The 62,398-nt window shown below is 36.9% G+C and overlaps 3 protein-coding genes across 6 annotated transcripts; 2 read left to right on the plus strand and 1 right to left on the minus strand.

The window, feature by feature from the left end:
* Positions 1–4,459: 4,459 nt before the first annotated feature.
* LOC110457184 (long-chain specific acyl-CoA dehydrogenase, mitochondrial-like) lies at positions 4,460–18,465 on the minus strand. Its single transcript, XM_021508336.1, has 9 exons — positions 18,348–18,465; positions 13,485–13,640; positions 12,948–12,978; positions 12,531–12,637; positions 11,758–11,922; positions 10,142–10,373; positions 9,459–9,674; positions 6,084–6,211; positions 4,460–5,758 (listed from the first exon to the last, which is right to left on the minus strand). Exons 1-9 carry the CDS (start codon positions 18,440–18,442, stop codon positions 5,578–5,580), a joined length of 1,311 nt encoding a protein of 436 aa, XP_021364011.1. The 5' UTR covers positions 18,443–18,465; the 3' UTR covers positions 4,460–5,577.
* Positions 18,466–27,857: 9,392 nt separating this feature from the next.
* On the plus strand, positions 27,858–50,252 carry LOC110457185 (histidine N-alpha-methyltransferase-like). Of its 4 annotated transcripts, XM_021508340.1 has the most exons (9): positions 28,914–29,043; positions 33,132–33,331; positions 34,183–34,321; positions 37,199–37,301; positions 38,651–38,757; positions 39,478–39,555; positions 40,080–40,256; positions 41,370–41,426; positions 50,162–50,252. In XM_021508340.1, exons 1-9 carry the CDS (start codon positions 28,989–28,991, stop codon positions 50,170–50,172), a joined length of 927 nt encoding a protein of 308 aa, XP_021364015.1. In that variant the 5' UTR covers positions 28,914–28,988; the 3' UTR covers positions 50,173–50,252. The 4 variants fall into 4 exon arrangements, with proteins under 4 accessions (XP_021364014.1, XP_021364015.1, XP_021364012.1 ...); XM_021508339.1 differs by lacking the exons at positions 28,914–29,043; positions 50,162–50,252 and adding an exon at positions 27,858–27,960 and having other exon boundaries at positions 41,370–43,789; XM_021508337.1 differs by lacking the exon at positions 50,162–50,252 and having other exon boundaries at positions 41,370–43,789.
* Positions 50,253–50,280: 28 nt separating this feature from the next.
* LOC110457188 (histidine N-alpha-methyltransferase-like) lies at positions 50,281–60,064 on the plus strand. Its single transcript, XM_021508346.1, has 7 exons — positions 50,281–50,367; positions 50,790–50,888; positions 52,258–52,360; positions 52,767–52,873; positions 56,307–56,384; positions 57,111–57,287; positions 57,858–60,064. Exons 2-7 carry the CDS (start codon positions 50,792–50,794, stop codon positions 58,052–58,054), a joined length of 759 nt encoding a protein of 252 aa, XP_021364021.1. The 5' UTR covers positions 50,281–50,367; positions 50,790–50,791; the 3' UTR covers positions 58,055–60,064.
* Positions 60,065–62,398: the final 2,334 nt, after the last annotated feature.

Here is a 62,398-nt window from a genome sequence, read left to right on the forward strand (position 1 = left end):
TGTTAAATAAATTTTGTGTGTTTGAACTGTTCAGTATTGTAGGCCAAGAGAAGGGGATATAGTTTATGTATGTTGACAAAGTCTGTTTGCACCGATTCATTATTTGAGAATTCTATTAATATGCTGATATGGAAAAAAGTACTTTTTATACCTCGGTACTCTCAATTTTTATAAGGTTTTTGAATGTGTAGTTATTTACTGGTGTGCATAGGTTTATTATTAACCGAAAGTATCCCGAAACCGAGCTCCTGTGGACGACATTTGTTAGAAAAAAATCATTGGAGCTTGCAATGTCTTTCAGGAAAGTTTGGAATCCGTTGGGAAAGTTGGGAACCGTCACTGCGACCAGACGACGCCTGTAAGAAAAAAACAACATTGGAGCTTGCAATGTCTTTCAGGAAAGTCGGCAATCGGAGGAAAGTGATAGATAACTTTAATCGTAACAGCGATAAAGGACCTGACGAAACATGCGTCAATAACTCCTGCAACCGAAGATTCTCTGTGCGTCTTCACCAAATGCGTATTTTTAAAGGGCTATTGTTCGCACAGTAAATTACGACAAAACCCTCTAAACTGACACCACTTTGGAAGCAAATCATATGAGTAAGGTGTCCTGAGCTGCAGATGTACTTAAATAATGTTGATACAGAAGTTGTGCCGAATTTAGCGTTTTATTCCGGATCTGTCTGTACCGGCAGCCCATTTGTTTGGATAGAGCTGACCCAAAGTAGTCGGGACACGACCAGTGATGGCGTCGACTGTTAGTTTACATGTTTTAGTTTTAGCTTTACTCACATTAATACAAAGAATTCCATGAGCACAGTGTAATGGTGCAGCCCGCCTGAGGCTTGACCTTTAGGAGCGCCGCACTCTGTATTTAGGACATAAAAACAGATGAAATGACATTGTATTTACGTATTGGAAACATAATATATACAACAAAAAATAGCAAACCAATTTTTCTAACCTCGTTTTTGGAACAAAACGCTACTTACTAGCGCACACATATCATGGTGTAAAGTGATTGTGTTTGGAGAGTGATTTTTCTATGTATCTAACCTCACTCCGCAGATCATGTTTCTATATTTGATTGGGTATCACAAAAGGACAGCCGAGTTAATTTTCAGGACAGGTAAGAGACATTTACTTCAATTGTTGCTATCGTTATCATCTTAATTTCAAATACAATATACTATGTTTCTAACCTTAGACCCATTTCCTTTCATTGTTTAAAAAAAAAAAAAAATATCTGGGCGTTTTTTGTTTGTTTTTGTTTTTTAAATGTGGAACATATCTTTTAAACTAACGGTTGGCTGGCAAACAAAGTCGCACCTATAAAACACTTGGAACCGTACGTACTACCTCCCAGAACTTATTTCTGCTGTCTTTTGGTAAACATTCCTCGTTTCCTCTACACGTCTGTTCCGGATCTCATCTCGAACTTTAATTAATTATATATATATATTACAGGTCGATTCTTGTTCTGTACGTGGAGTCACAACTTTGTACTTTGCCATATCAAGCTTGTGGTAACCGACGACATATGTTTCTGTTTGTTCCCGTATTCTGCACATTTACTTTGAACCTTAGTTAACTGCGCTATGATTTCAGTATGGACTATTTGATGATGTGGAATTGCAGTTGTGTGTGCCCTCATGCGGACGATGGTATTATAACCATATTGCTTAACGCATCCACAACATGTCCTTAAATGACCTCAACTGTTAATAGGACGTTAAATAAAATAATAAATAAATAAATTGTTGCACAGATGGCAGCACAACTCTCCCTTTAACCCGTTTTGTCCCACAACCCTTTCTTCGCTACCCTGTCCGACTTCTACTTTTGCATTTCAGTCTAAGAGTCCATGACATACAATCTGATTGAAATCATCTGTTACATGGCTCCGTTCAGGCGTAGTACGAAGTAAACGAAGCCATGTAACAGATGATTTTAATCAGATTGCATATCATAGTTCAGTACTTTGCCTAGTCTTTTGTAGCTTTTGCAGAATTTGTCCTTCGCGTCCGTATTTGGTATTTGCTTTTCTCGCACAATTTTCATAAATGTTTCTAGTCAAAAGTTTTTTTTTCACATGAAAGGATTATAAGAATTACGGGGGAAAAGCTATGGACCTTAATGAATGCTTTCTAATGGACATAATCTTTGTCGACGGAATTTCCGAAATAAAGAAACGTTTCTGTAATTACAGTCTGGCTAATCGGATTTTTTTCTTTTTCAGTACTTGTCTTGACCAGCCGGTAAAGACGTTAGCTGCTGGGGCATTAAAGACTTAAATATCATAATTTTTAATTTTTAATTTCGATTGCACTGATGCAAGGGTAACATAATCTTAGATCGCAAAGCGGGATATATCTCACGTTATTTGAAAAAGCAAAATTGGTGAAAAAGACCGAATCGTCATGTCGGTGTTTTTTCTTTTTCTGTTATATAAGCTTTCTTCCGAGATGTTGCCCATGCCATTTCTTTATCCAGCTCATCCAATCAGGGACAGTATATATACACTATACGTCCCTGATCCAATAGATCTACTGGCATATCAGCTGTTTATGAAACTTAATATGAATAATCGTCTTCTCTTTTTCCTGATAGGGATTACACTATAATACAACTTTTTAAATATGGCATGGATTGTTATGTGTTTTATCATCCTTTTATTGGATAATTATCCGACTTGGATGTTGCTTCCCCGCTTTCTTACTTTATACGACGAAAGGCATGTTTATTGTTATTTCCCACGTCTCCGTCTTGACAACAGTTAACATCTCCGTCTTGACATCAGTTAACTCCGTCTTGACAACAGTTAAAATCTCCGTCTTGACAACAGTTAATATCTCCGACTTGACAACAGTTAATATCTCCGACTTGACAACAGTTAATATCTCCGACTTGACAACAGTTAATATCTCCGACTTGACAACAGTTAATATCTCCGTCTTGGCAACAGTTAATATCTCCGTCTTGGCAACAGTTAACATCTCCGTCTTCACAACAGTTAACATCTCCGTCTTGAGAAGAGTTAACATCTCCGTCTTGACAGCAGTTAACATCTCCGTCTTGAGAAGAGTTAACATCTCCGTCTTGACAAAAGTTAACATCTCCGTCTTGACATCAGTTAACATCACCGTCTTGACTACAGTTAACATCTCCGTCTTGAGAAGAGTTAACATCTCCGTCTTGACAGCAGTTAACATCTCCGTCTTGACAAAAGTTAACATCTCCGTCTTGACATCAGTTAACTCCGTCTTGACAACAGTTAAAATCTCCGTCTTGACAACAGTTACCATCTCCGTCTTGACAACAGTTTACATCTCCGTCTTGACAACAGTTTACATCTCCGTCTTGACAACAGATAACATCTCCGTCTTGACAACAGTTTACATCTCCGTCTTGACAACAGTTAACTCCGTCTTGACAACAGTTAAAATCTCCGTCTTGACAACAGTTTACATCTCCGTCTTGACAACAGATAACATCTCCGTCTTGACAACAGATAAAATCTCCGTCTTGACAACAGTTACCATCTCCGTCTTGACAACAGTTACCATCTCCGTCTTGACAACAGTTACCATCTCCGTCTTGACAACAGTTTACATCTCCGTCTTGACAACAGATAACATCTCCGTCTTGACAACAGTTACCATCTCCGTCTTGACAACAGTTTACATCTCCGTCTTGACAACAGTTAACATCTCCGTCTTGACAACAGTTAACATCTATCGTTTGGTTCGGTTTTTGTTACCAGTCCAGAGAACCTGTTCAATGAATTCAGCCTCATATATGTATATAAAAAAAAACCATAAGAAGGGCACCTTTGGTTTCTATAGAAATGCCCAAAGGCTGCTGGAAATATTGCCATCGAACTCAACACAGATACGGGTTATCCAGGAACTCAATAATTTACATAATTTCATCCTCAGTATATGTCATTATGTCCTTTGTTGTACTTTTTCACAAATATGTTTCAAAATAGTGTACAATCATTATGTTTATATTGCTATTCGCCTTTCTTGGAAAAAGAAGGCTCTCATAATTATCGAAAACGAAGGTGTTCCTTCAGTGGTTTGAGGTATGGTATTGTATTGTGGAACACCAGAAGCTTTAATATAAAAAATGTTTTTAAGGAAAAACCAGTTTTCAATTCTTCTGATTTCATGCATTCGGAACACCTCGCCCGATTCAAGTTAATTCCATGGGAGATTGCAGAATCGGCCGAGGTGTTTCGAATGGATTTAATGGTGTTAAGAATGGTAGTAAGATGCTTGGATAACGGCTTGGTTGAGCAATCAGCAGAGCAAGCGATAAAATGTTTGTTGTTTGTAAAGATTCACGCAAGGCTTCAGAATCCAATACAAACAAGGCAGATCCATACCCTTATGAAGGCAGAGAGATACTCGAGTAGCGAGCATGTGTATACATGCAAATACTGACACTGGTACTATTTTCTGTAGTTTAATCAACAGTTATATAGATATGTAGATCAAAAGTATGATGTACTCAACATATATATTTGTAAATAGGTTAAATTAAATTCTTTAACTCTTCCACCCCTGTGTAACTTTAGTAACTCTACCATGCATTGATCTGGTTGAGCCAATTATGGTCTACAATGGTGAAAGGGTTAAAACAGATCATTGATATCAAGTTTTTACAGATAATGGGTATGAAACACCCATCAAAACAGCACTTGCTGTAGTTCTAAATAAGTGAAAGAACTTCTTTCAAATGAGCAAAGTTCAATTTCTTTCACAAAACCTGTTTGTAAAGTAATATGAAAATAGTGGGAATAGTGGGCCATATACATGGACACAAGATAATAAATTTTAACTGGCCATATTATAATTGTCCACATTATCACACAACCAACTTATGAAAAAATTAGTAATATATTTAAAGGGAGTGGACAATTAATATTCCTATTAATGTGTTACATTGCCTATTTCAAACACAAATTTTAGTTTTGGTGATTCTTGCAAACTCTTAAACATCTTAAAACTCTTAAAGACAGATATGGAAGAGGATTAAAGCCAAAGTCTTTGGTTGGTATGTTTTTAAAAAAGCGATTTTGTTTTATTCCTACAACAAACAGTACCATTATCAGAGAAAAAAATTCAAATAATTCTGCAACAATGCCTGCTTTAGAAAAGCAGTACATGTATTGTAACAAAAAGATGCAAAAAAGGAAGATTCAAACTTTTTGATGACAATTAGTCCTGAGATTGTTATTATTATCTAATCACACATCATACAGCAAGTATACATGGAACATAATTTTATAAAGTTAATTTTCTTCCAAAAAAAAAAAAAAGTCATCATTTACAAATATCTGCAACCAAACTGCACCAAACAAAATTTTTAATCACATATTGACATTCTTTGAACCATATTAAATACACTTGTAACAATTTTTGATATGATTATTTACATCAACATTTAATTTATAATAGACAATAATGTCATCAATACAATGTTCCTTATCTCATTTCTATTAATGAGGAAAAGCAAACTTCTTCATTTAATTGCATTGATCTGTAAAGTTTATACATATATGTATGATTAACTTTTGCTGGTGATGGTCCTTGCAATGAGTTCCTTCATGATTTCATTGCTGCCGCCGTAGATAGGTTGTACTCGAGCATCAACAAAAGCCCTGGCGATCGGGTATTCCCACATAAATCCCCATCCGCCATGCATCTGGACACAACGTGTTGCAACAGAATTCTGAAGGTCTGAGCACCTACCGATCAAAGGAGAAATATTTTAGTCTTAACAATATTATTTCTCTGAATGTCAGTGTATATGATACACCAAGCCCCAATATTAAACATACAATGTACAAACAAATTGTATTACCTATACACTGTAATCTCTATAGCAAATATCATTCTTGCCACATGCATTTCACTTGATACAGATCTCATTTTGTTAACAATGTTTGTCAAACTTCTCAAAAAATCTTTTATCAACGACTCTTTCACCTGATAACTTATATACATTTATTCAATATGTTGGTCGTACATGGTGTTTCTCTGTACAGGTGTATATAAAACTGAACAAATTACCAGTATTTTGCCATGGATGCCATAGTGGAGTCCAGACCTCGCTGGCTGTGGATATCAAGACACTGATCAACAAAGGCACGTCCCACTGCTGTCTCCGTCTTGATCTCGGCAAGCTTGTGCTGAATAGTCTGGTGGAAAAAATAACACCAAATATTTCATTATGAATGTTAATGTGTGAACTATGAAAAATGTCTCCCTTATGGCCATCCTCAATATCCAGGGGTTACGCTCACTTTCGCTCTCTACACCCCTGGAATATGTCATAGCAAAAATGATACTTGTCATTTGAAGATTACAAAGGAGCGCAACCGACTTCAAAGCCTGTCATTTTTTACTGTTACGCAACTGCGAGATTCTTTAGATGTACATCAAAGGACCAAACTAGTCTTCTTGTCTCATCCGCAAGGTGTTGCAAACTGAACCTTCAATATTGCTATGACATATTCAAGGGTTGTAGAGAGTGAAAGTGAGCGTAACCCTTGGATATCGAGGATGCCTTATGGCATGGGAGCCATATGGAAGACCCACACTTGTGTTTTTTTCACAAATAAGAAAGCATGAGTTTATTGCGCGGACGAATATATTCCCAGAGTGTGCGGAGCTCATGAGTGAACATATACGTCCGCGCAATAAATGAGTGCTTTCTGATTCGTTAGAAAAACACAAGTGTGTGGTCTTGCTTTTATCACATACCTTCCATATTTGGTAGAGATTGATACAAATATTTTATAAACTTTGATATTTTTGCAAATACCGGGAACTTTTCAGTTCACAATGACAAGGGGATTCCCATAAAAAGTAGTTCCGGCTAGTAGTTAAATGCAACATTCGGTATTGCACATGTGTAATACAAAACGTTGTATTTCATGGTCTAAAAATTGCTTGTATTACTATTACAAGATTCAACAGGTATGTGATAAAAAGAAATATAAATTAAAATGAGCATTTACTTTAAAGCCACTAAACTTGATTGAAACCAAAGTACCCATGGCACTGGGGGATTGGTAGCATGAATTTAAGCGTATTTTGTTTTTACTATTAATCTTATCCTGAATGGGAGACAATGTTGACTGTATAGATTTATGTGGAATAAAAAAAAAAACTGGGCCCATCTCTTCCTGTTACAAAATCAACATTATATAACCAAAGAAATAGCATGCATAAACAATAGTACAGTGCAACTTCAATATCTCGTTTTACTACATGTGATATATTCTCTTTTGATTTTGGGAAGTTATGGTTTTATCTGGCATTGTTATAATATGGTAAACATCAAATTGATAATAGTGATTTTATTACGCTGTGAAATAACTATTTTTGAAATATGTATCATAAACATAGCCAAATATTTATTTTTTGTAAATGAAAATAAAGTTACAATTGCTCAAATTAAGGCAAATGATAATGTTTTATATGTATTCTTCTTTTGGTTTCATAATCAGCACTTGTCTCGTGCAGTAGGCATGCCAAATTATCTAGATATGAAGATAACATACACAAGATTTGATGTAGTGAACATGTACATTTTTTGGATGTAGTGGTTTGGACAAGGTGATCCCTTAGGTATGATATGGTTATCAGGATCTGTTTTCTCAATGTCTACCACACAGTCCACTAATTTAACACCAATTAAAACATCTACTGTCGTCTAAAGCTTGCTATAATTGACTTGACAACTTGAAGACAAAAGTAATGTCTTGCAGTTGTACTGTGCTGAAGTGTGTCAGCCCTGATCCCGTATACCCAATTGGTGTCAGCCACAATACACAAGTTAGTGGACAGACTGTTTTTCTGGGACTAAACTGCGGACTGTTTATTATTTTAAGCTAGTGACAAATCAAAATCTTAAATAGCCAATGGCTGCCGACAGCATGAGCACTGGTCCAAGAAATGTGAAGCTACGATCAGATGGTTCCCACAAAGACATTGTTTTCATCTGCAGCGAGCAGTCCATTTGAGCAATAGAGGTCTGTATAGAAATGAATGGCTCTTTTGATATTTGGAGGTTGTTATTGAGGTCAAAAAGCATCTTTTATTTTGGAATATACTTGGCAAACAGTTCTTCATGACGTAACAAAAAAATCCCTTTGAAGATTTTGTCAATTTTTTGGGAGGGATTGATAAGTCTACAGCAAGAATATAGTCGGTCGTTTGTCTTTCGCACAAGTTTGATGACTACAAATTAAATAAAAATTGGCAAAGGCCTGACAGGCCTGCCAATCCAAAAAATTGCAAATAATAAACAATTTTGCTTTTGTTTTGTATAAACAAAACTTACAAAATTGTGTATCAGGCAATTGGTTCAATGTCGTAAATAAAGTTGACACTGATCAACAAATACACAAAACTACTGGGTATAAACATAAAAGTAGCAAAACAGGGTTTAATCGGTTTCAACCATACATGTAAGTGAGTTGGGCACAGGCTTAAATCTGCTACAGCTTGCTCCACATTTTGAATAATAACCCGGGATACCCCTACGTACTCTGTGAGAGATTTGAAACTGCCTTTAGTTCTCAGGAGTTATCCCCCTTCACACTTTTTAGTTATAGCATAGATTATGGAGTTATTTCTGTTGCCAGTTGAATGTCAGGTCACATCTGAGGAGCTATGAGGAATGGGCTATATACAGTAAGGTTTCGTCAACATAAAAATGAAAACTACATGGGCCAATTTATACAAAATTGGAGAAAATGGATAATAGGATTAGGAATCGCCAAGGGCTCCTGTCTGGGACTTTCGCTATGAATACTATCCAAATTATTGTCCATTCTGCTAGACATATATTCAAAGTATACATGTTCTTAAACATTTCATTCTCTTTTACAAATATACTTTCAAACTTGTTTCAAGCACAAACTGTGCCTCTAAAAGACCCCCCCCCCCCCAACAAAAAAGGAGAGAATACTAAAGTGTGAACATGACTGTAACTTAAATTCAATATTGATACATCTGGGGCAAATATAACAAAAGAATTTTTTTCATAGAGATTACACACCCTTGAACAAGTTAACAAATAAGATCAGGTATTCTGGCAGGGTCAGACCTTCTGCTTTAATGACTTGCCATGGTAAATCTTGGTAAAATCCAATGAACTAATGTCACATCCTCAAAGCAATCAGCAGTCACCATCTATCACAGATGTCGTGATATTTGGAACATGCTTTTGAATACTGAATTAACTGCGACATTGTTTCACCAAAGAATCGGAAACAAGGGTGTTACTTTAAAGAAAGGGAAAGTTCATGAATGGAAAATCCAAATCAACATTCCATTATAACCAATTTATTATTATACTACTAATACCAATAGAGGAGAATTCTTCATTGAGTTTCCTAGATAAACAGAAAAAAAACCCAGAGAATAAGGAAATACCTGTAAATTTGAAATTGTCTTTCCAAAAGCCTTCCTTTCAAGGACATAGTTACGTGTCTCCTCAAACATCCATTCACAAGAGGCCATGGCCATGGCAGCAATGAGAAGGCGCTCCTGTGGTAGCTCATTCATCAGCAGGTAGAAACCTTTGTTTTCTCCCCCAAGCAAGGCAGATTTGGGCAGACGAACATCTTCAAAGAAAAGCTCAGCTGTGTCCTGTAAGAAAGTGATGTAGATTAATATAAATCTGTAACACATACAACTATGAAATATAATTTCCACAAAATAAACTTGTCACCCAGATTGTTGTTACAATAATATCATCTAGGTGTTTCAAATGCTTATCTCAAAGATTTAATTTTTATCTTCATCGTGCAGATGCTTTACTATCAAAACAAATGCAAAATGCGACAATAAAGTAGTGTCACTTTACACATAAGTTGAACAAATGATAACTGTTTTGACAGGTAATGCGCTTTTTCTACTTAGGGAGAGCCATACTCATTACCAAGCAAGTACATTCGAAAATGTTGGTGCTCCCTAAGATAAGACAGAAACAAGTAATTTTCTTGCTTTTTCACTAAATCCAGTTATGATTACTAAACAATTCAAAACCCACAAAATTGTTTCTGTGAACAAAACTGTGAAAGTTTGACTACAAAATCAGATTATATATATGGTACCTGTGCCTTCATGCCAATCTTGTGCAGTTTTTTTCCCTTTTTGAAACCTGGCATGCCTTCTTCTACAAGAAAGAGGCTGATGCCATGAGCTTTTGATTTCGCTTCTGTATTGGTAATGGCAACAACAATTACAAGGTCACTCATGTAACCGTTGGTGATGAATACTTTGCTGCCGTTGAGAATGTAATCGTCTCCATCTTTTTTGGCAACGGTCCGGATTCCTTGCAAGTCACTGTAAAAAAAAACAATGTATTATTCAGTTTATTGCAGTGGCATGAGGTTAATTAATATCTTGAAATTAGAAATTACTGTTAAGCCATTTGGCTAAAAAAGTCTCTAATTTTACTTTTCTGAACTGTTATATTTATGAATTAAATCAGACACAAAATTGGATGTTGTGGAGTTGCAGAAACAGTATTGGGTCACCTGTCCAACTACGTTTTTTTCTGGGTATGCCAGGTTCCTCTCAATCTAAGACCCATGTGCATTTTTATCCAACACCAGTGATTAATATAAGTTGATAAACGTGTTTCATAATTGTTGTAAAATAAATGCATTTAACATTTGTATATCAAAGGGACAATAATCCATCCAGCAATCCACACAAGTACAGTAATTATTGGCATGATAAATCAAACCATTAGGTAACATGTATGAGAGAATCGACTGACTTATTTAAAACACAGTTCCCCTTGATATTAATAATGGACACCTTTCTGTGTTAAGAATGGACTTTTGACAAACAATACACAGTTTTAAGGTTAACAGCGATGAGGCATCTGTGATTCTGCTATGGTCATTCATGCAGGACAACATGTTGTCAACTAATTAAAAAGGTACAGGTAGGGTCAATATTTTGAAATACACACACTTTTCACATCTACATATTAATATAGTGGAATCCCACTTTCCTAAAACTCACATAACTTGAGTATCCCCCATTTGCCGAACAGTTCACTTGTTCCTGATTGTTTCTTTTGGTCTTGGTAAAGTAATTGTCCAATAACTTGAATACCGTTTATCCCTTGAACTTTGGATTGTTCCCCGACAGTTCATCTACTAAGTATTAATCCAATCTATTTGTTGAACAGGTGTGACACCTGACAACTATAGCTCACTTGTGTATCACATCTTAAACTGGGAACCACAGAAAATGCCTTGAGGCAGACTACACTCTACCGACATCTATCGTGCTCTTTTGTGTTCACATAGGTGTCAGATCAGGATGTCATGTAGTTACAATATCACAAAAAAAAAAAATGACAATTCTTGACATAATTTGCTGTTTTAACAGAAATGCTTCCTTCTGAATGAGAAACCAAATCATGGGATGGAAATATTTTAGTGGTAAGCTTATCATGGTGTCTTGATTAATGCTTTACATTGAACAGAGAACAAACATGAAAAGTTTGCTAAAATGACATTAGATTGCATGCATTATGATAGACAAATTACTGACCAGAGGGTAAAGTAATCAACACCCCAACCAGTGCTGGTGGCAGTTAAGTTAGTGCTTTCATGGAAGAACCACTATACTAGTATGAGAAAAGCTCAGTCTGTCCATTCTGTGAGAAATGAATGTATCCAAGTGACAATTAAATTATCTGGATAATTACCTGCCAGCCCCTGGCTCTGTCATGGCAATGGCACCAATACATGTTCCAGCTGTCATTCTTGGGACGAACTTCTCTATCTGTTCTGGTGTACCATAGTGTGTGATGTAGGGCATTATGATGTCTGAATGTAAGGCAAAACCAGGCCCAGAGCAGTTAGCATAACTCCTGGAATCAGATTTAGCATACTTAAAGAAACAGGACAATGACAAAAAAACAGTAAACATTTGCCCAGTAGTTTTGGAAGAGATGTTTTTCAAAATGAATCTTCCAATTTAACTACATGTACTTTGACCCTACTTCTCAGCCCCAGAGGGTCTACTGGTTTAGTTTTAAAGGTTTATGGGCTATTGCATGCTTCCATTACACTTTGGTTGAAATTTACCCACAAGTTTGAAAGTAGATGTCTTTTAAAGCAACCAGCCAATTAGACACCTTTAACCCCATCCCTTAGTTTCAACGAGAGTCAGTACTTTTATTTGTATACATTTTGATCCCCATGAGTTTAGCATGCTACCACCACAATTTAGTTGAATATCAGCAATGCAAGTGAAAAATAAATATGTTAGGCTCAAACAAACTTTGGTATAAAAAAGAACACAGTGTAAACCTCTGTATTCAGAGGGGCACAGCTGAGACTCTATTTAAGAATGTTTCACTAATTCTTCCCAGGGTTATGAAGAAGATTTGGTAAATGTATACATGTAGGCAAAAGAAAATTATAATATGTCCCACGCCATTGTTGGTAATAAAGAATTAAAAATAATCTCCCATACTGTTCCTCCCATGTGATAGCTGCTGAGAGAACATCCCCACCCACACCACCAAACTTCTCAGGAGTGTTGACACCAAGGATCCCCATGGCTCCAGCCTTTTCCCATACCTACAACAATAATAAAAAAAAGACTTTCCTCTTGTAGTGCTGAACAAACACAAATGACCATTTTGAATTCTTATCAATATAAATATAATATTAGTCAATATTAACTCATGTGAATTGCATATGAATACTTATGTATAAACCAGGGTCACCGGATAATGCGGATATGTACCAAAAACATAGGCTAATCTAATGACTGAAGTCAGATGCTACTGTTGCTTGCTATTAAATAAGTCCCCTGTATGGTTACAATTTGTGACCATAAACCAACCCAACTTAATATAGTTAACTCCATCAAATGACTTTAACATACCTCTTTGCTAACATTGCCATCTTTTTCCCATCTGAAAAATAAAACCAGTTACTGATCAAACATTAAGACAATCATGGTTTCTAAACATCATTGTATAGTAGTTGAAATATATGTTTTTTTTGTTTTTTTTTGTTTTGAAGATTTTTTAACAGTACATAATACATTTACAATTCATTTTTCCATCCACATACAAACACTCATTCCATTTCTAGTCATAAGCAGAAATTCAACACTATATCAAAAATACATTTTTTATGTTCTATGTACCGTAGTTAATAGTGTAACTGTATATAATTGTGATATGTAACAAACAAAAGAATGAGAGATAGAAGAATTAAAGGAAGAATAGGATCAACATAGAGAAAGAGAACTTTAATAAGAGGGAGAAGATTTTTATTTAGTAAACTCCAGAAAGAAAATCTTTTCAATGTTTCTAACTCTATATTTTGCATTTGCTATTATATTTGAGCTTGTTTTTTGAATGCAATAACAACTGCAAGGAATGGTAAAAAAAAATATTTGATAAGATTTTCCTACTGAGCATGGTGGGGAATCACTTCTTCTTGGAAGAACCTCCTCACGCTCTGTCTGAACATGTCATGTTCCTCACTGAATATAGGTCTGGTGCCAATTTCCATCATGTTGTCCACCTGGGCAACACCTGGACGACTTGCCTCATCAGCATACCGACGTCTGATAAAGAAAAGATAATTTGAATGTATCATTACAGTATGTCGTCAAGTGGCACAGTGGATAGCACAACTGCCTTTTACTTGCAATTATGTAGGGCAAGTATTCTAGGTTATCCTATTTGCCCCATTTTTTATGTTGAAACCTAAATTACTAACATTCAATTGTATTTGAGCATTTTTTTTTTATACATAAGGAAGTTGTTCTAGGCTCAACAAATAATGAGCTTTAAGTTACAATTATAATGTAACACTGGAGTTCTTTAGTGATTCTTCATCTAGTATCAATGTCAGATAAAGGCATTGACTCTGGCTACACTTTTGAATAACTCATGAAGATTATGGACCTTATGACTCGCATGTCTGTGCATGTACCTCAATTATTATATGTTTGAGAAATATTGAAGGAGGATTATTTTCTGACAGGGATTGTTTAATGCTCAAGGAATGCATTATTGAATTTGATATACAGTTTGGTGTGGCGGCCATATTGGAATGTCCTTAAGGATCCCTGTCCCAGCCAGAGCAAAACACTTAAGAATTCCACTGTGGTTTTTCAGTGTTAGCGTCACCTGCCCCTGATTACTATTTCAACAATGTTGTTGTCTTCTCTTTAATAGATTTCGTTTGAATAACGTTTTGACTACAGAGTTGTGTCCCTTGCGTTGAAAATCTCCAATCGTGAAAGAGTGGGCAAAAAAAGCTGCCGTAACGATGTAAATAACATTGTGGCAGGGGTGGCCGACATGCAAGCCTGACGTAAAATCGGCCGTTTTAAATGTAAACTAAACGCATTAAATGACAATTATAACAACAACGATGTCCAATATCAACTGCTAGACCAAGACTATGCGACGAAAAAAAGTGACACTCGTTCATGCATTGAAGAGACGTTGGCTACTGAGGCCCCTACTAAGCTTACAGAAAATTTTACTGATGAGCTGACACCGACGTCCGATGAGGATCCCTCCAGTACTTGTGATCATGAATACCCCAATAACTTTTTTACCAGGCCGCAGGGTAGACGAGTGGTTGAACTCGCGATGTTATCTGAATATATGGATCAGAAAGGTTGTAAGGAATGCGGTACTAGGGTACAGTTGTGCAATCCCCAACAAGAAAGACATTTTGGCCTGGGAAGTATTTTATACATCACACTAGTCAGGATTATATTTTACATTTGTTAAAACATGTATATGCCCAATAGGCCTATATTTCAAGTTCATTTTTATATTGCATACAACAGTGTTATTTTTACAATGTGATATTTTTATACCACAATATCGTATGTTGTTATTTGTACACAATGTAAAAGTGTATTATTGCTATATAGTGTGATATTTTTTGATATCACAATATGGTATGTTGTTATCTGTACATAATTTGAAAGTTTACTATTGTTTTTATCCGAATGTAAAAGTTTATTATCGTTGTATATTGTGATTTTTTATATCACAACATAGTATGTTATTTGTACATAATGTAGAAAATCATTGTTGTGTAAAGTAAGTGAAACTTTGTTATTTTTGTTCATTGTGACATTTTTGCTATGACACAGTATACGTAAAGTACATTGTTTGTTATAATGTTATTCATAGTGACATAAACACAATGTGCAATTTTGTTTTATATTGGTTATTACATTTGAAGTAATTTTATTGGTTGGTTATGCCTACTGTATTATATTCGTATATAAAAAGTGCTATGTTGTATGTTGTAAATTGTATATATGACTTTTGGGGATTTAGAATTATTTTTGGTACAAATGTAAGAGTTGTCTATCTTTTTTGTTTAGTTTTTTTGTATCTTTATAATTTTTTGTATAATAAATAAGTCCGCAAGATATTTATTTGTTGTCACCGATATTTTCTTTTTGTTGTTCTAAAACGTGTTGCATTGGCACTCAGAATTTTATTGATTCATGTAACGGGCATTTTTTTAAAAAAATTACTCAGTTTTTTGTGTTTTGTTCATCAATATTGACATTATTATTTTTCCTTATAAACCATTGTTGCATCAAATAAAATGTATTTTGTTCATTTTGTTCCATTGGAAACTACCACAAGGTTTGGGTTATTGTTCAGAAATGATTTGGTTAATATGCAATAGCAATGCTGTAGAAAAAAACAACAATGCCTTATTACATTTTTAGACAGAGGGACGGGGATCCTTAACACTAATGATCTCAAGCACGGATAATTCGTGACACAGGTCGTATACTAAAACCATACTTGTGATGTTGTGTATTTACAGGACCGAAACATCTAGTGTCATGTCCCGAAACGACTTGTTACCGAAATGACCATCATTCGGTGATTTAAATTACTGCTTTGTCAAATATGTTTAAAGGGGCATCACGGTGAAATAACTTTATTTTTTGTCTTTTTAAAAAAATACTACATAAACATATCAAGTGAGACTCCTTATGGAAAATACCGATCGGATTTGGCTGAAATAGACTCATAAAAATGATTAAATCTAAGAAAATCATCGGTATTTCTACACGTCTGACCAACATTACAGATTTCCCTTTACTAGCGCATGTGCATAGCACACCATTTCTTTGTAAACAAAATGACTGGCCGTGTGAAGTAAGCGAAAGAAAAGTGTTGTACCATGTCAGCTACGAAACGAAAAGTTGCCAAATGGTCAAAAGATAGCGCAAGGAGTATGTTACGGAATCATTATTACAGGTGGGCAGTATTCAATGGAGAAAATAACTGCCGTAGCAGTTAGTACGGTGCATGTATTCTTCCGGATAGCCGGTTAAGCTGAAATGGAATCGACAGAAATGCTAGTGCTGTTTATGTTATGAACAAATATCTAAAACTATTAAGCTCGCTAGTATCTTTGTCTGAGTTTGAACACAGATGAACTTAGTTTAATATGTTAATGGGCATGTATTGGAGAGAGTTTACTTTGTGTTTCTATAATTATACAGTAGTTTATGCGAAAGGAAGGGATAAGTGACTGGTTAGTTTGATTTTTCCATGAGGCCCTCCAAGGGATAACTGTTGTGATGGCCCACAGCCTATTTTCTGGGTCACCGAGATAAGTGTTATCTAAGTCAGTGGATTTACATAATTTATAATATTACCGGGTTCAATAAAATGGTATGATTTAATTATATTGCTGAATTAAACGAATAATTTTGTTTTTACATGCAAGATTTAAATTAGTACTAATATGAATACCCGGCCTCCTCTGCCCCGGCAATATATAAAAAAAATCAGAAAGGTTTGTCCCTTGGTGTAGGGAAGTTTCCGGTGCCTCACAGCCCCTCTCTGGGGGCCCCTTTGGAAACCGTTTCATCTCTCTCGCACTACTTGTGTTTACTGCCTAGTCAGGTGACGTTATCGGCACTATTTTCAGCAGGGCTTTCCCGAACAATTCAAGTGGTCAAACTGGACATTTGGAACGGACTATGAATATGGGGATAGCGAGGTAACATAAGTGGAAGTGCATACAATACATACATTCATTAAAAAAAACGCCTTTTCACGTGATGTCCCTTTTAAGCACATTTAAAAATAAGTATTCAAATATTGCCAGAGTTTCTCCCCATGAAACATATTTAGGCTACAAGTATCGTCTAGTCACCAGTTTCCGCGCGTTATGTATTTCCGCGCAGCCATTTTATCAAGCTATATCTCATAACTACGTGACCTGCTGGACACAACACAAGGATATTTTAGACGTTTGGCAATCGTCTGTAAACTGACTTAAAAATTACCGGACGTTTGTCCGGAAAACATGAGAAATAATCACCGATTAAAAAAACATGCATAAATATGCAGTTTTGCTTAATGCACTTTTTATCTTGCTCAAAATAAACCCATACCTGAAAAAATGGTGATATATTTCATTCATGAACCTGTCTTTTTTTTAGTCTGACAAACGTACGAAAATGTCATATGCAAATGAGGCCACATCTCCTCGTCGATTTTTGTCCACTTCCGAAGAGCCAAGGAGACATTCTTATATTGATAAACAGTGTTTTCAATAAAACGTAAACCTTGTAATGCAATGAACTTCCAATTTTAACCAATTTTAAACAGAACAAAATGAAAAATAACTTACCATCAACCAAAACCAATATAAAACTGCAGAAAAAAATAATAACAGATTCTATATTATAACTAAATAAATATAATAAATAAATTTATAAAATTACATGAATTCGTTCAATTTGACATCTTGAAAAATCAATAAAAATTGTGAAATTTAAAAAAAAATTTTTGATAATTAATTTGACAATCAAAGATATTTTTTTATTCCAAACGAAGCTTTTGTTCTTGCAGGTCACTGTAGAGAATTTCTTTTTAGTGTAAATGAGTTATCTTTCTTTCTACACTAAATCAAAGTAGACACACGGAAACATATGACGGCTACTTCCGACGGGAGAAATTTGCTAAAAATTGTTTGTTCTGATTTTTTTAAAATACAGTTTTGTGATGCTATTTTTTTTGTTTCCTTTAGTAGATTGTATACATGTTTATGACAGTCTTCCGTAATTTCAACAGTTGTCTGCCGATATGAGTACGAAATCGCGGATGCTTCTTAAGTGCGCGGAAACCGGTAACCCGAGGATACTGCTTGTTTGGACTTTGAACCGGCTACACGAAGTTGCAACAGGAACCGAGATAAAGGCATTTCAGCAAAGAATATAACCCGAATAAAGCAAAAATCAAACAATATATGACTGTATTACCGAGATAACTGATAGGCTGCAGGGAGAGAATTCCTTATCAAGCAGCCTTTGCTCAAAACTGTATGCATCGTTTTCGCTGCTCCCATGGAGGCCATTTTGGATCGTCTGCTGACTGATCAACGTCACAGAAATGTTTGTTAATTTAAAACAGGTTATCTCCCTTATGCCATTACTGATTGAAAGCAACATAATATAGGATACCAACAACTCAGAAGTTAAGTTTAAGTTAAGTTTATATCCAGTACAGGACTAGACAAAGTTTATATCCAGCAGAGGACTAGACAATTCTCTTCATCGGCATCAAAAATCAGATAACACAAAAGAACAGCGTCTAATTTGCATATCGATTATCTAGGTCAAGTCGCCTTATAAGACAGCAAAACTTTACAATTAGTTACATTTTACATTTTAAGTCGAGTTCCGTAAATGTTGATAGTTCAGCTCTATAAACACGCACATGTATTTTAGATCTTAGTTCTCCCAATATTTTTCCAATCGATTTTAAAACCCTTTATTTTAGGTGCAGATATATATAAGCTTAGGTAGCGTATTCTACTATTCTACCATCTATATGGAGAAATGAGGGCCACTTTTCCTCATGAATATTAATGATGGGCGGAGAATGTTTGATCACGAGATCATCAGAGTTTTCCGCGCCACCATGGCAACCAACAGAAAAAAAAATGTTCCAAGGCTCATTTTAGTTACGATTTTGGCGTATTTTAAGACAACTCTGTAGAATAAAATTAACCAACTGGTCACATTGAACGAGATTTATCAAAGATAATGGGAACGGGAGTTAAATATAAAGGAACAATATAGAATATATAGCCAGACAGCTGTCATTCTCGCACGTTCTATACTACCGATGAAGGAGCATAAACAATGTGCATTTAGTACTTGTTACGTCTTCACTATATTCAAATCTCATTTTATTTATATGTAAGAAGACATTTTAGATGTTAGTTGTGAAACATTAACCTACAAAATCCTCGTGGTTAACGAGAAATTGGTGTTTTCAAATCAGAAATTTGCGAAAGTTCAAGGGCCCCCGAAGGGGTAATGTAATTCAACTGCACGATTGGTTTTAAACTAAAATTCCATCAAGTGAATCTATAGCCTATAAGTTGTGATCAAACTTGTGAACAAAATTCAAAGGTGTGGTATCTGAAAAAAGTTGCATACTTAGAATAAACAAGACCAAATATGACGATTGCAATCTCATATATATTGCAGTAGTACAGTTAGTATATACGTGATACAAAGATTCTAAAACAATATGGACAGAATAATCACGGGCTGACGGATGTTACTTAATATACTAAGGATTATGTATTATTATATGTAACAGATGAGGGGTGCAAGACGTGAACCAGACTATCCCGGAGAGAATGATTACATTTATATTGTCGGATGATTATTTCGGAGGCTAGGCTGGAATACCAGCTCTTTTTTAAATGTTAAATTTAAATATAGTTAGTTAGAACGAGTAATAAATTTACATATTTCATTCAACAATAAGGCAGACGGATTGACTTATCAATTAAAAAATATAACAACATCGATTAGCTTCCAGTACATGTATCATTATGCTTTAATTTTTCGTCCTGAAAATCCGTTTTTGCTCCTATTTTGACGTATACAAATTATGAGGTGATCGAGCACGTACGTTCATATGTGATACCATCTTAGAATAAAAGATTGTCTACACATTTATTAAACAACGTTGTCTGAAACAGGGACAAACTTTATGCCAAGGCATGTTCTGGAAAAAAATACCTAAAAAGAAATATTGAATAATTTACATATACATGTAACATGTAAGATCAGTGAGAAGTTGTGAGTTATGTTTTTCGAATCATGTGGCCATTCGTGTACAATAGCATTCTTGTAATTCTACCCACAGTAATATATATCAAATTCAGTTTATCTGAAAGGATTGAATAAGTAAATATTTTAAATGAATCCTTTTGGTGCCTCTTTCAAGTCGAGAGAGTGTCACAAAAACATGGAGACTCCTTTTACTTTCAGAAGAATACGATGTTTTTACATAATCCCATATGGTGCCCCTTTGATTTTATGTCAAATTTAAGAAAATCCACTTTTCAAATGCTCCAGGAACCTCGGATGTTGCAAATATTCTTAAAACACCTCTTAATCTCTGTTTTTCTAAACCGGAAGTTACCGAGCGAATCTCGGCAATTTATCTAGGTGACAGCATCGAAAAATTCGATCGAAAGTGCAGAAAATGGCTATTTGGTCGACTTCCAGTATTCGATTGCATAGAACATATGGGCGCCCTCGCTTCAAAAGTTCATCTACTCCAGGAACCTCGAGTTTTAATGGATCGCGCTAATTAAATTGTAACCCATATTTAGACGGTGTGTTGGGAAATTTCACTTAAGCCCAAAGTGTTATCCCAATGGGCTAAATGGCCGCCATTTTATCCAAGATGGCGGATTATGCAAATTAGCAAAGTAACTGTCATTTCTCCATATGATGAGTGATGATGATATATATGCAGCTCTCACAGAGAAAGAGTTTCTCCTAAACGTTTCTTTGAATCCCCTTTTACACGGTTTTTGGTGGTCACATCAGTACAGCATTCCCAATCATAACGCCATTGATGAATTTAAATTATTCTATCTTGTTATCGCGCGACTGAACTTTTAAGCCTATCTCCAATTAAGCCATTATAGTGTATAAGAAGACCATACTGTACGTTCATACTCACATTAGATCGAACAAGACATTTGTGTAAATGTATAATTAGTTTTACGTCCAAAAAATGAAAGGTTTTTCTTAGCATTGCACACGTTGAATTATCTTCTTCATTTTTTCAATGACGTGATTGTTAAAGTTTAAGCCTTGCCCTATGATTACTACAATATCTTTTTCGCTCGGTGTTGATACTTTAGTTCTTTATCGCTAATTTTGTATTCAACGCTATGATTTTTCGTGTATCCGTGGAATTTTCCAATTTTCATATGCTTGCATTTATCCAGGTGCATTTTCAGAAGCCAATCCCCACTCCACTAGCACATTTTATCCAAGGCCTATTTTCATGAAACCGGTCTCATGCTCAAGTATGGATTTTGTGCTCAAGCCTATTTTCTTGTTTTGGTTATTAAGTAATAAACAAATCTTATTTTGTCAATAATTTGGAAAACAATTTGAAGAGACTTAAAGCCCACTGAATACTGTTTTCAATGTTAACATTTGACTTTTTGATCGTTTGAGATGATTTAAGCGAGTTACAAAGAGTAGGTTTGAGCACAGAATCCATTGAATATTAGAACGGTTTCATGAATACGAGCCCTGAGGTCTTGTTAGAGAGTTTTCGAATCTTCTTCCTTTGAAATGACGTTGAAGATGTTTTTGTGTATCGCCTGCAGAGAGATCCCTTCCCAGATTCCTGCTGGACAGGGACTGAGTGAAGATTCGTGTTATTGGTCTGGAAATAGATGTGGATGTAATCTTCAGGTATGCTGGATGTAGGTCATCTAGTCATAGTAACTTATATGATTATTTTAAGAGAAATTTTTGTGCTTGTTCTTCATGTATTTTGAGGGGCACCATTTCCTCAGTGACCATTGTCTGCTAAATTCCTGGTATATCTTCACTTCCCTCGGTAACAAACACACTACGAAAAAATGCCTTATCTTTATCCCTTGTAACATTAGGAGTGTTCTTATTTTCCAGTTTACTGTACAGGTCGCCGGTACCAGTTCCAGTTTTGGATTTGTAATCGATGTGTCTCCATTAAATATTTGGGTTTTGTTTTGATTTATTGCTAGATTAAATTCAAACACTTTACGTAGGTAGCGTGTGAGCCTCCATACTTTGTTTCGTACCCTGTTATATTCTTTCCTTACTTCAGGATCTTTATTGTTGGACATATGAATACATCTCTGAGTCACAATATACATGCTGATATAATTACTTAAAAGGGACTAGTCATATGTTGGCGCAACATAATGATGCTGCATTTAAAATCTGTTACTCCGTTAAGCTATTAATTTCTTTTTTCTATTCTCGAAACATATGCACATTTGAGTCTTTATTAGTACAAATTTAGTAATATAAATACTATTAAGATATGAGAACGACTTAATGAATTTAGATGAGCTAAAAACTTTAAAGTTAAGGTGACATATGCTGCAATTTGATACCTGAATCACATTAATAGAGCCACTAGCAACAGAATCAGAAAACCTTCCTAGGTCAATGTTTGTGGAAGTAATACACGTAAAACTTCTGCATGTTTCATTTGAAATGAAAACGAAATGATCGACCGTTCCATTTTGTCGGGATAGTTCCTGGCGAATTCTGTAACAACGCCTGTAGTGGACATTTTCACTGTGCTATGAATGAATATTAGAACAAGTGAAGAGAGTCGCCGTTGTCCCATCCTTGTTGGACGTATATATCAGGTTATGAGTACTATCGATACATGGATGCTTCGTTCACTCTCACAACAAGTCACACATTTTCAATTTTCAAACAAATGTATCTCACTCGCTTTGGTGGCTGATGCCAGGTAAGTGGGGTTCTCTGTTGCTTCCAGGAAAAGTGCACAGCATGAGTTTTTCATCAAATGTTGATGGCGGTAATATGTTATTCTGTAAGAAAGCTTTCAGTTCGTCCACCTTCACACTGTTCTCATTTTGACAGCGTTTACGGTGATATGAATGCAGTTGCCAACGAACACTTTCTATGGAGCATGTTAGCCATAAATAATATGTTCGTTGTTAACGGCATTCATACTACATGTATATACTCCGTCAAAATGAAGGTCAATCCTTATATTTACATGTATCCATACTTTTTAAATTGCTTAAATTGATGCACGAATGGAAGAAAATGAGTTCAGGCCCCGGGATCATGAAACAGTGTTATAGTTAAGTTTTTGCTTAGCCAATCACGTATGACGTCACTTTTCATGACGTTATTTGTGATTGGCTAAGTCATAACTAAAGACAATTTCAAACTTAGAAATCGTTTCATGTTCCTGGGGCCAGGACAAATAAATCCACAGCGCACAAATTATAAACTTACTGTGACTAAGTGACAGTACATGTTATAACTGATTATATATTTAAATTGAATTTGCTAGTGTTTTGCGAACCATTTATCAACGTTATAATTATGAAGTCATAACAATGATGACGCCATGATATGTACATTCTATATGAATTACATCTGAATTTAGTAGGGTTAAATAAAGTGGCAATGCCCTACTAGGTAATATTAAGCTCGATCTTTACTCACTTTACATAATCTCATTGATAACCTGTACCAGGAACGTCCAGTTATCACGTGGCGATTTTCTTATACATGTATATGGAATGACAGAATCACTTTCATAATGCATACACAACCGAGATATAAGGTTCAACACGGTGCTAAATTCAGATAGTTGTTCTCCGTTTTATCTGTTGTATTTATGGGACGCGATCTACAATACATTTAGGACAGTGACAATAGTATCTAATACAAAAGATAACTTCGGGTACTATTTATTATCAATTTGAGGTTTTTGAAGTAAAACCAATTTTCATGATGTAATACTTACCATAACTTGAGTATAACTTTAGTATGCATAAACAATACCTACACCCACCTTTGTAGCCCAAAAGCGAAAGATTCAAATATCCCGACCTCTCTAACGTGACGTAACCCATATCTCGACGACAGAGCCACGGAGTGATCTCCCATCCCCAAACCCCTTTTATGGAGCCTAAAGGCAGCCGGGATAAGGAGGCAAGGGGAGGAATACAGGGTGGGACTCCATAAAGTTATGGTAATACATCATGAAAATTGGTTTTACTTTAAAAACCTCACTTTCATTTCAGTAATAATCACCATAACTTTAGTATGCGAATTCGTCTTACCATAGGGGAAGCTTCGAATCCAGGCAGACCAGACTGACGGAACAAACTCGAAACATGCTCAAGGTAGGGGAAAGGTTCAAGGAACCCTCCAAATAAAGCCCCGAAAGTAATTAAAAAAGGAAGACCTCCCCGTGAAACGAGCAGGTGTACCAACGTGGTGCCTGATAGCATACTAGATAAAAATCACTGAATTACTGTGGAGGAACAGCCACAGACTTTGCAACACCACCGGTCCAAGGGAATACAATCCATCGGAATGAGAAGCCACTGACCGGAGATAAAAATCCGTGCAGGTAGTCTGTCTGCGCCAGAAAGCCGCGGACATGACCTCATGAAAGGCGGACACATGACGCAGCAAGGGTCCGATCTCATGAGCTCTCACCTTATACAACGCCCGAACCTGATCATCTGAGTGGTCGTAACCGTACTTGATGACCTGACAGATCCATCTAGAGACTGACTGAGAGGAGATATCCTGCTGACCCTGCTTAATGGGCAAGAACAGACGAGATCGAGGACCCCCACCCTCTGGATTTATCGAGGTAAAACGTAAGCGACCGACAGGGACAGAGCAACCTATCCCGCTCCTCAGACTCAACGAAGGCAGTCAAGGACGGAATCTTAATAGGATCGGGCGAGAAGCCAGGAACCTGATTCTTAGCCATGAAGGCAGGATCAGTGAGAAGGGTAATGGCAGAGTAATTCCTGGACCACTGGTGGCAAGAGGGATGAGGAAAGGACAAGGCATGGATCTCACTCCTCCTTCAACCCGAGATCAGGGCAATAAGGAATACCGTCTTGTAGATAACAAACTTCAAGAAGGCAGACGCTAAAGGCTGATAAGGTGCCCGTATCAGCGATTCGAGCACCAGTGGCAAATTCCACTGCGGAGCCAACTGCCGGACCCTAGAATTGTCCAACCCAACCCCCTAATCAAGGCAGAAAGAAAGAAGGACGAGCCTACATCCGGCCCACCATGAACAGAGAGAACACAAGCAATGGCCGTGCAATAACCAGCGATAGTGCCAGGGGCAAGATTGCAGTCTCTAAACAGCCAAAGAAGGAAGTCCGCCATCACCTGGACAGTAGCCTTGATTGGATCAACCTTCCTGCCGACACACCAATCACAGTAAATTTTCCATCGTGATTGGTAGAAGGCAGTTGAGGAATACCTTATTGATCGATCGATGCGATCTGACACGTCCCTAGAAAAGCTCGCCTGAGCGAGGCCTCCCGAGATAGCTTCCACGCGTGGAGGTGGAGGATCTTCGGACGAGAGTGCATCGTCCTGGACCGAGGCTGGCGAAGGAGGTTCGCTCGGAGAGGGAGAGCGAGGGGCTCTTCCACCAGAAGCTACAAAAACTCCGGAAACCAAGGCTGTCTCTGCCACAGGGGAGCTTTCAGGAGGAGGGAACAATGATGCTCCCGAAACTTCTGCAGCACCCTGCCCACCAGGTTGAAGGGCGGGAATGCATATGCATGCATTCCATCCCAATCCAGAGACAGAGCGTCCACGGCCCAAGCCCTGGATCTGGAACCGGATAGACAAACGTTGGCAACTGATTGTTCAGTGAAGTGGCGAACAGGTCTATGTGGGGCCTGTCCCACACCTGACAAATTCCCTCGAAAATCGAGGGATTTAGTTGCCCCTCTGTCAAAACCGTCTGGCGGCGCCTGGAAAGAGTTTCCGCCAGAACATTCAACCTGCCTGGTAGATGCTTGACACAAATTGTCAACTGCATTTCCAGGCAAAGAAGGAGAATGCGGATAGCGAGAGCACACAGGGTGTGAGACCTGGTTCTCCCTGTCTCTCCAGATACGCGTCAACTGTAGAGTTGTCCGTAGCCACACAAATCACCTTGTATTGCAGGATCCCGAAGAGACTGCAGAGCCAACAGAACAGCCCTCATCTCGAGCACATTGATGTGCTCCGAGAGCTGTTCCCCAGACCACTCCCCCGACCGGTAATGCCCGTCGAGGTAAGCTCCCCATCCTTTCATGGATGCATCAGTGTACAGGGTCATAGTGGGAGCCGGCTTGGACAAAGGAACCCCTCGGGGAACCTTGTCCTGATGAGTCCACCAGCCTCTTTGACCGACTGGTTCAGAGGAAGCCAGGCTTCCCAATTCCTTGAAGAAGGGACCCAGTTGGCAAGGAGAAAAATCTGGATAGGCCTGATGTAAAGTCTCCCTAGAAGGAATGAAGCCGACCTTGAGTAAGACTTTTAGAACCAACCGGGTGTCCTGCACCAGAGACTCTCACTAGGTGGAGCATGAGTGAATCGTCGAAAAAGATGTGAAAATCTATTCCGCGAGGGCGAAGGTGGACAGCCACTCCCTCCAGATGGAAACCCGGACATATACGGGCTAAGCCCATAACTGACGGGATGTTGCCGCAACCCAAAACCATCCGCAGGCTGGTAAGGGCGGCTCAAGGATGGTTGCCCGCAGGCACCCGTATACCCTAAGCCAGTGGAAAACGGAGGCCAAAACCGGCCCCCTGTCCAGAAAACTCAACACCTGGGTGAAAACCCCCCAGGTTCCCCGCCGAATGAAACCCCGGGCCGGACCTAATTGGACCGAGTCCGGGTAACTGACCGGGAGGGTAAGCCTGACCAGAAATGGTGCCGGGATTAGTGAACTGCGGTCTCGGTAGACACAGACAATCCCGAAAGAAAGTCTGTAGTCACACAAGACCCTGAACCCGAAAGAACAGGCCCGGCACCAAGACTGTCCCCAACGACAGCACCACCTGGAATGCCGGGATAACTAACAGAGTCAGTGACCGGCGGCCGTTAGTCCCTACCCGAAGGCAAGTGCGAAAGCTTACGGGCGTTCCCGGCCAATTCGACCCTGGGTTGTGACAAGCCAGGGTCGGACTGCCCCTCCCCTACTCCAGGGAGTTCCTGAACAGAAAGGGACACCTCCTGCTCACGGGAGGACTCGCCGAAGCGAGACCCCCCGAGACAGGAACAGAGACAGTACCACCAGACCCCAGAGAGCTGGTGGCACCACCCCTACCTCTCTGCTTCCCTCGATTACCGGAAGAAGCAGAAGAAGCTCGCTTACGGGAAGCTGAGGGTCTCTTGGGAACGATGAACGGCTTGTCCAGAGATTCAGTCTGTGAACAAAGTTCACAAGGCAAAATCTCACTGCGAGGACGACACTGGAGACAAGCATCATGAGGGTCCTGTTCCCCGAAGAAATGGGAATACCCGTGAGCTGTCCCTCGTCGCTGTCCAGACCGAGACATACCCTCCAAAGCGAAAGTAAGCCATGTTTACAAGCAGACAAAACACGGGAAAAAATTATTAACTACGATAGTACAACGTACGCAACGTAGAAAGAATGTCACCCGTAATATAAATCTGAAACGGTGAAATGAATTGCCGAAACAAACAGCCGTCACTGAAATAAACAGAGGTCGGAAATTTACATACAAAAATGGCGAACCGCGTGGCACACCAACGGCACACGTGGAGTAAAAATACCGGCCGAATCAGGCACAACAATAATTTTCAACAACAAATAATTGTAGTAACAAGGGCAGATGGGTATAAAGCACACAAACTGCGCAATAAATTGACTTGACACTCAAACCAATCCGACAAAACAAAGTTTTGATATGGAGCTAGCTCCGGGCCGTCAGCAGGCAGCAGGCAGGAAGAGGGATTGGAAATCACTCCGTGGCTCTGTCGTCGGGTAATGGGTAACGTCACGGTAGGGAGTTCGGGATATTTGAATCATTTGTTTTTGGGCTTCAAAGATGGGTGTAGGTATTATTTATGCATACTAAAGTTATACTAAAGTTATGGTTATTATTACTGAAATGAAAAATCCTCATATTTATTTGAGACACAAGATGTTTTATCGTGTGCTATTCGCACGTGTTGTTATATTTAAGTAATATGGCCTGTACAAGTAGTTATATTTATCACACATTTTGTAGATGCATTATATTTACAGCTTGATTTACACGAATACATTAATAAAAAAGCAGATCTTATTGGGTAATCCATTATTCGGATTTTTAAAACTTTCCTAGCACAAAGGCAACTGCAATGACTCTGAAATAGTTATGGTTGTGTATCAGCTCATTGGCACCATATGGGTACTGCTCGATTTGTATCACCGGAGCACCTGTTGGACAACCGTCTAGATGGAGGTGTCGTTCTATGGGAGTATATGTAACACCGAAAGGCTCCCCGGCGTCCATCGGATCAGCAGGTTTTATCATACTGAATCTACGTCGAGTTTAGCGATCATGCAATTACACATACCGATGTAGACTACCTCCTGTCCGTTCCGAGCAGTCGACTTTCCGGTTAAAGCAGACCCATTGCGTTTTTAATCCAGAGATATACCATGACATGTTTTATTTTCGACTTAAATCTGTCTGCCTCATATATGGCCACTTGGAACACCGTACTGTGTACTCCGAGGCATTACGTAGGCTGCTGGGACATCAAATAAATTAAAATAACAAATATCATACATGTAGCTATAAACATATCAAAATCCGAAAAAACAAGGACGTTTGTCAAACAAAAATTGTAACACCTCATTCTGGCACAAAAAGCTAAATGTTAGCATACCAATGTCAAGGTAAATGTGAAATAATATTTGTTACAGTAAAATAAATTCCCATTCCCTTTTTTTATGAATGCATTTTATGATATCACCACGCCAATCTTGTTTTAAAAGCTGTCTGAAGGTGTAATTGATGCCATTTGACACACTTACTATAAATGTTGTCCATATTTTTGATTGGGAATCACACTACGGCTGCTGCTTTCACGACAGGTAAATAACATTTATTTCAACTGTTTATATTGTTTATCTTTTAATTTCAAACACAATATATTATGTTGCTGGCTAGTTTTTTTCTTTTTCATTCCTTTATTTATATAATGAAATGAATATTGTGAGACTGAACATTTTCTATACAAGAAAAGTATTGAACTGTTTTCAGTTGGCATTCAGAGGAAATATGAATTCTGGGAAAAGGCAAATCCAACGCTAGCGCTTCACTGATTTTACCTTTGTCCAGTTAACATTCATATTGCCCATGTATGCCAACTGAAATCAGTTCGATGCTTAAATGACTCATTGTCACACGTGAAGACCACCTAGTTTGATTTGTCCAAAAACAGAGCCAACTTAAACAGCAACATGCTTCACGCTTTAACAGCCATCATTGAGCGACGCAATTTCATGTCAAGTGTCTCTTCTCATATATTTATAACACACACTGTATATATACTGACACCGCCGCGGTCCGAAAAGAAAATGTACCGGGGACAATGTTTACAAACCTATTTCAATGTTTGTGCCTGCTACATGTTTCAATTACATTCTTATCTTTAAGGGTAAGGGAGGGAAAAAACACAAGAAAGGCAAGATGAAACATATCACATGACATTTTTCGGGGTTCCACAAGGGTCGGTGCTAGGACCACGAAAATATTGTATGTACTCCAAACCGATTGGAGAGATTTGTCGTCGCCTTAGCCTTCGCTATCATTGCTATGCCGATGACACACAAATTTACATGGTCATCAAACCACAGGACAGTTGGAATACCGTCTCAGAAAGTCTGGAAGCTTGTCTGACAGATATCAGTATCTGGATGAACGCCAACATGCTTAAGCTTCATCAGGAAAAGACGGAACTAATCGTCTTTTGCCCAAATTGTCAGCAAACAATGGCTTTCCAGCTCAAAGTCGGTGCCAGAACTTTTGAGACTGTTCCAGCTGTTAAAAACCTAGGGGTATACTTTGATAGGTCACTGAATATGGAGAAACAAGTGAACGCTATTGCCAAATTCTGTTACTACCAGATCAGGACCATGGGCTGTATTCGGCAGTTTTTAACTGCAGATGCATGCAAGATTTTGGTGCATTCACTTGTTACCTCTCGGTTGGATTATAGTAACGCCATGCTCTGTGGTATATCTGACAAACTAACTAGTCGTCTGCAGAGGGTCCAGCATACTGCAGCACGGCTAGTTACTCGTACTCGAAAGAGAGAGCACATCACACATGTGCTCGATTCGTTGCACTGGTTACCTGTACGATACAGGTCGCAGTACAAAATTCTGGTGTACACATACAAGGCACTGAATGGAACAGCTCCTCAGTACATACAGGAGCTTGTTACCCTGTATCAGCCGTCACGATCACTGCGGTCGGAGTCAGAATCTTTGTTGTGTGTCCCAAAATCTCGTACTGTGACCTACGGAAACAGATGCTTTGGAAGGGTTTCGGCTACGTTGTAGAATAGCTTACCATCTGCAATTAGAAAATCCAATACCCTGGCAAAGTTCAAGAGGGACATCAAAACTCACCTCTTCACGCCTTCATTTTAGAATCTTTGCAAAGACGTTATGTAAATACCACCCTTTTATTTGTTTAATTATGTGCACATTGCTTGCTTAAATGTATAAAAGTGATTGCAAGCCTTTGTTTTTTGTTTTCACAATTATAACCATTCCTATTATCCATATGTTGTAAAGCGCTTTAGAGTTATTTTACAAATTAAATAGGGCGCTATATAAATGTTGTATATTATTATTATTATTGAAAGGTTGGGAATGAAAAGTTAATTGCAATTTCTAACTACAGCTTACCTCTTGTCAGAGCTTGATTACCGGCCGATTGTCTACCGGGATATCCATTTATTGTTCCGCGGCTTGTTTCATACGCTAACTATTTTATACGATTGTGCAGTAATGTATTTTTCTCAATACTTTTAATATAATATGAACTTTGCTTTAATTTTCCCATCGAAATGAAAAATCTAATATTTGACGCCTTGACTATTAATTGCTGACGTTAAATCAGATAACTTTTGCAGATAATTGTTGCTCATCTATGTCTGCTTTAGTTGTGTTAACTATGCGAGGTCAACCAATTGTAGATACTCATGGTAGTACCAAAATTGTTGAGATCTTTATTGCAGTGTCCATAGGCTACTGGGGCTCTGACAGTTATCGTTGGATACTAACATTTATACGAAACGTGAGATAAGATAAGAAGGGAGACAACTGTTCGCGTGTGACCATGTGAAGATTTGTCCGTGACAGAGATGGGTTCCAAACTTTGTACAATCGACAGTGTTATACAACAATTTAGAAATCATGTCAACTGTTACGTATATATATATATATATGTCCGTAGTCCTTCACACTAATGTCTATTGGCACATGTGTCCAATTGATGGCCCTTTCCTTATCAGTTACATGTGCCGAGTCAAGGATGAGTAACGAGTACTTACGGACTAAACCTAGATACAATTAGTTTGCTCGACTAATTTTAAAATCAGTGTCATTAAACAAGATAACGTTTGTGGTCAAAAGGTAGCGTTACATATTTCAGTGTCGTGTTAAGCATAACTGGTTCACATTATTCACACATCTGTGCTACAAACTCTTAGTTTGCCCATACATGTAAGAATAACCCACTCATGCTCAATATAGCTCATATTAATAAAACATTCAAATTCAAAATTTTGACAACGAAAAGGCAAGTGAATTGCAGAACATTCAAAATTGATCTGATTTGAGTTTCTAGCAATATGTATGAAGCAAATGGTGAAATAAAGAGAAATTGTGTCTTTGGAACGAAAACTCCCTATAGTATTTAGGCCTAATTATCTCCATTTAAATTTAACCCATTTACAGTTCAATTAAAAAACCAAACCGCAATTAGCATGTTTAAAATAAAGCATTTAATAACAAATTCCTATTTTAATCCAAAGGTATTTCATACAGACCCATGTCAGTATATATGGTATGTTATGGGCTAATAATTTGTCCTCAAAATGAGAAGAATATGGAAGTTGGTTGGTATACCAATGTCAAGATGAATGTCAATAATTGCCTTTCCCGGAAATAGTTGTCGAAAATATTCATGATTTTGTCTGAAAAGTAACTTTTGAATGCATAATTTAAGTGGCGCAAAATTGCATGGAATCTTATATTTCATGAAAACACTTACCTGAACATGCATTCCTGAAGTATCCGTGTATTGGCTATTATCGAGAAAAATGTCAGAAAATGCTTCAAATCTCAAGAATGATGGCATGTATTTTCATCGGATATCTTACAATATTCAAGAAGCTAACAAGGCTATTGATCTGCAGTGTTTTGAATGACGTACAGGGAAAATCGCTTTGCATGCTTTTTTCCAACCTCATTAAGCCTTGTTGGCTTAATGCTCAATTGTGATATATTCAGTGGAAATATATGCTATTATTCTAGAGATTTGACACATTTTCTTACATTTTTCTCGATTAAATTTAATACCTGGATACTTCAGGAATGCATGTAAAGGTAAGTTTTTTCATTAATTTCATTATTCATTGCAATTTGTGCCACTAAAAGTCTGTATTAAATTGTTACTTTTCAGACAAAGTTAACAATATGTTCAACAAAACATTCTGCAAAGGCCATTATTGACATTGTTCTTGACATGGGCATACCAACCAACTTCCATATTTCTATCATTTTGAGGAAAAGTTATGAGCCCATCTCATACTATATACACTGACATGAGCCTGTATAAAATACCTTAACGAATGACAAATGTCATGATTCAAAATAACCAGGCATAACCATTCATATATGTAACAGGCATTACAGTTCCTTTTACCTAAAAGATACACTTTGAATTAAGTGACAGCAATCAAAATGTCCTCGCTTTGTAGCCTATTTATCTAGTTGTGTAGACCTGCTTGACTGATCCAGGTCTACCATATCTGTTTCGTCATACTGTTAACGGTCACCTAAAAGCTTGTTCGGTCCATGCGTACAGGTAAATTTTGCATTGATCGCCTGTTAGCATGATAGGGCATTACTCGATTCACTACAAATCACAGTTTTCTTCTTTGTAGTCACGTGTGGGTTACATTACACTGGTGTTATGGATACTGCAGTTGCATTGCGTGCGGGCCTGGCGTCAACCCCAAAGTATCTTCCTGTTTGGTACCGCTACGACAAGGCAGGCTCCGTCTACAACGACAGATGTCTCTCTGAAAACACCTACTACTACTTTTACAAGTCAGAGATATCCATTCTCGAACGTCATATAAAGGTAATATTCCAAGCATAGAGATTTATTCCCAGTAGTTACAAAGACTGAGATATGTCTCCGTTAGTCCATTTTAGACATAACATTTCTATTATCGGGAATATTCAAGAGATGAGATACACTGAGAGGTATCTAAAACAGGGTCAGTCACAGCTGATTTGAAAAATCTGTGAAATAATTAATTTGGATTCTTATGTATAACTCCTCATCCGAAGAAATAGAATATATGTTTGAGATCTGGATTTTTGGATCTGGAAAAATGAAATGCAAATCCAATATGCACATATATCAATTATGACATAAAATCCCATGACGGTTTGGAAAGGTACGTCTTTCTGTATTATTGGCCACGTAGCATATCAAAATTACATATATATCAGAAAAATATATTGTTCAAAGAAAAGAAGAGACTATCCTTAACTTTGAGATTAAAAAAAATATAAACCTACTACCAGAAAAAATGTTATCACAACTTCGGGTCAATGCATACATCTGCCGAAAAGAAGTTACATTCACACATATACAAACAGGATCTTACATCAGTTATAAAATATCATATGATTTGAGAGTTTAAAATACCGAAGAATTAAATCGGATTAGAAAGTAAAGAGTGATTTTAGATAAGAGGTATCACGTGAATATAAAAAATGTGCGGGGTCAAAATGTGTATCGGGTAATTCCATTCATTTGTTATTGATCGTAATCTTATTTTTCAATTGCTTGTTAGCTTCGTTGTTTAATATCTGCAAAGGTTGTCTATATGTGATTATCAAACCTAACGTATTTTTATGCTATGGATATGTGAATCTATTATTTAAAAATTCAACAAGGGATTTTTGTTGTCTTTGAAACAGGAAATATTACCTAAAGGATCTGGTGTTCCGGATCTTGTTGACATGGGCAGTGGCAATAGTGAGAAAACTCGACTATTTATCGACTCCCTACTTCAGAGACACGGCCGTGTGAAATACACACCGGTTGATATATCAGAGGGTAAATATGACATTGTTATATAGTAATAACGGCGATCATTTGAAATAGCGTTGGTTGACACAGACTGTAAAAGTCTTGTAAATACAGAGAATTACATATTATGAAACAAAACAAACAACAACCCATGGATGTACACTAATATAGCCGCCAGATGCCTGACTACGATTAATGAGGATTTATCTACGTTTGAGAGTGATAAATTGTAACACTTCCACATCAGATAAGAGTCATTTCGCCATTATCCACCTCGATGTGGTTATTGATTGTTTTGAAACATTACACAAGGAGCAGAATAACATTTAAGATGATAAATAGCACATTTCAGTTTTATAATTATTATTATCAAACACAAACTCGAGGGTAGTTGGTGTAATTATATATAGCATTAGTATTGCCTCTCCTCATACAGGTAAATACTCTTTCAAAAACGAATTTAACATAGTAACTATCTTTTTATTTTCAACAGTATAAGGATATTTATATAGGGAAAACGACATTGTGAAAGGTTCATCATCATTTGGTTGTTGATATGAACCAAGTGTAGCAGGCTTAAATGCATTTCATTTCCAATTAAGTAATAAATATGGTATAGTGTTTAACTGGAGAACAATTCTAGTCAAAAGGTTATTAACATATGGACATTGTTGTCCCAATTCATGATATGCTATTTACTTACACCGCTTGGAAAAATCAAAACATTTTGATTGTTTCAAACAGACATGTAGCGGACCAGCAAATACACGAGTGAAAACATGTCAATATCCCGGATTTAAACCTGAGAAAAACAAGCAGATATGTCGGACCAGCTGTTTCAGCAAGTGTGCTTGTAACAATAAAAACACGTCAAATAAATACATATCAATATCTGGATGTATGCCTGTTATTTAAAATTACTGCTGACTTTAGTTCTATACTTTATTTGGTGGAAAAAACTCTCTTCAAGCCTGCACTTTAGGCTCTTTGCACAGATGTCATGTACATACCACCTTTATTTATTCATGTATGTGCTTATTGAGATGAGTATCGTCCTGCTGAATGTATAATGGTGATTGTAAGCCTTTTTAACTTACCTAAGTGAGCTTATGTCATGGCGTAGCGTCCGTCGGCCGTCGTCCGTCCGTCAACTTTTCCTTTTAAACCTTCTAGTCCTGAACGGCTTTTTTTTTTAAATTAGAGTTTCGCTAAATTTGGTCTGGACCCAACTTAGGCCAAGGGGACTCAATTTTGTATAAATGGTGGTTGTGTGCCCCCCCCCCCCCCCCCGCCTGGGGCAGAGGGGTGGGGCCCTATAGGGGAAATAGAGGTAAAACCTTTAAAATCCTTCTTATACCATAGGGTTTAATGGATTTTATCCTAATTAAGTCTGGTGCATCCTTGGGCCATGGGGACGCAATTTTGTATAAGCAGTGGGTGTGGTCTCCCAGGGGGCAGAAGGGCGGGGCCCAATAGGGGAAATAGAGGTAAACCTTTAAAATTCTTCTTCTACCAAAGGGATGAAGGGAATTCTTCCCTATTTGGTCTGGAGGATCTTGGGCAAAAGGGACTCAATTTTGTATAAACAGTGAGTGTGGCCCCCCTGGGGGCAGAAGGGCGGGGCCCAATAGGGGAAATAGAGGTAAACCTTTAAAATTCTTCTTCTACCAAAGGGATGAAGGGATTTATTCCCTATTTGGTCTGGAGGATCTTGGGCAAAAGGGACTCAATTTTGTATAAACAGTGAGTGTGGCCCCCCTGGGGGCAGACGGGCGGGGCCCAATAGGGGAAACATAGCAAATCTTTCAAATACCTTCTTCTTCTGTACGAATTACAGGATTTTGTCCAAATTTAGTATGAAGCATCCTGGGTAGAAGGGGAACCAATTTTGTATAAATGGCGTGTCTAACCCCCCTGGAGGCAGAGAGGCGGGGCCCCATAGTGGAAATAGAGGTAAAACCTTTAAAATCCTTCTTCTACCATAAGTATTAAGGGATTTTATCCTAATTTAGTCTGGAGCATCCTTGGGCCAAGGGGACTCAATTTTGTATAAGCTGTGGATGTGGTTTCCCAGGGGGCAAAAGGGCGGGGCCAAATAGGAGAAATAGAGGTAAAACCTTTAAAATCATTCTTCGACCATCGGGATTAAGGGATTTTATTCTTATTTAGGGGTGGGGCTCTGTTTGAAGTTTGTTCTCGCTATATCTCAAGGACTGGATGGATCTTTCTGAAATTTCATATGTACTTACAGCACCTACCATGGAGTGTTATATCTTTACTTCATATCAATTGTTTTAAACATATTCAGGTGAGCGATAAGGCCCTCTGGGCTTCTTGTTTGTTTAAACAATGATAACTAAAACTAGTATCCATATGTTGTAAAGCGCTTTAGAGTAAATTTGCAAATGATATAGGGCACTATATAAATATTGTATATTGTTATTATTATTTCATACCTTAACTACTACTTCACTTCAGCTAGGCTCCCTTGGAACCCATGCATAACCAATCTTCAGAATGCTATAACTGACTCGATGGCCATACTAACATGTCCGGTTTATTTTATTTCAGAAATTACAATTTGAAACGGCATTCGAATGAATCTATCAACTGTTGTTGCCGCCTTCATACTTTTTAACCTTTATTGATGACGTAAAACCAAAACAAACAAACCGATGGTACTCGTCTCTTACATCCAGTTTAAGAGATATCCCGTGAATGACCGTTGCATACGCTTACATAAAGGCTTATTAAATCAAACTATTTTTATACTTTTACTTCACTGGCTTATGGTATCTTTGTATATTTTCTGTTATGCCTTTTAAAAAACTAGTACTGTACACTTTTATCACCAAATATTAATTAATGGTGGATATGTTATTTTTATACAATTTTGTTATTCAGAATTTCTTGCCGAGACTTCGAAGCAATTATCTGAGATTTATGGAAGCAAGTTATCCATTGATAGCATCCCGGGGGATTATGACGTGGGAATACAGCGACTGAGGTAATTAAGAGACAGATGTTTAAAAACAGTCGAGATAATAAAATGGCCGTAGAATGTATGAGCCATTTTCGTTTCGCTGTTTGACCCATTCTTCCACACATGGTTGGTCTTTGTGGGTTACTGAAGGAAAACGTTAAACTGTACTGGTATCTTTGTATATCTTTATGATCATGATATAGTGACATCATGTCAGATAACATTCATATGGAGTTTTAAGATGTATACGTCCTCATGGGACATGACCAGTATTGTCTCAATAGTTGTTTAGGTCTCAAGTAGAGTGCATTTCTTCAGGAGGTTCCCATAATGAGATGATTTTTATAACATGCAGTGGGTAACAGCGGATGTATCCTATTCTCAGTCCCGACCTGCAGGAGAGCATTAGTGAGCCTCGGTTACTAAACATTTATATCATGTTGGATAACGAAATTCTACCCTCAGTCAGAAGTTTTGTGAAACTCGTTTCCCACCCTACACTCGGGGTAGAGAGTGTGCATTCTAAACATCGTTAGTCATAAGCTGGAGACGGGATATTTTAACATTACTTTGGCCAAACCGTCATAAAGCAAAGCAGTGAAAATAGATACAACAGGAACTGGATTTATGTTTAAGGGACAGAGAAACTTGTTATCAAGGAGTACTCCAATTCTAGCATAGATAGTAAAAGCAAATCACAATCTCTTGATGAAATTGAAGGACAGTTATTGTCTAGTAACGAAGGAACTCAATCACAAGAATCCTTCGATAAACTCACATGTATTACTTGAACGGATTTTAGAAAAAGCGTTCAAAAAATAATCTGTCTGTTCATTAACGTGAGGTGATGTAAGTTGGTTGGTAGTAGATATTTGCAGTTGATCAAAAAATCACTTTTATGCAATTTTGATATGACGTCAATGCAAAGTTGAAAAGATGTCAAATGTTATGACTGAGGAAACAATTGTACATATGTCGAAGAAAAATTGTTGTAATAAATATACAAAATATGATATAGCGCTTTACAGTACATACATATACAATTAATAAATTAGCATATACATTTATCAATACAATTTTGAGGAATTCGAAGAAGCTGTCTTATCAGGCGCTAACTACTAGTCATATGCCACCTCGCTAATATCTCCCCATGTGTGTATGCATGCGTGGGTGCTGGAGATGTAATGTGATGTTATCTCGCTTTGGTGGGAAACATGTTTGCTTTCTATATAAAATACGTGTAAGAATATATTTTTTCACACGTTACACCCATGTTTATGTAATTGAAAACAAATGAACCGTTGTAATCACAGAGTTCTTTGCTACTAGTTTCTTATGATAAAGACCTGAACTGATCCACGTTCTTTCTCTAGAAATATGTCGGGGAGCAAGGTTATCACGTGGCTTGGAGGTGGATTCCAGAACCAAAGTTATGAGGACCAAATACGCCGGTTGAAGTTGTTGTCGAATGTTATGACAGGTACTTGATTTGTTGTCAAATGATTATAGGCAGTGACCACTTTGACTGAATTATTGAAGGCGATGTCTTGCGAGGTCGGATATCATTCTAGGGAAAAGGTGGAAGCGGGAAGTTAAGAGGGATTTCCTTGCTGATTAGATTACGTTTAATTAGAATTTTATTCACATTTTGACTACAAAATTTAGTCTGAACATTAATGTTTAAAAGATATCCTACCTTCTGTGAGAGACTATTGTTACTGGAAGTCAAACGTATGTCCCATCGACCTTTTCTAGGGAGGACCTACTGATCAATCATACAGAATATTCTGATTTTCACTTATGGTATAATCATTGCGGTCATCTCTCAATCAGATACAAAATTATCGCAAACGTGAGGAAAATGATTTAAAGTAATACGCACATATACCGTTTGTTAATTCAGTTGTCAACAGATCAATGAAAAATTAATGACGATAACGGATTATCATTTAAACGAATGTATATATTGTGACTATAAAGTCATTCTACATATACTTATATTTCTTCATTTTTTTATTTCCTCTTTCCCCATAATTTTCAAAGCAGAATTTACAGGTATCTAACATTTTATTACACCATTTGAGGTCAGGATGGCGTACAGAGAACCTTAGTGATTCGCGAAAGGATTTGAGACAAAAGGAATATTGAATGTCCATCACTACGGAACAACACTTTTGTTATACTTTCCTTTTCTCTGCAGACAGATGTCGGCTAATCGTAAGTCTTGATGTATCACAAGATAAAGAACAGATAGAAAACGCATACCTCGATCCCACAGGTATATACAACAATTATTTGCAAAGATTCAGGTAATAAACAATATCGACGTCGTAGCGAATTCAATTGTAGAGAGGGAGTATGTGTCAAGAAACGAATGTTATTTTATTCGAATTCGACGACAGATATCAAAACTTACATTTTTTGTGTAGGCCTTTTAACCTGGAATTTTGAAAATATAAATACGGTTTAGTCGGAAAATGCAAATGATATATGATTTACACCTGGATGAAGTTACTTCAACTCATAATGTTATGCATTAACTATAATTACTGATGCTATCGGTATATATTTTGAAACGGATTTTTCAGATTATCTACTTTTTTGTTTGTTGAAATATGCATCTACATTCAAATTATTTCAAAACATGAAACATTTCAAGGATTTTGGTTAGTCAAGTGAGTTATTGTTAACAAGAAATGTAAGCATTCATTCATTTATGACACATGATTCAAAAAGTTTTATTTAAAGATGTAATGTGAAGCTTAATTATGATTAATCCTTCACACTGATCTATACTTACAGGAATATCGCAAGACCTGTACCTCAATGCAGTATGGCGCCTGAATAGGGAGTATGGCTGTGCAATCAGCACGGACACTTTAGTTCTCGAAGCAGAGTATGTGCACAGTGATATACCAGAGGAGACTAGCTACGTCACCGTCTACGGAGAATCTCTAGAGCATCAGGTCCACCATATAGGTAGATATTTCACCGTGCAAAAAAGGTCAATTATCGGTTGTATAATGGATATGTAAAACTTTATTAACATGCCGTCGTGCATTACTGTGAATGTTAAAGTATATGTAAATAGTATTGTAGTGCTTCAAGTAAATGTCCTGTATAGCAGGTACCAAATTCCGTACATAATACCATTAATCTTCCGGAAAACTCTGTTCAGTTTCCCATGTTTTAAGAGAAAGCTTATGATGCATTTCTGTTATAGGGCTCCCCTGCGTTACCTATGGCGTGCTGCCATTATGTGCGTTATCACTCGAGGTTGATGCAAATCTAAAATGAATTATTTATTTTTGAATATTCTTCGATGTCATCGCTGTTGTCATTGTATGTTTTCTAGAGCATCATGTCCACCATATAGGTAGATATATCACCGTAACAAAATGTCCGGTAATTGGTAGCTGGAAATTGTATATAAACACAGTAGGTTTCACATTATTAACACAGTAAGATGGCTGAAGTATACAAAACAGATAATTGAAAATACTATACATATCCCCTCAATTTGTAACATCAGTTCACTACAGGCTTACATGTTACACTGATTACGCTTCAATGTATCCCCCGCAATATCACAGTTATCGCCATGTAATACAAGTGTTTCAAACATATATATACATCATTTTCCTAACAAGTAAGATACATATATAGACACAAATACCCTTTAGGACGGGTGCCTCAATTTGTAAAGTAAACGCTCCATCGACTTGAGAAGTCTGTTTAGCTTTTTATGTTTTTAGTGCAGGTTTAGATATATTTCGTTCCGTGTTTTGTCTTTCCAGTTTCGCTCTTTGTAAGTTCGTTTCGCCTTTGAATTCCTTTTAGTGCTATATCACTCGACTGCTATATCATCTTGAGAAGTCTGTTTAGCTTTTTATGTTTTTAGTGCAGGTTTAGATATATTTCGTTCCGTGTTTTGTCTTTCCAGTTTCGCTCTTTGTAAGTTCGTTTCGCCTTTGAATTCCTTTTAGTGCTATATCACTCGACGATCTTGAATATCTAAAATTAGTACCTTCATTCTTGTCTTCTATTGGAATATTCTACAATGTCCGAAATTGTTTCTTTTGTATGTTTCAGCCGGTCTAGGAATTACCATAGATCTAGCGAAGGAAGAGAGACTTTATTTACACGAAGGTAAAGGAGTGAGCTGTAAATACAACATTAACCAGATACGTACGCTAGGTTCATGTGGGGGACTGCACTTAGAAAACTACTGGACTGACACTGACAACCACGTGGCTGTCTGTTGTTTCTCCGCTCAGAAGCCAAAATGACAACCACATATTATAGTGGGTTGGCTAACTGTATGTAAATGATCGTTATACTACACTGATACAAACATTTTGACAACATTTGCGAGCTATTAGGATAGGTTGTTTTATATACATGTATTGATTTATACTACGTGTACATTTAGGTATTATGACATATGTATATTTGATATAATAACTGACACTTTACACTATGCATATCTTTAATATCGATCATAAGATTATTGAGGTCTTGTCAGGGTCAGTATATATATTTAGAAATGTTTAGCTCTGTGAAAGAATTTTGAACTTTACCACAATACGCATGGCTAATATACCTCAGGCAGTCAGATTTAACATAACAAAACTAGGAAAAAGTATAACTAAACATTGATAGATGAAGAAATATATTAGATAAAACACCTAGAAATAAAAGAACATGTAAATCTCAAACCAAATGTATTGAAATTGAATGATGTTTCAAAGTTATAAATCACCGCGACAAGAGTTAATCAAAGTGTGCGATTAAAAGAGTTACGTAACAAAGAAGTCTTTACTTAAGAGCGTAATCAATATTTATGATCGGTAGCTGGAGACAAGAAAAAAGTTTCCTTTGACATGAGAGAAATTGCTTTGAACATTTTTCGTAATGATGATTATACTCACCTTTTATTATCTAATTTTATAAATTAATAACGAAAATATCTTTATATTATCTACATGTACATTGCAAACAAGAATAACAAGCAAAACGTGTACGAAATATGGATGATGTGAAAGCTAATAAATATATTATCTAATGTGTCTAACGTACGTCTTATATACTTTACATGGCTAGCACAATTTATTTTCGGCCATGCTTCGTCGGTATGTTGTGACATTGTAGGATGACAATGACGTTACATTCAGTTTTCAAATGTTTTGTGGGAAAACAGGTTACTAGCCTAAGTGTTTGTTTTACTGCTTTCTATGTGTATCCCTTTATTGCCATCCTAATGTAACTAAAGATACGGTACGGCTATTCTATCGGCGTATGTAGCGGATATCACTGGTGCAGTCTATTTGTTAACATTGGTGTTTACTTTTGAGATGACCGGATGACGGGGAGTTACTGGAAGAGATTCTGGGCCCACTGCGCGTACACTTTAGATTAAGCCAGTCACATAGGGCCAGGACGCTGGGGTATAAAAGAGGATACACGGGCAAAATCGGGGACTTGCGTGGCCGGAATGCCGGCTATATCAGGAAGGGGAAAACTCTTCCACCGAGGCGCTGAAAACAGTGTTACCGATGTACTGAAAACAGTACACCCACGTTAGGGAACGTTAGGATAAGGAAGTGTTCCTGGAGGGGGTGTTTTTCACCGTTATATGTATAGAGTAGTACAATTATCAATATAGGCCTTATTTTACCACGCGGGGCTGATATACATGTACCGTATATAGGTTTAGTAAACATTCATTATTTTTATGCACTGTAGGTTTTGTTCTGTCTTTTATACTGTATACTGTTTTAAATGTACGTATTGTTTGCCATGTTTTAACGGCTACCTTAGCCGTGTGATGTGTAATCAACGTTAGTAACTTTGAAACAAGGTGTTGATTGGTATATAACTCGGATCATCCTTCACATCTACGGACGCAGCTGGACGTTCTTGGGGATTTCCGCGGGTCAGTTTGTCGGTAGTTTTGGGGGAAACCGAAATTACTATACGGTCACTTTCATCTATCGACGCTGGACAGGCTCTACCCACGGTTGTCCTATTACAGTTTATTAAACTGAAACTAATTGATGTAGAAGACCTAACTAGTTTTAGCAAGTTTACGGTTATATTCAAAGTAGTAAGTTTCTAAAGTATTAATCAGGTTTGGTCTCGACGGACTTCACTGTTTTTCTCAGTCGGGAATACAACAAATGATGTTAAAAGTGAGATTGCAACCAATGGTGGCAGAAGGGGAAAAACACTTCACAATTTGTTAGACGTAGAGACGCTACCAATGGTGTCAGATGTGGAATAGCTATATACATATGAGCACTTGTCCAAACCTCATACCACTGAGACCAAAGACAAATGATCTTTTCGAAATAAATGTGGTTTAGACAGGTTAAGTTTAAATAGGTATTTACAAAATTGGACCTACAATAAGCTTTGTTCCTCGAAGGTTTACACGTTAGAGTATGTACACTATTATGTACAACATTTGATATAGCGCCCTATCTAGCTAGAATAAGCCACTCTAAAGCACTTTAAGTACACACACATATATATATATATCAGGAGCTGACTTATCAGACGCTTACTACTAGTCCTATGTCATCTGGCTAATATCTCCCTAGGTGTGTATGCCTGCGTGTGTGCTGGAGATGTATTGTATTCTACATAGATCAGTCCATTCAGGTTATTCTGTATATCTATTGGAACATAAATATACCTCTTAAACAAATTCAAACACTTTTTATGAGGTTTACAGAGCACCAAATTTGTCATAGGACAGCAACATCTGACATAGCTTACGAATTGTTGAATATGTTTTGTTCATATTTCAACAATGATGACAATGTTTGACAAAAGTCATGATACATTTGGTCGATACTGATGGATAGAATATGAAGTCTGTTAATGAATCACATGCTGTTTTTTGTTTTAAACAAAAACAGTTATATATTGCATATGGATGTCTATATCCGCTGTTTACCGTGATCTTCTCTTATAAGCTGTACGATAAGCGTGACGTATTTTGCTCTTCGATCGTGAAATTTCCCTATTTTGATAGTAACATTCCGGCTTAAAAAACTGCGGTTGTTCCAAGTTGTAACTGATTTTGTATTCCAGAGCTTGTTCACTATTTTTTTGTGATGACAATAAGAAATCAATAAATCAATAAATTTCTGTTTTACACAACTGGTTTTATTCACTTAGCTCTTTCACTATGCTCTTCTTACAAACATTTGATTCCTTCATGGTTTGCACTTGTTATAACAAAAGTCAATATATAGGTCACCTGATAAATATGTCAAATTTGTTATTACTTTATATGTGATTTTGAAAAAAATATATTCACTCCTTTTGACAATGTAACAAAGACTTTCAAAGGTTAAACGTAAAATACGCCTTCGTCAACAGAAAAGCCTATTACTTTAGAGTTCCAAATTACGCCTTCTATTTGAGTAATCTATGATTAAAAATCAAGGATATGCCTCCCCCTCTCTACCTCGAGAATGAATTAAGATGTAGAAGGGCTTTTATGCTATCTGATGCCCTTTCGTAATATATCTAAGCTTTGATATTCATTAAATTTAAGTAATTTCAGTTATGCGTTTTGATATTTAGGATCAAAGGATGTCAAGTGTAAACATAATAAATGAACGAAAAGTTCAGTGTGGCTGCAATCGACACATATTTATTTTCTGTATTTGGTATAATATATGTGGATTTCCAAAATTAAATTGTGGTTAATAACATATCAATTTCATTTCAAATCAATTTTACTTTATTTTACGTTTTTTCCCCTTTTTTCTGTGGTATTATAATCGCTAGGAATATGAGGTACGGAAGCACCAAACAGAACATCATAGTACATCACCACAACAGAGCGAGATAACAGAGTCACTTACGCAAGTGCAAAGAGTGTATACAGATATCAGTGCAAACAGATTAAGACTCTATTTGAAAACTCCGATATCTGCTCTTGTCTTTTTCACATAAAAGACAACTTCCCCAGTCCTACATTGACCTATCGTTTCCTTCTCCCTACACATCATAATCCTGCTACGTTTTTAACATGATTATTTTTATATCACGCATGAGTGCATACTGTGTTCTAAGTCCACTGATTATATCGGAAGATCTTTCTGGCTGTGTACTGTATGTAAAGATGGCCGAAGGCAGCCAGGCACTTTTGAAGCATTTATACTTCGTTTGTGTACCATGGTACACTTTTGTGTGGTACACAAACGAAGCATTTGTACTTCGTTTGTGTACCAACGAAGCATTTATACTTCGTTTGTGTACCACGGTGCACTTTTGTGTGGTACACAATCGAATTTATACTTCGTTTCTGTACCGTTAGCTGAAAGCGGCCGGACATATTTGAAGCATTTATGTTTCGTTTGTGTCCCATTAGCCGAAAGCGGCTGGACATGTTTGAAGTATTTATACTTCGTATGTGTACACCACGGTACACTTTTGTGTGATACACAATCGAAGCATTTATCATTCATTTCTGTACCATTAGCCGAAAGCGGCCGGACGTATTTGAAAGTTAAAGTTCGGTATAAATAGATTCTTTTTCAAAAACGTAATCCCGCAATGCTGGGGACAAAATATAGTCACTGTTTGATTTGTTTATTTACTGTGCATTATAATTTGTCAATACTACCATAATAATAGGACACACAAGCAAAATGATGAAGCCGAACTAGGTAAACAATGATGATGTCACTGTAACAGTGCCTCAATACAGCAATAAGGTAAGGCGGCGAGTACCTACAGGGAGATTACAAGGGCTTTGATTTGTATGTTGACTACTGATATTTTTACTGAAGAATCATATGGTGCAGTAATACAATTTGATTTGAGCGTAAGTTTAAGCCCACCAATAAAATATTTCCTTCGATATCTTTTTTAATAAATGTATCTGTACACGTTTTGTAAAAAGGTAGGACCGAAGACAAGTTAACTGAACATTTAAAATCCTACCTACCGTATTGACTTAACTGGCGCGTGTTACCCAATGCTATGTGTCGTACTGAAAGGGATCGTCATCACAAGAATTTAACACTAGTTAAATCACACGGTTAACTTAGTCCAGAAGTGACTACCACCAGCTGGCCTGTGCGTGTTTTGGTAGAGGGACTGGGAAAAACAGTCAAGCGCATTCACTCGAAATTACCGCTACAAAGCATGATAGAGGTGTAAATCATTCTATGTCTATTATTATTTCTTCTATTTTGTAAAAATACATACCTGGAATTTGAATATCATTCAGTTACAACTTATTATATTTACATAAACTACTGGATCAGCAAGGTGTCTTTTCAAACAGATACCACCAAGATGACACAATATATAAAACAACGCTCTACATCAGAACCTGTTTAAGATTACAACCTTATAGAAATACGTGATCACATAGAGACTGTTTCGTGATATCACCTGAGTATATACTTATATCGTGGTCACAATGTCAGTGTTACACGATTTCACTGTATTCTTAACGGTGTATAATCAAAGCAATTTTAAATTTGCTTAATTGACGTCTAAAATTGAAGAAGGAGAATGTTTTTCTATGTTGATAAATCCAGCCTTTTTATGAATGTGCCAAATGATTTGCAACAGCCCTGATCAGATGGTGTAGGAGTAATTGTAGTGTCTTTTTTCTGGCTGTAAAGTTTCTTTTAGCTCACCTACCAAAGGGCACATTTCTTCTTTTTAAAGCCCCAGTGCAAAGTTAGGGGACTTATTGTTTCCGATCTGCTCAACTTTGTCCGTTGCCATCGCTGTCTCTGATTTGCTGAAGCATATAGGGCTACCTGGGTATACACTGTGTTCTATTTTATGGATTGGAATGAAGTTGGTGAATCGGTTGTTTTAAGGTGTTCTTCAAGGCAGTTTTGCTTTAGTTATCTTAGTCATTAGAATCTGAGTACTTATTGTTGCCTGATTAATGTGAGGTGACAAAAACTTATTTCATTGTTGTAAAATAAAAATACGGATGAAATCCATCCGACCAAACCAAAATTAATATAGGGAACTGGGGTGAGAAAACGTGCCGGGTGATAAAAAGGGTCACCTGTGCCCGTATGTTTTGCAGTGGTGAGAAATCGTGTTTTGAACGTAGCTATTTTAGCACGATATTTCACAGGGTGAGAAATCTTGTCGGGGTGAAAAATCGTGTCGGGGTGAGAAATCGTGGCGTAACACACTTCCCCACTGTCTATGTATGTGTACACATGATTCGGTACACCTAATTAATATCACAGTCGAGTTCTTTATTTTAAAACCATCGTTTGATATATTTAATTGCACATCGTTACTAATCTATCCTGGGATTGTAGTAGTATTAGATACGAACTAAGGTGTGTGACGACGAGTTGGATCGTTAAACCTTATCAAACAGTTCACCAAACATTGTTATGAAAGAGGGAAATGTTAATAAAGAACACTAGCCCTTAGATAAGGTAGAACGTTCTGTCACGCTATTATAACTTGTAGTTATATTAACAGAACCACTTTTGGATCTGTTTCTTAACGTAAAGGATATAAGCCGAAACCTGTCAAATATTTAACATAATAGACAGTTTGGACAGTTTCGATATCTGTTCAGTATGTGCAATCAACCACGAAGGATATTAATTCAATAAAGGACAGTGTTGTCCTTTAGCATACTTTGTAAATATGCCCGAGTAGAATTTAGTATTGAAATGGATTAAATTCAAACAAGGTGACTGATTTATTGAAGAACGTGATTACAGTATATTTCTGGAAATATGTATGTGTGAGAATGAAATGAAAGAATTAAACCACACAATTAAAGTGAGAAAATTCAAGATTTTAACACCACCTCCAAAATATTTTCATGAAAGATATAACACAGCTATATATCTGGGATTATACACGAATATCTCAAGGGATGATACGAAAGAAATTTTGTGCACATAAATTGTGGGAAAAACGCAAGAGTTCAACTGCCCTCAACTCCAAAGTGTTATTGCAAAATTACGAATTCAAAGGAAATTACAATAAATGCTGGAAATGTGTTTCTCAGTAAAGTGTTTGGATATGAATGCATCTATACGGATGTTTCATGTAAAAAGAGTGTTCCGTGATTCAAACCTATAGTAAAAATGTAGTACATGGGAAATCTGACTGTGGCAGTGCTATTTATTTTAGGTTATTTTTGTAAGAGTTTAATTCAAATTATTAAACTATATAGTATTGTCTAAGTTAGAAGGCTTAAGTTGTACGTATGTCTGACGTACTTAACAATTTTATATACCGATTCTCGTACTCGTCCAACCGATTTGTCTGGTCATCGTGTGTCTCAAGTGTTTGTTACATGTGCTGTTTTGTTATGTAAATGTCTTGTCACGTGATCACATGTCAGCTCGTGCCCGCACTGGACAGAGACCAGACCAGACGTAGAGTCAATACCGACAAATATTATACCGACTGCGGTGAACAGAACTCGACTTATTTCAGAGTAAGTGTTGGAAACATATTAGTATTGAGCTATTTGAAATACTATATTTTAGGGTAACCTTTATGGAATTAGTATGTTTGCATTTGTTAGAATATTTGAAGAAGTTAAAATATCTTTCTTTGATAAACGTATTTTTGGGTGTGGTTTCCATTATCTTTTTATGGAAACTGTAATTCACTAAAGTATTTTAAAAGTAATTTGCTAAATATGTTTACTATATATTAAGTTTTGTTATTTTTCTTTTCATTAGAACCACAGACCTATTATGTAGGCAACGTATATTATACGTAGAGCTCGTCATTAGACCCCTGTCGGAGCGATAGTGTAGGTATTCTTAATATAAGGTACTATTTAATTATCTCGTAATTATCAAAGTTCATGTGTAAAATTGGTAAATTCTATAATTTAGCATGTATAAGTATTTCAAATGTATTGTATTAAATTCGTAATGTAATTGCATCCGTTACGGGTATCGTGTATTTTTATGTAAAGTCAATCTGATGTCCATTGTATAATGTAGATCTGCTATGTATTGTACGTGTGCTTATATGTTTTATTTGTGCTGTAGCAGGGTCTTTCGACTCCAATAAAACGATTGTGTAAATGGGAATTTGCGTCTTCGTGATGTTTAAGAATCTGTGTAGCACCTGCACCTGGCTATCGTTGCTTCTGTGATTGTAATTGTAATTGTATTGAACGACCATTTAAATTATGAAATAACTGTGATATGAATTGCTGTTTTAGTAAGACCAACAATTATGTCTTAGTAGTAACGGTGATAATTATTTTATGTACATTTATTTGCTGTGAAACTACTTTGTCTTTTTACTAACCAATTTTACTTACAGAGGACCCTGTGGAAGATTAGCTTTGCTTAACTGGTTTTGTATCCTCAATAATTAAAGTTTATTATTATTATTATTATTATTATGACTATGTGAATATAAATACTGGATATACTTTAAGAATGTTGATATTTAATTTCTGTGTTCACATTTATTCTATTACTATGTTTTTCATTGTATAGCATAATAATGTGCTCATTCAAAAACTTACCTTTAGCTGTCCAAAATGTTACCTGTAGCCGTCCAATAAGTTACCTGTAGCTGTCCAATAAGTGGATTCTTTTGTGTACGTATTAGACAGCTACAGGTAACTTATTGGACGGCTACATATGATGCCTATGCAACAATGGTTTTTAATTATATATAACACATTGTGCTTTCACTGTGGCGTTTAAAGGACCAATTTAAGAAGTAAATCAAACAGAAGGCAAGGATTACATATTAATCTCACCTTTCAGTCGAATGTAGAGATTACTACTATATGTTAAGTTGAAACGCCGTTAAACGGTGCAATGCTATATTGCTGTTTGTTAATTTTAAAATATAATTCTTGAGTTATTTATAAATTGCAGGCATTAGCTAGTCACATGTACATGTAATTGGTATCATGGATATTGCGGATGCATTGCGTGCGGGTCTGACGTCAATCCCAAAGTATCTTCCGGTTTGGTACCGCTACGACAAGGCAGGCTCCGTCTACAACGACAGATGTCTCTCTGAAAACACCTTCTACTACTTCTACAAGTCAGAGATATCCATTCTCGCCAGCAATATAAAGGTAAAATAACACGAAAAGATACCAACATTAAGGTGAACCACGACTAAGAGATAGCCATATGTTGGATTAACAAGACAGTTTGTGATATAGTGATGTAAAATGTTTCATGGTAACTGCTTGTCTGTGTTTTTAATTTTTGTGATTTATGTGTTACTATTCATGTTTGTGTCTTCATAAACGGATGGGATGCCTCGGAAATAGGACAAATTCTTTTGTCCACATTGTCGTTAGCACGTTTTAAATATGTATGTTTGACGTAGGTAGATTATACTCGAAAACATTCATATCTTTGTACAATACTTCAATCTCTTTTACTTATTCATTCTTAATACTTTATGAAGTTTAACGTACGGTGAATGAGAATGCAAATTCTATCAAACAGGACATATTACCTGAAGTATCTGAACTTCCGGATCTTGTAGACATGGGCAGTGGCAATAGTGAGAAAACTCGACTATTTATCGACACCCTGCTTCAGAGACATGGCCGTGTTAAATACACCCCAGTGGATATATCAAAAGGTAAATATGACACACCGGATTTTAAGGAGAGTTCTCTTAATGATCTCCGTTCTGTAAGAAACTTTAAGTTTGCATTGTTATTATTTTTTTCCAGTATGGCGGTAGATCGTTCAGTATAACTTCAGTGAGTTATCTTCCTCTGGTAAGCGATAGTAATTTTCGGACATTGCCATTGAAAATAAGACCAAGGTGTTTATGTTGAACGTTATAAATAGTTGTATTATTGAATAATAGGTAAGGATGCAACGTCTCAGAGTCGACCCGCCTTGAGGACAGAAAAGCTCCGTTTTATCCGGATTGAAGATGATACCCCATGTAACCGCCCAAATAGAAATTGTTCGTAAATCTTGTCAGCAGCATCCTTTAGGTTTCCCTCTATCGATGCATATAAAGACGTGTCGTCAGAGAAAAGCTTGACATTGCAGATTAAATCTTCTCCGATATCATTTATGTACAGTAAAAATAAATATGGCGCTAAAACTGGCCCCTGTGGTACCTCCCGCCTTTAACGTTTTCCAGTAAGATTTAAATCCATCCAAGACAACCCTCTGTTTCCTATCATTTAGATAGATAGTTTTTTCAAGTAGTTTGCAAAAGAAAGGAGTAACAGATTGGATGGCTCACTTCTTGCACCCTTGCACTTGTACACGGGTGTAACATGAGCAGAAGGAAGAATACCCGCGGAAATGGATTTATTAAAGATAAGAAAATGAGGTCTTAAAGAGACTGATATACACCTTTGATAAATTTTGGAGGGATGAAATCAAGGCCTTTGGGTTTATAAGTATTGAGTTGGTGAAACTGGTAAACAATGGAACCGTTCTGGTGATCATGCATGCAGTTTGTGCTCAAGCTGACTTTCTTGTAACTAGTCTTCACTTATGTAACACTGTCTAAGCGTCAAGTGTAAGCATCGAAAACAGTATTCGGATTAAAGTCTCTCCAAATTGCCTACATGCCATTGACGAATTATGATTATTTTATTATTATATCACCGACTCAAGAAACTTGGAGCATGTTAACTGTTCATGAATACAAGCACTGGTTATGACATTTCGGTGAATTGCCTTGTCGGCTGTGGCTTTATTCAACCTTAAGTGTGTTGATAACATGTAAATTTTAGGGAAACGGACAAATCCAGTCTGAACCATCAAACTTTTTGACATAATTTGACGATGACATCACAATTTGTTCATCTAGGAAACATATCCTAACCGTAGAATTAAACACTACCTTTAGAAAATGCATGTTGTTAGGAAACTTGTTCTCTTTCTTCCTCTTCTGTCACAGGACAATATCAATTTACCCTTAAGATACAATAATTTAACTGACACAGCAAATTTGTTTTTTCATGTAATTGTGCTTCCAGATTTTCTAGCCGAAACATCGGAACAATTATCTGAGATTTATGGAAACAAGCTACTAATTGCAAGTATCCCGGGAGATTATGACGTGGGGATACAGCTGCTGAGGTAATACATCAGTAAAGGTTATAGAATATTTTAGCCAGTATTACATGGTTATCTATTTATCTAAGAGTAATGCGCACATCACTTTCCGAAATTGTTTTCAAACGACCTTTATTAACAAGTTTGTAGAAAATTCTATTTATGGCTGCAGAAAAGTAATCTTTCCCACCTAAGATGGAAATAAGACGGATGACCTTCACCCCCAGGCTAAGATCCCAGGCTGATATTTTCCTTTCGTTGCTCTTGTTATAAAATGATGTAGATACTATAGATACCATTCATTGTGTGTGTCTTGTTTATATTTACTTATTTAGGTTACCAAAACAACTTTATCTTCATTGCAATACGTTCTTTATTTCAAATTCCTTAGACGAAAATGGTTTAAATTAATATTCTTTCCATTTTGTAGTAATACGTCTAGGAGCAAGGTTATCACGTGGCTTGGGGGTGGATTCCAGAACCAGAGTTATCAGGACCAAATACGTCGGCTTAAGTTGTTGTCGAATGTTATGACAGGTAATGGACTATTTTATCTTTTTCGTAATACTGGAAGGTGCTGCCAGTATACACGTAATACTGGAAGGAGCTGCCAGTATACACGTAATACTGGAAGGTGCCGCCAGTATACACGTAATACTGGAAGGTGCTGCTAGTATACACGTAATACTGGAAGGGGCTGCCAGTATACACGTAATACTGGAAGGGGCTGCCAGTAGACACATAATACTGGAAGGTGCTGCCGGTATACACGTAATACTGGAAGGTGCTGCCAGTATATACGTAATACTGGAAGGTGCTGCCAGTATACACATAATACTGGAAGTTGCTGCCAGTATACACGTAATACTGGAAGGTCCTGCCAGTATACACGTAATACTGGAAGGTGCTGCTAGTATACACGTAATACTGGAAGGGGCTGCCAGTATTCACGTAATACTGGAAGGTGCTGCCGGTATACACGTAATACTGGAAGGGGCTGCCAGTAGACACATAATACTGGAAGGTGCTGCCGGTATACACGTAATACTGGAAGGGGCTGCCAGTATTCACGTAATACTGGAAGGTGCTGCCGGTATACACGTAATACTGGAAGGAGCTGCCAGTATACACGTAATACTGGCAGGTGCTGCCAGTATACACGTAATACTGGAAGGAGCTGCCGGTATACACGTAATACTGGAAGGTGCTGCCAGTATTCACGTAATACTGGAAGGTGCTGCCGGTATACACGTAATACTGGAAGGTGCTGCCAGTATACAAGTGATACGTGTCAAAAATGATGTTAAGGAAATGTCAAAAATGAGAATCGATTCGGTTTTTATTTGCATCTTATACGCTTCCTTATAAAACATATTGATGTTGCGTAGTTGAGACACCTGTCACGTTTTAAATAGTAATTTGTTTGTATGTTAATCTGTCTATGTGTGAAGACTAGACGCTACAGCCATAAACGTTCCAAGCAAACTGGAACAACCTTGAACAGAACAAACACAAATGTTAATGTACAAATGTAACAACCGGATTAGTGATCCCTGACTTAACTAAGCTCAAATCTATGTAAACCTCCTACGTTAAATAGTTTATTTGTTCAGACAGTATTGACAAAATTTTGACTTATGTTTCTTTGACACGACTATAGACGGGATATTGATAAGGTAACTATTCGTCACGATATATTAATCCTGTTGCAGATTTAAACACGGTCTTAAAATGACATTAGTGTAGGACGGTATTTCCCTCTTTATTGGAATTTCATTGAAGTAGTCGGTACCATAATTTAAGATATCATTGTAAAATATCCATTCTTCATGCTCCTTTCCAATCACACTTGAAAGATTTAAGCAGGAGACAAAATAAAATATCTGCACATTAGTCACAGGATGTATTTATTATGTCAAATGTATAATATGTTAATCACAAAACATCTGATATTTTGATTATGTTTTAATTGAGGCCTTGTGCGAGCTATTTCTCAATTAATCCTTGTTAGCAAAAGTAAGTCAGAATAATCTTATATAAAAATGATTTAATACATGAGGCTCAGCAAAAAATGTAAGCGCCTTTTGATAGTGCAGTTACATTGAATGATTACATGTAAGGTTATGTAACATAAATATAATAATGAGCGTAAAATACTTACAACCATATCATGGACGTTTTCCTTTTGGAATTAGAAAGGGAATTTCTATCATAGCCTTATGGATGCCAGTAAAAAAAAATCTATTTGAATATTTGGATGTTTGGCTCCAATATGTAGAAATGTAGCTACGATCATCAATATTTCTGTCGGAAATTTCACTACCGTCTTTTCCCTCCTCAGTCAACCTATTTCGATCTGCTGAATACCTGCCTCCATGACGTCACACGATTAGAATATATTTTAAATAGTGAGATACGATCATGGTCCGATCTTTTAATGTCTTATTTAAATATGTGGATGTTGTTTTGCAATTAAAAGATCTTGAATGAGTACTTGGTCGGTTATCCATTGATTTCACTTTCATATTAAAAGATGTGAAAGCTATGAATCTCACTTATCAAGAAATGTTTTCTGTCTCAGAGACATCTCGTTCCCTTAGAGTATTCTAGTTAAGTGCTGCAATGAACAAAATTAAAATAGCAATTAAAATAGCGACATAGATAAGAGTTGTCTCCCCTTTCCCTATTACTTGTCGTCAGTAATCACATAAGTCTCGTTGAAACCCAGTGGTATCGTTTTGTAAAGTCATAACGAGGCTTACCAGAATTCTGGTAAATGATTCCATTGGTCAAAGATAGACACAATTTCAACTTTTGAAGTCAGAATTTGAGTGGCGCAAAATTGCATTGAATATTTTAATTCATGAAATGTTTTACCTGTACATGCATTCCTGAAGTATCCGTGTTTTCACTATTATCGAGAAAAATGTAAGAAAATGCTTCAAATCTGAATGATTTCATGTATTTTCATTAGATATTTCACAAGAATTCAGGAATACAAGAATACAAGTCAAGCCAGATTACCTGATTGAGAACCTGTAGTGTTTTGAATGGTGTACAGGTAAAATTCTCACTTGCTTTGATCATAATGATTTTTTATGTCTTCTAATGAAATTGTTAGATAATAGGTCTGCGCTTGCCACCTCTTCATATATGACAAGTTTTATACATTTTGTATTAATAACGGTAATAAAGTAATAATTGGTAGAAACATTATAAAAAGTAACAGACTTTATTATATATTTCATATTGAACCTACCACGGTTATGTTTATTTGTGAAACAGGATAGGAATAATGCACGGCAAGACCGGGGATCGAACCCGGTACCTTCCGAACTCTAGACGAACGCTTTACCAATTGAGCTATCTGGTCGCCGACGATCGATCCAGTCCAGTTCCGCTACATTTGTAAAGCTTAACACTCTAATGAGATGGCTTTCCTAGGATATGACTATTTTTTTGTATTTGATATTTATCACTACAAGGTTCTAAAATACTTTTTTCTGTGTAATAACAACTTAATATATGAAATACTTCATGTTAAATACACGTCACAAGTACCAATTCAGTACATAAATTCCGAAGATAATCAGACAGTTTCTGCAATGTTTTCCATAACGTTTATTAATGTATTTTTTTCCCTTTTCCCCCCCAACAATACCGTAAAACTAAACGAACAACCGAACCTGACATATTTAATATAGAAACCTGATCATGGAAACAGCATACGATAACAGTCCCATTGCAAATGCTAAAATTGTCTGATATTCAGTTAAATGGCTAATTGTTGGTGATAGCTTATTTCAATTTTGTATATTTAATTATCATTTTTTCTAACAAATTTTATTTCCTTACAATTTTATTATATTCTTCACTTTGGTCCATTACGGGTCGCACAAGAGTTCATGGCACTACTTTCCACAAATTTTCCTCAACTGCGAAGTACATTTATTTTTCCTTTTATCTATAGACAGGTGCCGGCTCATCATAAGTCTTGATGTTACACAAGATAAAGAACAGATAGAAGACGCATACCTCGATCCTACAGGGATATACCACTGTCAATCATTTAAGTTGTTTGAATGTTTGGTTTAAGTTAGGAATTAATATAGTCGTGGCAGGTAAGACTGTGTAGAAGACACAATTAAATTTATAATTTATGGGGACGCATACAATTTTAATTAGAAATAGTATAACTGCTCTTACAAGTCTCATAAAGAAATTGTTAAGAATATTCATATATTTGTACTAAAGCACTTTTTTGATTTAGCTAAAATTTCATTTTTGTGCTTAACTAAACATTTTTGGTTCCTAGAGGAAATAACTGTTTTATCAATATATACATATAATATATGGCTTATAACCAATGCAAATTACATTAACTGCGTAATGAACAATATCAATGCATTACGATTTTAAACTGCATGCGTTCGGTATAAACTTGATGTGTTCAAAATTTCCAAACATATTTTTTAAATCAATCAGATATATATTGAAGTTGCCTTCTAAGAATATTATGTATCTTATAGTGGTATATGTGTTCAGATTACTAACGAGTTTATAATTAGAAATATGACAAGACATTTGTTATGAATACTAATAATGTTTTGGTTTAATGAAAATATGACAATATATGACGCATGTTAAACAATAACGATAAACAACGCATTTGTTGATGACATGCTAGATTGTGCCATTTTATAAGTAAAACTTTATACAACACCGATACTTTTGTTGACATTTATACTAATGACTCAATTATTTTATATGCTAGGTATATCGGCAGATTTGTACCTCAATGCCGTGTGGCGTCTGAATAGAGAGTATGGCTGTTCTATAAACACGACCACTCTAGCTCTAGAGGCAGAGTATGTTCACAGTGACCGACCAGAGGACACCAGCTACGTCATGCTTTTCGGCAAATCTCTAGAGAATCAAGTCCATCAAATATGTACGTAGCTTACCGTACACAAGTGCCCAACTGCAAAATGCTAAAAAGTGTTCCCACATCTAAAGTTAATTGGAATAAATTGTCATTTGTTTGATAGAAACAAGTATATAGCTTTAGAATTCCGAGAAGGATTGGAAAGTTGTATCCACACAGGTAGACATCACCTCCCTTGAGGTGAAACACGATCTTCCGAAAACTTATTGTTTTGTCATATAATACAGGAAGTTGCTTACCATACACTAAACATAATTTTATATATAATTTTTTTTTTTTTAGGTATAATATAGCATATATCGGTATGGCAAAATTATACAAGTAGGCACATGAAAACTCCTGATGATGGGTACCGCCATGCAGAATACACTCTAGCTCCATGGATTGTTTTGTGTGGCTATGTCTTACATTTATTTCCTTTCTTTGGTCTCCTAGAATCCTGCTGTTTTTATTATGTATCGTGTTTTGAAGTTGCTTTTATGTGTTGAGGCTACAGAAAGGACAACTGTTCAAGGATTAACAGAATCAGTTCATGAACACTGTAATCACTAGGTCTGTTTCTGTTGTATGTTTTAGCCGGTCTAGGAATTACCATAGATCTAGCGAGGGAAGAGAGACTTTATTTACACGAAGGTAAAGGAGTGAGCTGTAAATACAACATTAACCAGATACGGACGCTAGGTTCCTGTGGGGGACTGCAATTAGAAAACTACTGGACTGACACTGACAACCACGTGGCTGTCTGTTGTTTCTCCATCCCAAAGACCACATGACAACAAGACATTTAGTGGATGGCCACTTAAGCTGCAGTCAATTCAAATGGGCACCACAAGGAAAGTGATAATGTGGACTAGGTATATTCCTTTTAACAAACTCTCCGGGCCTGAGCAATGTGTCGTCTGCTCCTTTATTATAATTGTTCAAGTCTAAGAAAGGACATCGTTTTAACGCTCAACCAGACATTCTACCGACAGGGAAGTAAACATCATAACTCTTTATTATAGTATGATAGATCCACAAAAAGTGAGAGCACGGCTTTCTTGCGATATTAATATCACGGTTGGAGACCTTAAATTTAAACTTCTGTCTGTATTGACAATGAAAACATTTGTACAATTGTTTCATATGTTATATTTGTATGTTATGTGCATAATGAATCAGCAGATCTGTTCCTCCTAAACATGTTTGTTTGTTTTTGTTTTTTGTTTTGTGTTTATCCTAAGTAACAATTATTTGTAAAACAGAATATTACATTATGATATCAAAATATCGATATACTCACAAATGCGATGTAATCTGTTTGTTTACATCGAATGACTTGACCAACAGGCGTTATGCGAAATATAGCGATACGATGTTTCTAAGTTTATTTTTGCAACACTGAATACACAAGATGTATGCTCGCTAGTCTATTATACAATATATTGATATTGATTGCAAAACTCTGTCGAACATCCTTGTGTAACGTAGTCGGATTCTAGGGGAGGATCTTGGCGTAATAACAACCGACACAGGATTCTCTCTTCATAGATATGTTTAATGATTGACACGAAGATATACACAAAAGTCCATACAACAAATAAATAGCTATATTTAATACACAGTACCGAAACTAACGCGCCCAACTATGCAACAATAGCGCTCTACGAATACATTTACATAGATTCGATCACATATACAGATTCTATTATCGTTTATCCACAGTTAAACCTATAAGAATATATATAACTGGCAAAGTACCAATAGACCACAGGAACTATCACGATGAAAATTATCTACTAATAAGTTACAATCATCAGTAAAATTTAATAATAACATCTTAATGTAATAATAACAAATAAATAAATAATAATGTTAAACTTACTTGGCATGTGGTGCCCAGGACGTGAATACATAAATATAGATTAGATCTACATCTTGGAAAAAAATACAACCACTCTGATAGATGGTCAAAGAAGAACTACCAAACGGCGGCAAAAGTACAAAAGAGAAAAAAAAAACCCGCAACGCGCATGTCCTGTACTGTCCGTCAGTGGTCAAACCTGTTTTATACCTGCATTAACAGGGTGCCACACTTGTACTAAACTAATCTACGCTACCAATAATATGAGTATGCTTAATGATAGACATTACTGAATGTTAAAACTGCACATAATTGATAACAACGTTTCTTTTCGAAATAGCCAATGTTTTCCTAGCGTTCTTTATTAATAGTGAGGAAACACTTAACTATACAACCATACATTTTAACGGCAGCTGTCCGTTAACTTCCAACGCAACCGAGCGTGTGCAACTGTGTTTTGTAAACATCATTGTCTTTCCAGAGAAGAGAACGTACATTCAGGCTATATTCGTCTACCCTTTTTTTGGATTCAAAAGTGTTTATTTCTATATAAGCAGCATTTTCCAACTAACGTCTCGATCATCGTTAAAAATGAGTATTTTACGTTTAAACCCACTGATAACCTTCTTTTGGCGGTTTCAAACTCTGCCTACGCGACGCTCTGGCATACTCTAGTGTTTTTGTTATTCAAATCTAACTGTGAACATATATATATGATTAGTTTTACATAGTGTGATACTAATGATTCTTGCTTGCCATGTATTTAGTAAACGTACTGCAACGGAAATGCGTATGTGTGAATGCGTGGTACTTATTATGTATATCATATTATGACATGCATAAGGGAGATAACTATGGATGAAATACTTTACTTTCGGTTTCGCTTTTGTATGAAACTCTCCTAGATAGGAGGTGAATTGAGAAAGAATAAAAAATAAGAAGACGGAAGACATGTTTTTTTTATAAATCCTAATCGGTTATTGATCATTGAACATGGTGGAGAATCTTCAAATCTGTTGAATGAACTAAGAAGCATACAAAGTACGACAATCCCCCCTCATCCGAGTATCTCTGATACGATAAATGAGAGGGATTCTCTGAAATAAATGCCCGACGACTAGAGGGTTGAATCTGCATATTTCCAACCTAAAGGTGCGCAACATTGACCTCTAAAGTTTAAAAAAATACCTGCTCAATCCGTGTATCTGGTCTTCTCATGGCCTCCTGTAAAATGCACTACCCGTCGCTATTCCATGCTTCTTCAAATATTTTTGTTGGTAATCAAACACCACTGTGGCGGGAGGGTGGGTATTCAACCCTCCAGCCTTCGGGCTTTCATTTCAGAGAATCCCTCTCATCCATCAGAGATACTCGGATGAGGGGGGATTCTCTTTCATTCAAATCTATTCAGGCTTGTCGGGTTGAATCTGCATTCTTCAAAGCGATTATTCAATAATATAAGGAACCCACACCAAACCCAGAAAAAAATACCAAACACCAGCGTTTCCAAAGTTCAAATTTTACTCATTTGTTCACGGTTGAGATTACTACCTCGCCAAACCCATTCTCTTCTGGCCTGTCTTTACTCCCTGCCTCCCTCAGGTAGAACGCCAGGAAAGTACCTTCGGAAGACCAATTAGCACTCATACGTACTTTATTTAAAGACAAACCTGCAGCTGCCGCCACCGACGTAGCTGCACCACGTACATAATGGGGCTTGAACTGTGAATATATCCTTGCCTTCTGCATTAACTCCTTAACCCATCTCGACAAATTGTGTGTGGAAATTTGAGTTCCTAACTTTAATGACACCAAAAGTTTACTAGACTTTCTGAACCCTTCTGTCCTTAATAAGTAGTCTCTTAATACTCTTAGTACACACAATCCTTCTCTAGAAAACCTTTAAACTGTCACCTTATAGAACGGTTTAGATGGTCTAGACGTTTTCATAAGGTCTTAGAATAGAATTGCCTAAATCTAGCATGAAGTTAATTGCTAGAGTCACGAGCGTCTGTGCCCGCTGTGCGGTAGTCAAAGCAAGTAAACAAGCCATTTTATTCTTCAACATTGGTAGATCTAGGCTAGACATAGGAGTCAGTGTTTCCAATAATATCAGTAACACTGACACATCCCTAACACTGTAATTGATTGAGTCAACATACCTTTGTGGGTATTGATTACACTATATGACTTCCCACTGTTAAAGATATGTGTCAAGTAATCAATCACCCGCGTGGCAGACGGACAATTGGAATAAGCCGACCTTTCAGCACATTAAGATACCCAGTTGTTCCATGCAATATCGTACTGTTTTGTAGTTTACCTTCTCCAGGATGAACCAACGAGCTTGGCAGACTGTCGCGATAAACCATGCCTTTGCAGGGATCGCCTGATACGTAACATGCGATCAGTCTCGGGCTGGTCAATGGAAGTGGTTCGCCCTGAGGCGAGAGTAACAGGTTTTACCATCTTGGACGAGGATAGCCCCACTCACCCGTTCGTCATTTAGTTCCTGGATCACCCTTGCTACGAGGCTGAAAGGAGGAATGGTAACTGATATGTGATCTTTCCATGACAAGGAAAAAACATACGACGCCCATGCTAAAGGGTCTGGATACCAAGACACAAACGTAGGTAGAAATTGCAAATACTCTAAACATTCTTCAGCCATGGGAATGCTAAAGTAGGCATCTATCAGATCAATAGAAGAGAAAAAAATCACCTCTCTCGACAGACTCCAAAACCACATTCATGGTCTCTTGTTTAAAATGATGGTAGACTACAAACTCATTTAACTTTTTCAAATTAATAACTTGTCTAAACTTGCCATTCTTTTTCTCAACCACAAAAATATTCTAAATCATAACCTTGTACTGTTTGTAAGACCCACTCGTCATCAGTGATGTTTTGCCAAAAAGGAAGACTAAATCCTATCGTGCCTGATGGTTTTATTTGACTTACCTCTAGTGGGCATGTCACTCTGCCTTTGGCTGGGTCTGCTGTTGCTGCTGGCTCCGATGACCGCGGCTGGGGCGTCTCTGGTAGCCATAACCTCTGCCCCTGTAGTTTGTCTGATGCCTTAAAAAAGGCCTACCCTTAGATATGCCTGATCTCTGTCCATGAGAGCCACGCCCACGACCTGTGCCGCGCCATTCTCTGCCTCTCCTGTTTTTTTTGAAAAAACCCTGAAAACCTTGTTAGCTTCTGAAATATCCTTGACCTTTTTCGTAAGCTCGTCCCCGATCAATCACTCTGTTACGGGTACATCCTTAGA

This window comes from Mizuhopecten yessoensis, unplaced genomic scaffold (assembly GCF_002113885.1).
Source record: "Mizuhopecten yessoensis strain PY_sf001 unplaced genomic scaffold, ASM211388v2 scaffold9035, whole genome shotgun sequence".
NCBI lineage: Eukaryota > Metazoa > Mollusca > Bivalvia > Pectinida > Pectinidae > Mizuhopecten > Mizuhopecten yessoensis.

Bases quoted from the DNA above. Each gene is read 5' to 3' on its own strand.
- LOC110457185 (XM_021508337.1), top strand. From the start codon at position 28,989: ATGTTGTCCATATTTTTGATTGGGAATCACACTACGGCTGCTGCTTTC. The intron at 33,332-34,182 runs GTAATATTCCAA...TCTTTGAAACAG, and splicing joins TTCTCGAACGTCATATAAAG to GAAATATTACCTAAAGGATC. The intron at 38,758-39,477 runs GTACTTGATTTG...TTTTCTCTGCAG, and splicing joins GTTGTCGAATGTTATGACAG to ACAGATGTCGGCTAATCGTA.
- LOC110457188 (XM_021508346.1), top strand. From the start codon at position 50,792: ATGGGCAGTGGCAATAGTGAGAAAACTCGACTATTTATCGACACCCTG. The intron at 52,874-56,306 runs GTAATGGACTAT...TTTTATCTATAG, and splicing joins GTTGTCGAATGTTATGACAG to ACAGGTGCCGGCTCATCATA. The intron at 56,385-57,110 runs GGATATACCACT...TTTATATGCTAG, and splicing joins CGCATACCTCGATCCTACAG to GTATATCGGCAGATTTGTAC.
- LOC110457184 (XM_021508336.1), bottom strand. From the start codon at position 18,442: ATGGCCTCCATGGGAGCAGCGAAAACGATGCATACAGTTTTGAGCAAA. The intron at 12,638-12,947 runs GTATGTTAAAGT...TTATTGTTGTAG, and splicing joins ATGGCAATGTTAGCAAAGAG to GTATGGGAAAAGGCTGGAGC. The intron at 11,923-12,530 runs GTATGGGAGATT...ATCTGATTCCAG, and splicing joins GCTATCACATGGGAGGAACA to GAGTTATGCTAACTGCTCTG.